Source organism: Sus scrofa, chromosome 6 (assembly GCF_000003025.6).
Source record: "Sus scrofa isolate TJ Tabasco breed Duroc chromosome 6, Sscrofa11.1, whole genome shotgun sequence".
NCBI lineage: Eukaryota > Metazoa > Chordata > Mammalia > Artiodactyla > Suidae > Sus > Sus scrofa.
This window is the reverse complement of record NC_010448.4, coordinates 128,386,718-128,443,257: the sequence shown is the minus strand read 5'-3', so window position 1 is coordinate 128,443,257 and position 56,540 is coordinate 128,386,718. Positions and strand designations below refer to the sequence as shown.

Below are 56,540 nucleotides of genomic sequence, written 5' to 3'. Positions count from 1 at the left end.
TGCTTTTCCATTGTCAGTGTGATCTAATATTAATGCTCATATTATTATTGGTATGTTTTCTTTGTCCTTTAATGTTACTCTTTCTATTTATTGTTTAATCTATTTTATAGAATCTTAATTGCCAATGCAATGATTTTATATAAAAAACGAGTTCAGGTATTCTTTGTATTTTAAGTATTTAATATTTGCCTGAAAAGAATGGTTTTTTTCAGGAGTTCCCGTCGTGGTGCAGTGGTTAACGAATCTGACTAGGAACCATGAGGTTGCAGGTTCGGTCCCTGCCCTTGCTTAGTGGGTTAATGATCTGGCGTTGCTGTGAGCTGTGGTGTAGGTTGCAGACGTGGCTCTGGCGTAGGCCAGTGGCTACAGCTCCGATTGGACCCGTAGCCTGGGAACCTCCATATGCCGCGGGAGCGGCCCAAGAAATAGCAAAAAGACAAAAAAAAAAAAAAAAAAGAATGGTTTTTTTCCAGTCCTCTAAAGTAAGTATCTAATGAAAAGAACAAGGTATAGTAAAAATTAATTATAAAAAATATTATCCTGTAGTAAAAAAAATACTTTAAAATGGTATAGTGGAGGGAGTTCCTGTGGCCCGGTGGGTTAAGGCTCTGGCATTGGTGCAGCTGTGGCATAGGTCACAGCTGCAGCTCAGATGTGATCCTTGGACCAGGAGCTTCCATATACTGTGCATGTGGCCAAAAAAAAGGTATAGTGAAAAGTAGGAGAGTTCCCTTATGGCCCAGTGGATTAAGGACCTGGCATTGTCACCACTACACCTGTGGTTGCTGCTGTGGCAAGAGTTTGATGCCAAAAAAAAAAAGGAATTCCAACATGCTGTGGGCAAGATAAAAAGTATGAAAGAAAGAAAAACAGAAAATCTTGCTTTGTTGTAGAGACATTTGCTTTGCCATGACATTTTTCACAGAACTAGAACAAACAATCCGAACATTTATATGGAACAACAAAAGACCCAGAATCGCCAAAGCAATCCAGAGAAACAAAAACCAAGCAGGGGGCATAACTCTCCCAGACTTCAAGAAATACTACAAAGCCACAGTCATCAAAACAGTGTGGTACTGGTACCAAAACAGACAGACAGACCAATGGAACAGAATAGAGAATCCGGAAATAAACCCTGACACCTATGGTCAATTAATCTTTGACAAGGGAGGCAAGAACATCAAATGGGAAAAGGAAAGTCTATTCAGCAAGCATTGCTGGGAAACCTGGACAGCTGCATGCAAAGCAATGAAACTAGAACACACCCTCACGCCATGCACAAAAATAAACTCCAAATGGCTCAAAGACTTAAATATACGACAGGACACCATCAAACTCCTAGAAGAGAACATAGGCAAAACACTCTCTGACATCAACCTCATGAATATTTTCTCAGGTCAGTCTCCCAAAGCAATAGAAATTAGAGCAAAAATAAACCCATGGGACCTCATCAAACTGAAAAGCTTTTACACAGCAAAGGAAACCCAAAAGAAACCAAAAAGACAACTTACAGAATGGGAGAAAACAGTTTCAAATGATGCAACTGACAAGGGCTTAATCTCTAGAATATATAAACAACTTATACAACCCAACAGCAAAAAAGCCAATCGATGAATGGAAAAATGGGCAAAAGACCTGAATAGACATTTCTCCAAAGAAGATATGCAGATGGCCAACAAACACATGAAAAAATGCTCAACATCGCTGATTATAAGAGAAATGCAAATCAAAACTACCATGAGATACCACCTCACACCAGTCAGAATGGCCATCATTCATAAATCCACAAATAACAAGTGCTGGAGGGGGTGTGGAGAAAAGGGAACCCTCCTGCACTGTTGGTGGGAATGGAAACTGGTACAGCCACTATGGAGAACAGTTTGGAGATACCTTAGAAATCTATACATAGAACTTCCATATGACCCCGCAATCCCACTCTTGGGCATCTATCCGGACAAAACTCTACTTAAAAGAGACACACGCACCCACATGTTCACTGCAGCACTATTCACAATAGCCAGGACATGGAAACAACTCAAATGTCCATCAACAGATGATTGGATTCAGAAGATGTGGTATATATACACAATGGAATACTACTCAGCCATAAAAAAGAATGACATCATGCCATTTGCAGCAACATGGATGGAACTAGAGAATCTCATCCTGAGTGAAATGAGCCAGAAAGACAAAGACAAATACCATATGATATCACTTATAACTGGAATCTAATATCCAGCACAAATGAACATCTCCTCAGAAAAGAAAATCATGGACTTGGAGAAGAGACTTGTGGCTGCCTGATGGGAGGGGGAGGGAGTGGGAGGGATCGGGAGCTTGGGCTTATCAGACACAACCTAGAATAGATTTACAAGGAGATCCTGCTGAATAGCATTGAGAAGTATGTCTAGATACTCACGTTGCAACAGAAAAAAGGGTGGGGGAAAAATGTAATTGTAATGTATACATGTAAGGATAACCTGACCCCCTTGCTGTACAGTGGGAAAATTTTAAAAATTATATAAAAAAAGAAACCCTGTATCAATATTAATGTTGACCAAATAAATAAACCTAACTGCTTTGGGGTGAAAAAAAATTTTAAAAATAAAAATAAATAAAATAAACAAAAATTTCCAACAAACAATAGTCCAGGACCAGATGGCTTCACAGGCGAATTCTATCAAACATTTAGAGAAGAGATAACACCGATACTTCGGAAACTATTTCAAAAAATTGCAGAGGAAGGGATATTCCCAAACTCATTCTATGAGGCCACCATCACCCTGATACCAAAACCAGACAAAGATATCACAAAAAAAGAAAACTACAGGCCAATTTCACTGATGAACATCAATGTAAAAATCCCCAACAAAATACTAGCAAACCGCATCCAACAATACATTCAAAGGATGGGCATCATGATCAAGGGGGATTTATCCCAAGGAATCTTATCCAGGGTTCTTCAATATCCGCAAATCAATCAGTGTGATATACCACAGTAACAAACTGAATAATCAAAACCATATGATCCTTTGACATATGCAGAAAAAGCCTTTGACAAAATCCAACACCCATTTTTGATAAAAACCCTTCAGAAAGTGGGCATAACAGGAACCTACCTCAACATAACAAAGGCCATATATGACAAACCCACAGTGAACATCATTCTCAATGGTGAAAAGCTGAAAGAATCCCCACTGAGATCAAGAATAAGACAAGGATGTCTGCTCTCACCACTATCCAACATAGTTTTGGAAGTCCTAGCCATGGCAATCAGAGAAGTAAAAGAAATAACAGGAATCCAAATTGGAAAGGAAGAAGTAAAATTATCACTATTTGTAGATGACATGATACTATACCTAGAGAATCCTAAAGACTCTACCAGAAAACTGTTAGAGCTCATCCATGAATTTGGCAAAGTCACAGGATACAAAATTAATACAGAGAAATCAACTGAATTTCTATACACTAACAATGAAAGAGCAGAAAGAAATTAGGGAAGCAATCCTGTTTACCAGCACATCCAAAACAATAAAATACCTAGGAGTAAATCTGCCTAAAGAGACGAAAGACCTGTACTCTGAAAACTATAAGACACTGATGAAAGAAATCAAAGATGACACAAATAGATGGAAAGATATACCATGCTCATGGATTGGAAGAGTTATTACCAAAATTACTATACTACATAAGACAATATACAGGTTCAATGCAATCCCTATCAAATTACCAAGGACATTTTTCACAGAACTTGAACAAAATATTTTAAAGTTTGTGTGGAAGCACAAAAGACCCAGAATTGCCTGTCCTTTCTATCACTTACTAAGTGAGGGGTATTGAAATCTCAGAGTATGACTGTGAACTTATCTGCTTTTCTTTGTGGTTCTCTCAATTTTTGTTTCATGTTTTTTTAAATGCTTACTTATTTTTAATCATTTCACTTTTTGGCCACACCCATGGCATAAGGAACTTCCCAGGCTGGGGACTGAACCCACAACACAGCAGCAACCTGAGTCACTGCAGTGACAACACTGGATCCTTAACCTACTTCTACACCAGGGAACTCCCTCTCCTCTCATGTTCTCTCCTGTGATATCTATCTGCTTTGCTTTCACCAAACTTTCAGCATTATCAGTTCAATTCAAGGAGCCTGGTGGCCTCCACTTCAGTTCCTTCTCCCTGTGTCATGGCCTGGAAATTCTTTCAAGGCAGTGACCTGGGATGTTATTTAGGCTAAGCACATGTGTTTCTAGAGATCATTGTCCTTCATTGCCTGAAGTTCTTGTCTTGAAAATCTTTTGTAGTGTATTTGGTTTGTTTTGCTTTTGCTTGTTTCAGGTATGAGGTAAATCAGTACCTGTTACTCTGTCTTGGCTAGAAGCAGTTTGCAGGAGAAAGTGGTGGGCATATGCTGCAGAACTGTCTTCATTGTTCTTCTTCCCCCTCTGCTCAGTGCTTCCTGCTCAGCTTTCATCTCTCTGTGTAGCCATCTCTTCCTTGAGAAAATCTTTCCTGGACGTAATCTACATCAACTTCTGTTATGTGATCATAGCAATCTCTGTATTATAGTACCTATCTGAATTTATCATTATTTGTCTTTATCTTCTACTAGACTTTAAGCTAAACAAGAGTCAGGGATCTTGTCTGTTTTAGCTGCAGAGCTTAATATCATGCCTTCCATATTATAGTTACTCAATATGTATTTGTTCAAGGTATGGATGAGTGAATGTCCAAAGTGCATGGTCCTTTATCTACAAAGATTACTTGTATATTTTATTTCTATTTTTCTCTTCTTCTGAATGCAGATTCTGTTAGGTCATTGAAAATGTGGGATTCAGTTCTTTCAGTGCAGCACTTCTTTTATTTCTGAGAGCTCCTTTTGTAGACCACTGATCTTACTTTCCATTTCTTTAATTGTTCTTGTAAATATAGCACTGATGATGGAGCATGGTAATGTGAGAAAAAAAGAATGTATACATGTATGTGTGACTGGGTCACCTTGCTGTACAGTAGAAAATTGACAGAATACTGTAAACCAGCCATAATGGAAAAAAATAAAAATCATTATAAACTTAAAAAAGTGAAATTACAGAGTATCAAAACATGGAGTGGCAATGAGAGCTCTGTATATTAAGGTACTGAGCACCTTGGTTTTAATATCTGAAGACATATTTGAACTTTTTAATTTATTTTCATGATGCATATATAAAAGTTTTATAATTGCTAACTTACCTTCCAGCGTTTTACAGGGAAGAAAACATCATTAGTATTGTGAAGTATGGAATTCTTAGAACAAATACAGTAAGTTCTTGACAATGAAAACTTCTAATAATTTAATGTATTTGTTTTTCCAAATAATCATTTTCATGACCATACCAAAGTCCACCTTATGGAAAACCTCATTACTTATTTAACAGATTGAATTTTGGTTGTTTTTCATTTGTTTGGGGTTTTTTTCCTCTTTTGGTTGTACTCATGGCATATGGAAGTTCTTAGGCCAGGGATCAAACTGGCAATGCACAGAGACAAGCCAGATCCTTAATACATGGTATCACAGCAGGAACTCCTTGATCCATATTTCTGAATTGTTGTCAAGGAAGATTATATTACTTTGCATTCCCACCCACAGACATATGAAATGGCCATTTTTCTCAAGACAGAATTTTTAAAAATATTTTTGAAGTTTTACTTTTAACATATGTGTGGATGGAATAAAAAGTAAAATGGAACATGATTGTTGATTTATTCAACATCTTTCTCCTATATAGATAATTTCAATGGTCTATGCTGAAGGCACATGTTACTATTTATTTTTTATTAATTAATATGAATGCTGTCTTGTTCCAAAAAGGGTTTAATATGACTTATGAAATATGTAATTATCACCAAGATAAGTTGAAAGTGTTGCAAAAGAAAACACATAAAAAGGGTAGGGCAGGGAGTTCCTGCTGTGGCACAGCAGAGTAAGGATCTGGCATTATCTCTGTGGTGATGTGGTTCAATCCCTGGACTCACATAGTGGTTAAGGATCTGGCATTGCCACAGCTGTAGCATAGGTCACAGCTGCAGCTTGGATTTGATCCCTGGCTCAGGAACTTCTATATGCAACAGGTGCAGCCACAAAAAGAAAAAAAAACATAGAGCAACAGATCTTAGACTTCTTAGCCTCATTTTGGATTATACTCATCTGCAAATGGATATTCTGTAAAAGACATCTACAGATGTTATCTTGCACTATAAATCATTTAGGGGTACCTGTAATAGTTCATGAAGGTTCAACTTCATTTCTAGTGAGCTTTTGAACTTGTCTCTAAACAACAGCTCTTTTTAAATAGTAACTATATTATCTGTCCTAATGGAAAACTAATTATGACTATGTGGGAAAAAAGGGTAGTTTTCAACTCTAATTTTACTGAATAATTTCAAAATTTCTTTCCTGCACTATTCACTAATTTCTATTGGTTAAAACTAAGCAGCAGATTTTTTTTATTGCTACCTTTCAAATATTTCTATCTTTATGAAGAGTCTGAAGTGACAAAATATGAAACCTAGAAAGGAAAAAAATGGAGAACATAGACATTTCATTAGTATATTAGATGAAGTATAGTATGAAGAACCAGATCATAAAATGAACTTTTTATTTTCTAACAAAACAAATTCTAAGGTAAGCACATTTAACTACAGATGCACCTTAAAACAAGAAGAAACGAAGAAATGCTAATATGTTGTATGAAGAAATTAGGATGCAGTTAAGAGAAAAAAAGGAATATAATGAAGTTTAAATGAAACAGCAACTTGAACTCACTCTCAAAACACTAAACATGGAATTAAGGACTGTGAAAAATAATCAGAACCAGGTAAGTTAATCTTTGGTGAAAATCTCATATTTCTAACACTATTTCATCTGTGTTATTGATCATATCCCTTTGATATATATTGTTTAAGTTTAAAACAAAAAGTTATTTCATCCTAAATATGAACTATGACAATTATAGTTTAAATTATTAATTTATGGCAGTTTTTGGCTTCTAATAGATGCTCTGTATATGTTTTATGAATGGCCAGAATGGAAGGTAGATTGAGCTTAATCATTAATATCATGTTTCGCATTTTTGGTCCATTCAACAAAGTAATATTCTTCTTTTTTTTTTTTTTTTTTTTTTTTTTTTTTTTTTTTTTTGGTTGCCCTGCAGCATATGCAGTTCACAGGCAGATCTAAGCCACAGTTTCAGGGAATAAACCTGCATCCTAGGGCTGCAGAGACACTGCCAATCCCATTGAGCCACAATGGGAACTCCAACAAAGTAATCTTATTAACTCAAATCCATGTGTGCAGTTTGTATTTCTGTTTGTTTATTTGTTCAACTTTGGGCTATGCCCAAAGCATGGAGAAGTTCCTGAGTCAGGGACTGAACCTGCACCATAGCAGTGACCTGAGCTATTTCACATATATTTCTATTTTAAACATTATAAAGAGGAAATGAAAGTTATTGCAGGAGCAAATAATCTCATGACATTCTAAGAAGCACAATATTAAATTTTACTTGATTCACCATTGGTGAAATGTAAGGCTTATTTTGTGTTTATATATTTATACTACAGAAGTAGATGTGGTTTGGTGTAGAGGACTCATGGTAGAAACAGAAGACCTGTGGAAAATCCTTCATCTTGCTTATATTTTTAATTTCTTCATTCCAGAATTGTCATAGTGAGTTAATTACTGTTTATAGAAGTTCTCAGTGATAAGATTTTTCAGTTATCAGCAGATGTAATATTTGTAACCGACTGTAAAAATATTAGGAAAGTGTAATATTTACGAAATATTCTCTGGAAAATGTTTTTTTAGAGAATTCAGTCTGTTTGAAATATGTACAGAGATAAGGCTCTCCCTGTAGGGTGGCCGTACAGGTTAGATACAATATGCAATTCTTAAGTGTCATCAGATGTATTAATCTTTTATTTTAAGCCTTCTGGGTTTCTTGTAATTCAGAGAAAGGCCTTTCTACTTCTGAGCTTCTTAAAAATCCTCTTGTGGTTTCTTTTTTATTTTCATGGATTCTTTGTCTTCAGTTAAATTTTTGAATTTTGGGGGATTCCTACTTGTGTAAAGTCTGATGGGTGTAGCCAACTTTTATTTTTTCCACTTGGATATCCCTTTACTGCAATTTTCTCATTGTATAAACATATATAGTCTAGTATTTCATTTCAGAAGAAATCATGTGTCAATTTATTGAGTACTAGCTAAAAGTCTCCTTTGTTTTACTTTTGTTTCTGTTATGAAAAATCAAAAAATCTGTTGGATAAAAAACACATGTTGCAGGATGGAATTGCCACATTAAAAGTGGAAATAGACACAATAAAAAAATCAGACCCAGGAAAAGGAAGAGAAATATTTCGAGGACTTTGAAATTATAAAAGAAAAGAATGATGAACTTCAAAAGACAATAAACTAAATAAACCATTAATAAAAAATAATTTTGCACTACAGTGGACAGCTTAATATTCTGACAGCTGAGAATACAATGCTAAGGTCTGAACTGGGGAATGGAAAACAAAATGAACAACTAGAAACAGAAATTGAATCATACCATTCTAGGCTAGCTACTGCCATATACGATCAAGAGCAAAGTCAGACATTAAAAAGAGACCTGGACCTTGCCTCCCAGAGAGCAAAAGATAAGTGCTTATGCTTACAGAACAAAATGAATTTGGATGAAAGATAACAATGAGATGCATTCCCAGCAATTGTCTAAAACTGAAAGTAATAAATTCAGTAGCCTAGAAATGGAGCTGCATCACATAAGAGATGCTCTCAGAGAAAAGTCTTTGGTGTTAGAACATGTACAAAGAGACCTAAGCCAAGTTCAGTGTCAGAAAAAGGAAATTTTACACGTGTACCAACATGAACAAGGCAAAGTGAAGAAATACATGGGCAAGCCAGAGTCCTTGGAGGAGAGATTATCCCAACTAGAGAGTGAAAACCTGTTGCTGCCACAGCAGCTGGATAACTTGCAAAACAAAGTCGACAGCAAAAAGAAAATTGTAATTAATATCCAGGAACAGTTTCAGGATACTGTGAAAAAAGTTCAAACTAAAAATGAAATCATTTAACACTGGAGGAAAGCAACAAGAAGTTAATGAATGGCTGTGACCATCTAAAAGAGAAGATGTATCAGTATGAAAATGAGAAAACAGAGAAGTAAGTATCCAGAAGGTGAGAGAATTCTCAGACATCCTGAAGAAAATTCAGAGTAATATTTGATGATGGCCACATTTGAATCCAGTTGAATATAAAAAATTATATATATAAAGCTATAAATCAACCTAAAGCACACCTTGTGTCCAGCAAACAAAAATTAGACCTGAGAGGTGCTATTTTGAGTAAAGGCATTGTGTCACCTATGAAATTTCAAGAGATTAAGTTATAAATTGTTAATAGATATAGACAGATATTAATAATTTATACTAAGATGATAATTTCAATCTTTATGTCATGGAATTGTAATATCATGATGGAGAAGATAAATGAAACACTCATACCTAAAATGGGTATTTTGATATTAAGATTCAGTTGTGCAGATGACCTTGATCGTCTGTCCCGGGTTTCCCCGGATGGACTGATGTATAGATGTTTTATCTCATAGTCCTTTTTCCTTCAGTAGCCTTTCATACCTTTTTCATGGATACAATGTTTTTTTATTCATGTCAATTTGAATTAAATTTGGAAAAAGTTCATTCTCAAATCATGTATTCTTGTAACCTCTCAACCCTTTAAAGCCATCTGCTTTTTAAAAATTAAATCATCATTTGGGACAAATGTGTTAAGTCTTAGCAAAACTGCATTTGATTTAATCTTCTACTGCTACTTATAATTTACTTTGAGCATTTTTACAGAAGATTTGCTCATAATTCTCATCTCACAGCTCAATTACTATTATATTTGGATATGATTTTGTTCAACACAGAGAGAATTGTAGCTCTCTGATTGATTAATTTGGCATTGGATTCCCATTTTCAGAGTCATGAGCATGAGTAGCAGGAATCGAGTGGGTGGATGGAGGGGCTGTAGGGGCTGCAGTCAGGGAGGCAGGTAGAGGTCAGGTTATCAAGAGGTCCTGAAGGCCATGGGCATGACCTCGTTTTTATTCTGAGTAAGGAGGAATCTATCAGAAGGATTTGAGCATGAGATTGAATATGTGAGGAACTCTATTTTGTTTTGTTTTGTTTTTAATTTTATGAAAGTATGGTTGATTTGCAGTAGGAACTCTGAAGTTAATTGAAGCCTGTAGCAAAAAGGAGGGGAAAATCTCCACAATGTGGAATTTACCATTACTTGTCAGACCTATACGCCCATTTTTTTCTTTTTCTTCTTTTTTTCTTGTTTTTTGTTTTTTGGAGGGAGGTGGGCTGTACCCGCTGCATGTGGAAGTTCCTGGGCCAGGGATCCAACCCGCACCACAGAAGTGACCCAAGCCTCTACAGTAACAACAATGGATCCTTAACCTGATGTGCCACAAAAGAACACCTTTATTCTTTTTCTTTTTTTTTTTCACATCAACTTCTTTATGACATTTCAGGAAGTGATAAAGCTCTGCAAATTCATTGGTGGGGGTGGGGGAGTGGTTAGCAGGGCTGAATCTGTTTTTAAGTAACTTAATGGCAATGAGGCAGAAGGGTAACACCTTCTGTATCTTTAACCAAATTCAGTGAGCTAGAAGATGTGCACATGAAGGAAAGATGAATTGATGTCTGTGGTGAGTTTTACAAGTATATATGTTGAATCTGTTATTAACATAAGAAATAATGTGATTTATAAAATCAGTGACACTATCTTTTCAGGCAGTTGTGAGACAACTTCAATAAGAACTGACAGATACCCTAAAAAAGCAGTCCATGTCAGAGGAATCACTGAAGGTCATGTCACGTTATTGTGCTAACTTAGAAGATGAGGCATGGGATTTAAAGAAGAAATTACGTCAAATCATAAGTCAAGTATGTATGAAATTGTTAAATGTTAATGTCAACAGTTAATGTATAACAAAGTGTTCTAAGATACTAATTTTCATGGACAGCTTTCTTTTGTATTTCATTGCAATCATTTGGTTACATTTTTATTATCTTTATAATGCACTTATTTCTTAAACTCTTTTATTCGACTGTTGGTAAGCTATTTCCCCTTGGGAAAGTAGAGAATGATTTGTCATTCCTCAGAGAAGCTGAGAGACTGTTTTTTCTATTAAGCAATTTTTTAGTAATATCTCTATCACCATGATGAGACAAGCCAGATGAAAGCAGAGGGTCATGTTTAATGGAATGTTCCAGAAAATTGTCATTTCTCATCTTCACTTTGGTGAAAGGGTTTGGAATCTTTGTATATTTATTTCATGGATTTTAGATTAATTTGTCCAGAGGGGTCATTCTATAAACCAGTCGGAGTTAGGCTTTGCCTTTATTTTCTTTTCATTTGATCTATATTTTAGAAGCATGGACATATTCAGATCTTGTATAGTATGTGAAACCAAATAGAGAATTAAGAAAATTAACTAGATCCTTCCATTGGAGTTTTTAAAAAAAAAAACTTTATCAAGATATAATTGATATATCTATAATTCACCCATTTAAAATTTATAATTCCATATCTCCTATTTTAGAGAGTTATGCAGCTATCCCCACAATCAATTTTAGAACACTTCCATCACCACAGAAAGAAACCCTCTCTCCCTTAGTGATTGCCCACAGCCCCCCATCTCCTTCAACCCCAGGCAACCACCAGGCTAACTTCTGTCTCCATAGATGTGCTGATTCTGGGTGTTTCATAAAAATGGAATCACATGGTATGTGGTCCTTTATGATTAGCTTTTTCTATTTGACAAAGTATTTGAGGTATCTATGTTATAGCCCATTATCAGCACTTCCATTTCTGTTCATTGTGGAACAACACTCCATTAAAACATTGATCCATTCATCAGTTGATGGGTCTTTGTGTTCTTTCCACAGCTGTAAGTAATGCTGCTGTGAACATTCAAGTTACGGTATAGACCTGTTTTTATAATTTCCCTGCTGTTGGATTTGATCCTGAGTTAATTGGCTGATTTCACCTGTTCTTGGCCTTTGTTCCTGCTGTCTTTTCTGTCTTTTCAGTTTCTTTTCCTCTAGCCTAATGTTCCATTTATTTGGACCTGCTCCCAGTATCTCTGTCTACACGAAGCTTTCTCTGACTGTTCTTCCCGTCATTGACCCTATTCTCTCCAGCCCTTGTTATCTGGTCTGTGCAGAATACTTTAGACCTTCATTTTACACTTAAAAATTTTTTTTCATGAGAAATAATCTTGTCTAAGTATAAATTTGTCTTTCAGGGCATATTAAGTGGTATGCATGGCACCTGTCCTCGCATAAATTGAAAATATTTTAGCTTAACAGGAACTAGGATAAGATTAAGTACTTTACGATGTACCAATAATTACTTCGTGGAGATAAGATATAATAAAACTTTTACTAAACTGTTCTTTAAGCAATTAAATATGAAATTTAAATCACTTAATCAATGGAGAATTATTTTTCCATTAAATGCTCATTTTTTTCCCTCACTATGGAAAAAAATCTAATTTGCCTTCCTTCATTATGCAGCCAAAACTGGGATTTAAAGATTGATAGAATTTCACCAACTGCAAAGCTCCTGTGGTAGCTTTTCTGATTTCCATACCACATAACCTTAATTTTTTTATCTGAGTACTTGCCAGAGCAGCTGGACATGAGCTGTCACTGGGAATAAATTGATTCAGAAATTTGACTTAACAGTAGGGTAACATCCATGCCAGTGGATTAACGAACGTTTCCTCTAATGGTCGTGTAAGTCCTGTACTACTCAATCCAGAAGGTGCTATTTGCATTGTAGTCCATGCTCACTGCCCACTGAGTACTACAGAGAGGAAGCAAGTTACAAATTATTATAAGTGGAAGAGGTATTAGTTGGTTGGTGGAATACGTGTAAGTCTTTCTAAGTAGTTTAAGTACTGGGCATATATTCTGGGCCTCATTCTGCCCACTTAGTGCCACTTTCAGTGGTATGAAGAATGATTTCTGTGTGACTTGTATAGAAGACCAAGTCCATTGGCATGCCATCTGCCTAAGTACTAAATTGTTTAGAACACACACTATAGCAATAGTAATAATGCTAATTGCAAACACTTAGCACTTCCTATGTGCCACCTAATCTTCTAAGTACATTTAATCTTCCCAACATCTGAGTGAGATAGATGCTAGTATGATCTCCATTTTACAGATGGGGAAACTGAGACAGAAAATTTAAGCAATCTGCTAAAGGACACACAGCTAATAATGGATGGGACTGGGACTGAGCACCACGTGTTCTGGCTGCTGTGTAGACAGTGTCTCTCTAACTAGTTCATGAGACCTCTAATTGTCTTCAAAAGCAGTATTAACTTTCATAATCACTGGAATAACCATGGCCACTCACATATGTGGATATTTAATGTTATAGCTGATGTGGAGCTTGGAAGACAAAAATGTAAATGTTTACTGTAAGGTAATTCTCTGTCTTTCCCTGCGTGACCAATTTATAAATTTGTATTTTATTTGATAAGATATAATTTAAAGCACAAATAATGTGTTTTACTACTAGAGGAGAGGTCGATAACTGGTGTGGGACCAGAGGGCAAATATTTAAGGCCTTGTGAGCCATGAGGTCTCCATTATAATAACTCAGCTCTGTTCTTATGGCACAAAAATTAGCTATAAACAATATGCAGATAAAAGAAAAAAAACAGGTGTATCTGTCATAGATTATCAGTAGGTAAAACAAAATTTTGTTTATTTTACTTGCAAGAAGCACAAGAACTACATATAGAGGCCATGAAATAACTGAGAAGACACAGGATCACATGCAAAAGTACAACAGAGTGGCACAGAGAATAACTTGAGTATAAGTATAAAGCAGATAAGCAGTATAGTATAAGAATTCAATCAGGAATGATAATAAATAATATATCCATGTGAAGCTGGTTAAAAATTTCAGTTTTGGGGCATTTTGAAATGCACAGTTTTTCCCCATTATTTCTAAATTTGCCCCATTATTCACAGAACACAACTAGAAAAAATGGCACAATTGCCAGATCATCTACTTTTCAAAATTTTAGAACTTATAAGATTGAACCTGCAGATGTTAGTTTACAAACTGTGTGGTATTTTAAAAATCTATGTGTGAGAACAATGATTTTCAAATACACATTTTAGGCTTGAACTTGAAAATGCCAAGTTAAAAGTGATGAATAAAAAGCAAGTGGGCATAATTGAACAGCTTCAGAGATAGATGTTAAATACAAGTGTGGCAAGACAGTCTTTTAGTTTCTGTCATACTTAAAAGGAATTTTAATTTCTTTATTAGCAATATTTAAGGATATTTCAGAAAACATGAAAAATCTCATTAATAAAAAGTATTTTTTATATTTATAATGATACTACTTCTACAAATAGTGTAATTCCTTTATAGAGGACATTCACTGAGTTCATAAAATTAGTGATTTTTGTAGGATGATTTTAATTAAAAAGATTGTGCAAGAACTCCCATTGTGGCTCAGAGGGTCAAGAACCCAACTAGTATCCATGAGGATACAGCCTTGCTCAGTGTGTCAAGGATCCAGTGTTGCCATGGCTCTGGTGCAGGTCTAAACTGCAAGTCTGAGTCACTGCCTAGCCTGGGAACTTCTGTATGCCACAGGGGCAGCCATTAAGAAAAAAAAACAGTATAGAAACATTTAGGACTGAATATCAAGGATTACTGAAATTTAGACATGAAAGGGGCTTAGAGAAGGGTGTTTCCAGATTACTAGTTGCTGCTGAGAAGTAAAGCAGGCTAAGAAAATAAAGAAAAAGTCATTGATGACCTACAAAAATCTATTAGTGAAATTACAAGATTGATAATCAGATTTTAGGGAGTTCTCTTTTGGCACATCAGTTTAAGGATCCAGTATCTTGTGTTGCTTCTGTGGCACAGTTTTGATTCCTTGTCTGAAAACTTCCATATACCATGGGAACAGTCCCCAAAAAACCATATTTTTGTGTAGAAGATAATAATTGAGAATATAAATCTGTGGATGAGACCATGCATTAAAGAATGTTAGAATATGACAGAAAGGGAGAAAAATAAAAAGCTACATGAATCAAGAAAATTATATTCTTATGTATTGTATAGAGAAGACAAACTTTAAAGAGAAAAATAGCTAATAGAAAAGGAGGGGAGTTCTCTTGTGCTGCAGCAGGTTAAGGATCCAGCACTGTCATTGCAGAGGCTTGGGTTGTAGCTGGGCCCAGGGTCAGTCACTGGCCCAGACACTTCCACATGCTGCTGGCCCAGCCAAAAAAAGAAAAAAGAAAAGGAGAAACTGAAACGTATACAGGAATACTTACAGAGAATGTATCTCATCCCATAGCCACGTGATCATAATAAAATGTAATGGAATTCCAGTCATGGTTTAGTGGTAAAGAACCCAAGTAATATCCATGAGGATGAGGGTTCAGTCCCCGGCCTCAGTGGGTTAAGTATCCCATGTTGCCATGAGATGTGGTGTAGGTCACAGATGGGGCTCGGACCAGATCTGGCATGACTATGGCTGTAGCTATGGTGCAGGCTGGCAGTTACAGCTCTGATTTTACCCCTAGCCTGGGAACTATCACATGCCAGGGGCATGGCCCTAAAAAGACAAAAAAAAAGCAACGGGAATTGTGTGGGAATTTTTCAAAGGTGACTTTAGTAAGATATGGTAAACAAAACCTGGAGTATCTCGAACTATGGATGAAAATGTTTCTAAGGCATCTTTAGAAAGTAAATTGTAAATGTAGCCACTCTTTAAAAAATATTTTCATTAACACTTAGTATTTTATGTGTAAAAACCTCTGTTTTTAACAAATAAATTTTGACAATTTAAATTCCAGAAAAATGATGAAAATGAAAAATCAGTTTAAGTTGTTTTAAGAAAAGTCATTATTTTTGAAATCTGTACTTACGGCATTAAGTTTATAAACTATGTTTCACTGTGAACACATATTACTCATGAACTCATGAAAAATATGTATATATTTTGGTCGCATTGGTGGCATATGGAAGTTTCCAAGCCAGGGAGCCAGGGATCCAATCCAAGCTACAGCTACCACCTACACCACAGCCACAGCAATGCCAGATCCTTAACCCACTCCACCAGGTTGGGGATCAAATCCACCTCTGCAGAGACAACACTAGATCCTTAACCACAGTGGGAATGCCAAGAAATAAAAATTTTAAGAAAGAATAATGAAACTCTAGGTGTTTGGGTTTGGTTTGGTTTGTTTGTTTTGTTTTTGTTTTTTAGGGCCGCACCCAAGGCATATGCAGTTCCCAGGCCAGGGGTTGAATTGGAGCTACAGCTGCAGGCCTACACCACAGCTCACTGCAACGCTAGATCCCTGACCAACTGAGCAAGGCCAGGGATTGAACCCGCATTCTCACAGATCCTAGTCAGGTTCGTTACAACTGAGCCACAACAGGAACTCCAGTCTCTAGGTTTTAAAAAACAATTTTGCTTAATTTTTTTTCAAAGTCTGAGGATAGAAAGGAATGATTAAAGAAACTTACTAAGTTAAACCGCTCTCTGGAAACTAGTTTAGATCAAGAAATGAAGAAAAATGATAAATTGCAAAAAGAGCTTACTGGGTAAGATTTTAATATTTCAGATCATTTCAACTATTAATTCATTGATTTAACTATAATTTCAACTATAATTAACTATAATTTTATATTGCTAAAACCCAAAAACAAACTCATTTTATATGTTTTTCATAATTAAAGAAATCATCCTATTTAAAAGTGACTTTGGAAACTCAAAGCACAGTCTGAAACTTTTTTGAATGCAGTACATTTACTCTTTAATGATTTCTAAAATAATCATGGCAGAAACTGTTGCATATAGTCACTCTACTCTTCATTGTCTACCTTGAATTTTTATTTCTGCATGGTATCTTTGCTCGTTTTGTTAATCCTTCCTTCTTTTAGCAGTGTTCTTCCCCCTTCAGCATTCAAGTATTTTAATATCTAAAAACCTATCTGCATCATGTTTAATAGCATCAAAGATTATCTCAGTTTGGCTTATATTTTCTTTCTGCTGTTTTGAGTTATAAATAAATTAATATATATATATATATATATGACTTAAAGAATAATAAAATTAGTGATCATGTTTTGACCACTCAGAAAAAAAAAAGTTTTCCCAATGTCTGTGCATCTTTTAAGCCCCCACATGGCTTCCTTTCTATTTATTTGCTGAGTACAGTTCACCCTCAGCACCCCTGGATTCAACCAACCTCAGAAAAAAAATTCCAGATAGTTCAAAAAGCAAACCTTGGGTTGCCCTCAAAATGGCAGCTATTTGCATAGTATTTACATTGTGTTTGACATTAGAAGTGATCTAGAGAAGATTTAATGTGTATGGAAGAGGATATGCAGAGTATATGCAAATACCACACCATTTTATAGAAAAGACTTGAGCATCTGTGGATTTTGGTATCCACAGTGTATGCAGTGGTCTTCAAACCCCCTCTGTGGATTCCGAGGGTTGATTATACTTAGGGTTGTTTCCTGATTCTCTTCAATATTATTCTCTCATTTAACTTTCTCTTTGTTGTTTTGCATTTTGCTAACATTATACCAGCAAAGATTTCTAGATCTCTTAAAACCGTCTTAAGGAAACTGTTACACATTCTCTCTCTGCTGACTACTTTCTTCTGGTTTTTTTTTTTTTGCCCCTCAATTCAGACTCCAAAGATTTTTCTCTCTTCTTTTTTCTGTGTTGAGTAAATGCCTTGATGTTTTCTGTGTGTACTTTATTTTCTTTTTATAGGCTGTAATCAGTACCTAACCAAAATGTAATGTATCTTTTCAAAACATTCATACATAAGTACGTGCTTCTTCTTCACCTTGAATACTGATCTCTGATTTATTGCCAACATTTAATAAGATAATAAGTTAGTGTTTCATATTAACATACTAAAAATGGATATTAAAAATAACATTTATAAGAACTCTATGAAAATGTAATATATATGTACATATATTAACACTTTACCTACCATATATGTTTATAAAATTCTTCATATTATTTATCTGAAATTATAATTGAGTTATTATACTTTCAAACAATGTTAGAAGAAATGAGAAAGGATCATGGTTTATAGGTTTATGTTATATGGTAGAACATATATCTGTTTAAGTAATTACTCTTTACTCTTAAAGAACTTGACTTATTCTATACATTTCTATAGATTTAATAAACTCTTAGAAATGACAACAAGAATATGAAAATGGAGAGCTTAGTTTCCATGGTGATTTGAAAACCAATCAAACTGAAATGGATATTCAGATAAATATGCTAAAACAGGGTAATTTTTAATCAGTTTTGGGACCCCAAAATCACTTAATGTGGGGAAATACAAATGACTCAGTGTTTGAGCAGTGAAACACAGCTTTTCATATTAATTTTATAGATTTAATATGAGTAAAAAAGCCAGGTTTTTCCTATTCAAAAGGGCACACTGTTGACTCGCTTATGTCTTGAACCCTGACCAGTGATCTGAAGTTGAACAGCACACTGTTACTGACTCCAGAGCATCAACTGTTCTTTGGTGACAGCCTCAGGGAAATATAAAACATTCCGTTAAATTATACAGTTCAGTGACTTTTAGTATTTTCAAAGTTATGCAGTTATCACCACAATAAATTTTGGAACATTTTCATCACCCTGAAAAGAAACCCTATACCTTTGTGCCAGTTTCCCCTCCCCTACTCTTTACAGTCCTAGGGAATCACTACTCTCCTCATCTCTAAACTAGGATTTGCCTTTTCTAAACATATATCAATAGAATCAAACAATGTGGAGTCTTTTGTGACTGCCTTCTTTCATTTAGCATATTTTCAAGTTAATCTATTTTGTAGCATGTATCTTTACTTCATTTCTTTTTATTGCTGAGTATTATTCCATTTTATATACATACCACATTTTATTTATTTATTTATCGGTTGATGGACCTTTGGATGTTTCCACTTTTGGACTCTTGTTAATAATGCCAGTGTGAACATTTATGTCCAAGTTTCGGTGTGAAAATGTTTTCATTTCACTTGGGAATATACTTATGACTGGAATTGCCATAGCACATGGTAGCCTTTTGAGGAACCACTCTACTGTTTTCCAAAGTGGCTGAACCATTTTACATTTTTATCGTGTCAGCATTTCAATTACTATACATGCCTGTCAACACTTACCATTCCCCTGTCTTTTTTATTATAGCCACCCTAGTAGGCGTAAAGTGGCCTCTCATTGTGGTTTTGATCTGCATTTTTCTGATGACTAATAATGTTGAGGATCTATCTATTCATGTGCTTATTATCCAGTTGTGTATCTTCTTTGAAGAACTGGCTATTCAAGTTTTTGCCCATTTTAAATTGGATTTGCCTTTTGTTATTGAATTGTAAGAGTTCTTTTTGCATCCCAGACACCAATTTTTTACTAGATACAGGATTTTCCAATGTTTTCTTTCATTCAGGAGCTTGCCTTTTCACCTTTTTGATATCATTTGAAGCACAGAATTCTTCTAGTTCAGTTAATCTATTTTTTGTCTTTTGGTGTCATATCTGAAAAACAATTGTCAAACCAGTCATGAAAATAATACACCTGTTTTCTTCTAAAGAATTTTGTTGTTATTGCTCTTGCATTTTGAGTTATTTTTTTATTTTTTTCATTATAGCTGGTTTACAGTGTTCTGTCAATTTTCTACTATACAGCATGGTGACCCAGTTACACATACAAGTATACAATCTTTTTTCTCACATTTTCATGCTCCATCATAAGTGACTAGACGTAGTTCCCAGTGCTACACAGCAGGATCTCATTGCCTATCCATTCCAAAGGCAATAGTCTGCATCTATTAACCCCAAGTTCCCAATCCATCCCATTCTCTCCCCCTCCCCTTCGGCAACTATGTCTAGTCACAAGTCTGTTCTCTTTGTCCCTGATTTGCTTTTCACTTGTGCTGTATATTAGATTCCAGATATAAATGAGATCATGTGGCATCTGTCTTTCTGACTTACTTCACTTAGTATGAGAGTCTTAGTTCCATACATGTTGCTGCAAATAGCATTATTTTATTCTTTTTTATGGCTGAGTAGTATTCCATTGTGTATATATACCACATCTTTTTACATATGGTATGAGGTAGAGGTTTCATTTCATTCTTTTGTGTGTGGATATCCAGTTGTCCCAGTTCCATTTGTTAATATTAAAATATTTGTCAGTTAATTGACTGTAAATGCAAGGGGTTCTCTTTAGCGCCTCGGTGGCAATGCATTGATTTGTATGTCTATTCTCTGCCAGTACTAAGTCAGATTTTATGAAAACTCTTTCCCAATCATCCTGCCTGTTACCAGCTATTTTATGTAATGATAAAAAAGTCAATGTAGTGGACCGTTTTTAAATACTGCTGTGGAGATTTCTGCTTCTAAAGAAACTTTGGCCACCTTATGCCTTGCTGACTCCATGATGTGATAGAAGATAGGCTCGCAAAGATAAAGTCCACTTCTTTTGTCCCCTCCAGTCCAACCTTTAGTCTCTCACCCAGTGCCTCCCACTTCACTGCAGTTTCCATCAAATCCTGGTCACAGGATCTGCTGCCTCAGTCTACTATGTACTCTATTATGTTTAATTCATTATAATTCATAGAGTCATCCATAAGTTTCACCATCTGGAAAAGAAGATTAACTCTGGGCTGTCAGCTTTCCTCTTTGGAAGTATCTCTAACCCATCATGCAATTCACAAATCCTTGTTTGATTTGGTCTTGTGTAAGCACTGGTGCTGATCTTGTTCTTGGCATAGATTCTGCTCTCAGAATCTACAGCTCTTTGTAGCCACCACCTTTTACTTAAAGAGGAAGAGATGCATAACTGTACTTTATAGCTTAATACATAATTAGTGGAAGAAATATTTCATCCCATCCAAAGAAAAATTTTCAATAATAAGCTGTTAAAAATCAGATAATATTCAGAATTCCCTTGTGGCACAGCAGGTTAAGCATCCAGCATTGTCACTGCAGCAGCTCAGGTAGCTGCTGTGACACAAGTTCAATCCCAGGCCAAGGAACTTCCAAATGTTACAGGTATGGTGGAAAAATCAGGTAACAATCAATAATTTACCAGAGACAAATAATGAATTAATAATTTTTATTTCACAATGTCAAAGCCTATTTGTGTGATATGGGTAAGCATTGTGGTACAATATAAGATTAGATAGTCTTATCTCCCAATAAGGACAAGCTTTTAGTAAAGTAAAGGGAAGAATGTATTTAATAACTTAAATATACTGCCAAAGATCACTACATTTGTTTTACTACCAAGGAAATTAAAAATGCTTCCACAGAGTTTTGTTTATTCTCTGAGGAAAGGAAAATGAAGGATGAGTGCTAGATTAATACTCAAAGCTGCCTAACTCTAGAATTTCAGTTAATTAAAATGAGGTTTAAAAAGTCTGATTTTGGTTATTAAACTGATTTTGGTTATTTCTAGTTGTTTTTCAGTTACTATGCTTCAAATCATGTGTCTCCTTGCTTACCAGGTTTCCCCATCCTCAAAACTGAGGGAAAATTTTAAGGTGGTATACATGCCTTCTTATAAGAAGTTGTAATTTGAAAGGACTAAAAAAACTTCCTCCTCAGTAGTTCTTAAGTATTTTTTCTAGTTATCTGCTTCCTCTCTTCAGTATTATTATTAAGAAGTTAATCTCAGCATTTATTAAATTACAGTATATAGAAAACCAGTTTCTACTATAGTTATGTTTCTTATTATCTTTTTTTCATCCACTTTCTTGTTTATCTGTTTTTCTCTAACAAACTTTCCAAAGTTTAGTGGATTAAGTTAAAAATGTGTATTTTGTCCACAGTTTATACTTGGGAAGAACATGGCCAGGACATTTGGCCTCTGTTCCCCTCAGCTTCAGCTGGGGCAGCTCAAAGGCCATGGGCTGGAATCACATTAAGGTCTCTTCACTCACATGTCTGACTGTTGGTGTTGGTGGTTTCTGGAACTTTGGTTGGGGCAGGCAGGTGGCACACCTGCCCTGAATCCCTGAGCTCTCTTTGTGGCCTGAGCTTCCTCACAAGCCAGGGTTCTGGGTTCCAAGGTTAAGGGCCAGGCAGAAGCCATATTGTCTTTTCTAACCTAGCCTTGCAGTTCTCACAACATCACTTTCACCACATTCTGTTCATTAGGAGGAAGCCACTTAAGCTTACCCCATATCATACCTTTTTATGGGATGAATTTTTTAAAACTTATGTTTATGTTTAAAAACCAGCATTATTTACTCACTGGTCACAATGTTTTAATTCCATCTACATGAATAATACACTTATCCATATCCAGTTCTCCCACAAGTCTCAGTTTTTAGGGTGTCAGGTTCAGGCTTGAGTCCCAGATCATACCATCTTCATCAGGTACAGATAGGGATGAGTACCTGGGTGTTGTTTCTAGAGTTTAGCCCCTTGAGTACAGTCCTCTCACTACTAAAACTTGGGAAATAAAGGGCCAAGTTGTCTACCACCCACCCACACACACAACATTCTGGTAAACTGCTAAAGACTCTCATTCAGAAATGGAAAATGAGAGGCACAGTGGCCCATAGCACTTACGAAATACAGCCTGATGCCTGCTCTTTGATTAGAACTTAGTCCTAACCATGGGAGCAATTCTCCTTTGTTCTATCCTCTGATCTCTTTATTCTATCATTTTCATAAGCAGTGACCTGTGTTTGTAGCTTAGTAGTTTTCTCAGGCAGCTTCCTCCTTGTAGAACTTCTAAAGAAAGCCATTTTTAGACCCATTTTCATTTTGTATTGTCTTGGTCCCTTTCAGTCCAACTGTTGTAGCAGTGTTTTTGCTTCCACAGTTCTCTTTAAAACTTTGAGTTTCCTGTGAATTTTATTGAGGTTCATTCCATTGGACATGCTACCTTCACAAGAATCTTTTTGAGATAAGCTCTTCATCTTGGGCTTTCTGAGAAGATATCTTGGGATGATATCTTTAAAATCTTTATGCTTTAAGATCATTAAAATGCTGTATAGCACAGGGAACAATATCTAGTCACTTGTGATGAAACATGATGGAGGATAATGATGCAAACTTAAAATTAGTTTAATGACAACTTCTCATTAGTTATCATCCAACAATTCAGAACAAGTATCATTTTATAAGATGAAGAGGAAAGAGGGTGTGAATGCAGAAGGCAGAAGTCATGCAAGAGAACATTGCTGAGAAAATTTTTTCCTTTAATTTTTTTGGAGGAAAGAGGTATTTATTTTTTAGCATTTCTATTCAAATTGAAAAACATTTTATTTTAAACCGTATGTTGTAATTCTGAGATTTACATACCTCCCTTGTTTTGTCAAATCATTCTAGAGTTAATAAGAGAGTAAAAAATATTCCATCAAGATGAAAAGACATATCTCCATAATCACTACATATAGGGTGCCTTAAAAGAGTTTTTATAAAGGTATTGTTTATGGAATTCTTAGACTTATGGAAAGAAGGTGCCTTCTAAAATTGCTGTGGTTATGTAATTATTTCTACTAGCAAAACATAATGCAATGAGAACTGTTAACATACTGTCTAAAATGATAGAAAGGGGTAGGTTTTGATAAAGGAGCTAAAAAAATAAGTATAGCAGAACCTCATTGCTTATCCACCCCAAATACTATTTCCAATTGGATAATGAATAGAAGTGTTTTAAATGGCTTGACTTTATTACATTTTCCTAGTTACATTTACTTTTATAACATTCAAAGTAAAAATGATATCAAATTTTAACTTACAAATATCAACAATTAGTGAAAGTATCAGAACTTTGGAAATGAAAGTGTATGCCTATGTGATGTGTATGTACTTATCAAACTGGTCTCAAAAAGAGAGAGAGACATTATTTTCCAGCCTGTAATCTCAAATAACATTTAACAGTAATACATTATGGTTGAACGAATGAGCATATATCTGTAATTGTGCTTTGTATTGTGATTGGCTCCAAAATATTTCACTCTATAAAATATTCCTCTCACCTTCTCCCTTCTTTAAAATACAAGTTGGGGAATAGGATTAAGATGGCAGAGTAGAAGGACTGGAGCTCACCTTCTGTCATAAAAACAACAAAATTACAACCAAATGCTGAACAACCTTCAACCAAATGGATTGTAAACTTTCAAAAAAAAATATATATCAGGAGTTCCCGTTGTGGCGCAGTGGTTAACGAATCCGACTAGGAACCATGAGGTTGCGGGTTCGGTCCCTGCCCTTGCTCAGTGGGTTAACGATCCGGCATTGCCGTGAGCTGTGGTGTAGGTTGCAGACGCGGCTCGGATCCCACATTGCTGTGGCTCTGGCATAGGCCTGTGGCTACAGCTCCAATTTGACCCCTAGCCTGGGAACCTCCATATGCCGCAGGAGCGGCCCAAGAAATGGCAACAACAACAAAAAAAAAAAAAAAAGAAAAAGACAAAAAAAAATATATATCATACTCCAGAAGACAAAGAGGAGGCCACATCAGGACAGTAGGAGGGGCGATTATGTGATATAAGCAACCCCATACCCACCTAATTCTGAGCCCCACATCAGATCTCCACACCCAGGGATCAGGCATTGGGAGAAGGAGCCCACAGAGCATCTGACATTGAAGGACACTTGGGCTTGCACATAAGAACTCCATAGGACTGGGGGAAACTGAGACCCCATTCTTGAAAGGCACACACAGGATTTCATGTGCACTGGGTTCCAGGGCCAAGCAGAGGCTCCATAGCAATCTGAGTCAAACCTGACTTAAGTTCTTGGAAGATGTGGGAGAATGGGGTGACTGTGGCTCATTGTGGGGGAAGGACATTGAAGGCAAATTTCCCTGGAATATTCATCAGCATGTGTACCTCCGGAGGTGGCCATTTTGGGAAACCCTGGCCCCACCCATCAACACTGAGAAGGTCCAGGCCAAACAATAATCCAGGTGGGATCACAGCCCCACCTGTCAGTAAAAAGACTGCCCCCAGACATGACAATCACCTCTAATCTCATCCAGAGACAAAGCCCCACCTCCGAGAGGGATAAGAATCAGCTCCACCTACCAGTGAGCAGGCATTAGTCCCTCCCATCAGGAAGCCTACAGCAAGCCCCTGAACCACCTTCAGCCATGAGGGGGGCAGACATCAGAAGTAAGAGAGGATGCAACTCTAATGTCTGAAAAAAGGAGACCACATCAAAAGTCTATACAAAGTAAAAAGGCAGAGAACTATAACTCAGATAAGGGAGCAAGAAAAAAAAACAGAAAAACAGCTAAGTGAACTGGAGATTATCATCCTCCAGGAAAAAGTCTTGAGACTGAGGATAGTGAAGATGATTCAAGGCATTGGAAATAAACTGGAGACAAAGACTGATAAATTTCAGCAAACATTGAGCAAATAAATGCAAGATTTAAAGTGTAAGCAAGCAAAAATACAAAATACAATAACTGAAATAAATTCATTAGAAGCAACCAACAGCAAAATACAGGTGGCAGTAGAATGAATAAGCAAGGTGGAAGACAGACTAGTGGAAATCACTTGATGTGGAACAGGAAATAGAAAAAAAGATTGAAAAGAAAACAGTAGAAGAGAATTCTGGGACAATGTTAAATGCACCAACATCTATATGATAGGGGTGCCAGAAGGAGAAGAGAGATAAAAAGGGACAGAAAAAATATTAGAAGAGATAATAGCTGAAAACTTCCCTAACATGGGAAAGGAGCTACTCACTCAGATCCAGGAAGCACAATGAGTACCTTATAAAATAAACCCAAAGAGGAACACCTCACAACACATTTTAATCAAACTGACCAAAATTAAACACACAAAAAAATTGAAATCAGCTAGGGAAAAGAAACAAATAACATACAAGAGAACCCTGATAAGGTTATTGGTAGATTTTTCAGCAGAAACTCTGTAGGCCAGAAGGGAGTGGCACAATATACTTAAAGATATGAAAGAAAAAACCTCCAACCAAGATTACTTTACCCAGCAAGCCTTTCATTCAGATTTGAAGGAGAAATAAAAAGCTTTACAAACAAGCAACCCTAGGAGAATTCAGCAACACTAAACCAGCTTTACAACAAATACCAAAGGAACTTCTTTAGGCAGAAAGGAAAAGGCCACAACCAGGAAAAAAAAAAACACAAATGACAAGGATCACCAGTAAAGGCCTATATACAGTAAAAGTAGGAAATCATCCACATGTAAATATGCTACCAAATTCAAAAATCTTGAGAAGAGGAGGGTACAAATGCAGGACACTTGGAGATGCACTTGCAATTAAGAGACCAACAATGCCATACAACTTGAAATCAACAACAAGAAAAAAAATGCAAAAAACACAAACACGTGGAGACTAAACAACATGCTACTAAACAACCAATGGTTCACTGAAGAAATCTAAGAGGAAATTTAAAAATACCTAGAACAAATGACAACAAAGACACAACACTCCAAAATGTATGGTATGCAGCAAAAGCTAAGAGGGAAATTAATAGAAATACATGCCTATTTTGGGAAATAAAAAAATCTCAAATAAATAACATAACTTTACATCTAAAGCAGCTAGAGAGAAAACAAACAAGACATAAAGTTAGCAGAAGGAAAGAAATCACAAATAACAGAACAGAAATAAATGAAATACAAACAAAGAAGACCATAGAAAAGATCAATGAAACTAAAACCTGGTTTGAAAAGATCAACAAAATTGATAAACCCTTAGCCAGTCTTATCAAAAAAAAAAAAAGACAGAAGACTCAAAACAATAAAATTAGAAATGAAAAAGGAGAAGTTACAATGGACATCACAGAAATACAAAGGCTATTAAGGGACTACACAAGCAATATATGCCAATAAAATAGACAACATAGAAGAAATGAACAAATTCTTAAAAATGTACAGTCTTCCAAGACTAAACCAAGACAAAACATAAAACATAAATGGACCAATCACAAGTACTGAAATTGAAACCGTGATTTAGAAACTTCCATCAAACAAAAGTCTACGACCAGATGCCCTCACTGGTGAATTTTATCAAACATTTAGAGAAGAGCTAACACCTATCCTTCTGAAAATATTCCAAAAAAAATTCAGAGGAAGAAACACTCCCAAACTCATTCTATAAGGCCATCATCACCAGGATACCAAAACCAAAGACACCACAAAAAAAAAAAAAAAAAAAGAAATGGGCCAATATCACTGATGAACATAGATGCAGAAATCCTCAACAAAATATGAGCAAACCGAATCCAACAATACATTAAAAGGCTTGTACCTCACAATCAAGTGGGATTTATTCCAGGGATGCAAGGATTCTTCAATATCCGAAAATCAATCTGTGTGATATGCCACATTAACAAACTGAAAAAAAAATATATATATATATATATTCTCTCAACAGATGCAGAAAAAGACTTTGACAAAATCCAACACCCATTTCTGATTTAAAAAAAAAAACCTTCAGAAAATGAGCATAGAGGTACCCTACCTCAATATAATAAAGGCCATATATGACAAATCCACAACAAACATCATTCTCAATGGTGAAAAGCTGAAAGAATTCCTGCTGAGATCAGGAACAAGACAAGGATGTCCACTCTAGCCACTACTATTCAACAGCATTTTAGAAGTCCTAGCCACAGCAATCGGAGAAGTAAAAGAAATAAAAGGAATCCAAATTGGAAAGGAAGAAGTAAAACATTCACTGCTTGCAGATAACATACCTACAAAATCCTGAAGTGCTACCAGAAAATGATTAGCGCTCATGAGTGAATTTGGCAAAGTTGCAGGATACAAAATCAATACACAGAAATTGACTGCATTTCTGTATACTAACAATGAAAGATCAGAAAGAGAAATTAGGGAAACAATCCCATTTACCATCACATCCAAAAGAATAAAATACCTAGGAATAAACCTACCTTAAGAGACAAAAGACCTGTAGTCTGAAAACTATAAGACACTGATGAAAGAAATCCAAAATGACACAAATAGATGGAAAGACATACCATGCTCTTGGATTGGAAGAGTCAATATTATCAAAATGACTATACTACCCAAGGCAATCTACAGATTCAATGCAATTCCTATCAAATAACCAAGGACATTTTTCACAGAACTCAAAAAAATAGTTTAAAGTTTGTTTGGAAGCTCAAAAGACCCAGAATAGCCAAAGCCATCCTGAGAAAGACAAATGGAGCTGGAGGAATCAGGCTCCCAGACTTCAGACTATACTACAAAGCAACAGTCATCAAAACTGTATGGTACTGGTACAAAGAAATATAGGTCAGTGGAACAGGATAGAAAGCCCAGAATTAAACCCATGCACCTACAGTCAATCTATGACAAAAGAGGTAAGAATAAACAATGGAGAAAAGATAATCCCTTCAAATAAGTGGTGCTTGGAAAACTGGACAGCCACATGGAAAAGAATGAAATTAGAACACTTCCTAACACCATACAAAAATAAACTCAAAATGGATTAAAGACCTAAATATAAGCCCAGATACTATAAAACTCTTAGAGGAAAACATACGCCAAACACTCTGCTACATAAACCATAGTAATATCTTCTAGATATTACTAGGAGATCCACCTCCTAGAGTAATGATAATAAAAACAAAAATAAACAAATGGGACTTAATTAAACCTAAAATTTCTGCACAGAAAAGGAAATCCTAAACAAAACAAAAAGACAACCCACAGAATGGGAGAAAATATTTTCAACTGAAGCAACTTACAAGGGATTAAGCTCCAAAATTTATAAATACTTCTGCAGTGCAATAGCAAAAAGACAAACAACCTCATCAAAAAAATGGGCAGACGATATAAACAGACAATTCTCCAGAGAAGACATACAGATGGCCAAAAAACACATGAAAATATGTTCAACATCACTAATTATTAGATAAATTCAAATTAAAACCACTATGAGGTACCACCTTACACAGGACAGAATGGCCATCATCAAAAAGTCTATAATCAATAAATGCTGGAGAGGGTGTGGAGAAAAGAGAACCCTATTACACTGTTGGTGGGAATGTAAATTGGTGTAAACCTTATGGAAAACAGTATGAAGATTCCTTAGAAACTAAAAATAGAATTACCATTTGATCAGTTCAAGTATTTTTTGGGTTGAGTCCTTAGGGTTTTCTTTATCATGTCATATGCATACAGTGACAGTTTTACCTCTTCTCTTCCAATTTGGATAGCTTGTATTTCTTTTCTTTGTCTGATTGCTGTGGCTAGGTATTCCAATACTATGTTGAATAACAGTGGTGAGAGTGGGCATCCTTGCCTTGTTCCAGATTTTAGTGGGAAGGCTTTCAGCTTTTCTCCATTGAGTATTACATTTGCTGTGGGTTTGTCATAAATGGCTTTGATTATGTTAAGGAATGTTCCCTCTATACGCACTTTGGTAAGAGTTTTTATCATGAGTAGATGTTGGACTTTGTCAAATGCTTCTTCTGCATCGATTGAGATGATCATGGGGTTTTGACCTTTCTTTAGCAAAGTAGCAGGATATAAGATTAACATTCAGAAATCAATTGCATTTCTATATACTAACAATGAAATATTAGAAAAGGAATACAGAAATACAATATCTTTAAAATTGCACCCCAAAAAATCAAATACCTGGGTATACACCTGACGAAGGAGGTAAAGGACTTATACGCCGAGAAGTATAAAACATTAATTAAGGAAATTAAAGAAGCTGTAAAGAAATGGAAAGATATTCCATCCTCCTGGGTTGGAAAAATTAATGTAAAAATGGCCACACTATGCAAAGCAATATACAGATTCAATGCAATCCCTATCAAATTACTCATGACATTTTGCACAGAACTATAACAAACAATCCAAAAATTTATATGGAAGCACAAAAGACCCAGAATTGCCAAAGCAATCCTGAGAAACAAAAACCAAGCAGGAGGCATCTCTCACCCAGGCAATATTACAAAACCACAATCATTAAGACAATGTGGTACTGGTACCAAAACAGACATACAGACAAATGGAACAGAATAGAAAATGCAGAAGTAAACCCTGACACCTATGGTCAATTAATCTTTGACAAAGGAGGCAAGAATAGAAAAAGGGAAAAAGACAGTTTATTCAGCAAGTACTGCTGGGAAACCTGGACAGCTACATGGAAATCAATGAAACTAGAACACACCCTAACACCATGCACAAAAATAAACTCAAAATGGCTTAAAGATTTAAATATAAGACAAGATACCATCAAACTCCTGGAAGAGAACATAAGCAAAACATTCTCGACATCAACCTGACAAATGTTTTCTCAGGTCAGTCTCCCAAAGCAACAGAAATCAAAGCAAATATAAACCAGTGGGACCTAATCAAACTGACAAGCTTTTGCTCAGCAAAGGAATCCAAAAAGAAAACAAAAAGACAACTTACAGAATGGGAGAAAATAGTGTCAAACAATGCAACAGATAAGGGCTTAATCTCTAAAATATACAAACAACTTATACAACTCAATAGCAAAAAAGCCAACAACCCAATTGAAAAATGGGCAAAAGGCCTGAATAGACATTTCTCCAAGGAAGATATACATGGCCAACAAGCACTTGAAGCAATGCTCAACATCACTGATATTAGAGAAATGCAAGTCAAAACTACCATGAGATACCACCTTACACCAGTCAGAATGGCCATCATTAAGAAGTAGACAAATAACAAATGCTGGAGGGGGTGTGGAGAAAAGGGAACCCTCCTGCACTATTGGTGGGAATGTAAACTGGTACAGCAACTATGGAGAACAGTATGGAGGTATCTTAGAAACCATACATAGAACTACCATATGACCAGCAATCCCACTCTTGGGCATATATCCAGACAAAATTCTACTTAAAAAATACACATGCACGCGCATGATCATTGCAGCACTATTCACAATAGCCAAGACATGGAATCAACCCAAATGTCCACTGATAGATGATTTTATTAGGAAGATGTGGTATATATACACAATGAATACTATCTGGCCATAAAAAAGAACAAAACAATACCATTTTTGACAACATGGATGGAACTGGAGACTCTCATCCTGACTGAAATAATTCAGAAAGAGAAAGACAAATATCGTATGATATCACTTACATCTGGAATCTAATATATGGCACATAGGAACCTCTCCACAGAAAAGAAAATCATGGACTTGGAGAATAGACTTGTGGTTGCCAAGGGGGAAGGGGAGAGAGTGTGATGATTGGGAGCTTGAGGAAAATAGATGCAGAATGTTGCTTTTGGGATGGATTAGCAATGGGATCCTGCTAGTCACTGGGAACTCTGTCTAGTCACTTATGATGGAACAAGTAATTTGAGAAAAAAGAATGTGTACATCTATGTGTAACTGGGTCACCATGCTGTACAGTAGGAAAAAAATGTAAATAAATGATAAAAAATGAAATTTTCCCCCACAAAAAATTAAAAAAAAATAAAATATGGCACAAATGATCTGTTGAAAAACAGAAAAAATCATGGACATGTAGGACAGACTTGTGTTTGCTAGGTGGGAGGGGGAGAGAGAGAGATGGGTTGGGAATCTGGGATTATTAGATGAAAACTCTTGCATTTGGAGTGTATGAGCAATGAGATCCTGCTATATAGCACAGAGAACTAAATATCTAATGACTTATGCTGTAACATGATGGAGGATAATGTGAGAAAAAGAATGTATATATATGTATGAATGGATCACTTTGCTGTACAGCAGAAATTGAAAGAACATTGTAAATCAATCATTGTAAAAAATTTTCAAAAGACGGGAAAAAAAAAAGAATTAGCATTTGATCCAGCAATCCCACTCCTGGGCATCTACACAGAGAAAACCATGACTCGAAAAGAAACGTACTCTAATGTTCATTGCAGCAATATATACAATAGCAAAGACATAGAAACAACCTAAATGACATTGAGAGAGGAGTGGATAAAGAAAACTGGTATGTATACGCAATGGAATATTACTCAGCCATTAAAAGGAAAGAAATAATGGCATTTTCAGCAACATGGTTGGACCTAGAAATTTTCATGCTAAGTGAAGTTAGCCAGTCAGTGAGACATCAACATAATATGCTATCACTTACGTGTACAATCTAAAGGACACAATGAATTTTTTTCATCTTTTATTTATGTGTATATATTTTTTTACTGTACAGCATGGTGACTCAGTTACACTTACATGTACACATTCTTTTTCTCATATTACTTGTTCCATCATAAGTGACTAGACAGAGTTCCCAGTGCTACACAGCAGGATCCCATTGCTAATCCATCCCAAAGGCAACATTCTGCACTTATTTACCCCAAGATCCCAGTCCCTCCACCCCCTCCATTTCCCTCTTGGCAACCACAAGTCCATGATTTTCTTTTCTGTGGAAAAGTTCCTTTGTTCATATATTAGATTCCAGATATAAATGATATCATATGGTATTTGTCTTTCTCCTTCTGAGTTATTTCACTTAGAATGAGATTTTCTAGTTCCATCCATGTGGCTACATATAACATTATTTTGTTCTTTTTATGGTTGAGTACTATTCCATTATGTATATATACCACATCTTCTGAATCCATTCATCTGTCGATGGACATTTATGTTGTTTCCATGACTTGGCTATAGTGAATAGTGCTGCAATGAACATATGGGTGCACATATCTTTTTCATTGAAAGTTTTGTCTGGATAAATGCCCAAAAGTGGGATTGCTGGGTCATATGGTAGTTCTATATTTAGATATCTGAGGTAACTCCATACTGTTTTCCATAATGGTTATACCAACTTACATTCCCACCACCACTCTAAGAGGGTACCATTTTCTCCACACCCTCCCCAGCATTTGTTATTTGTTGACTTGTTAATGACAGCCATTCTACATGTCAGGTGGAGCCTCACAATAGTTTTGATTTGCATTTCTCTAACAATTAGTGATGTTGATTTGCATTTCTCTAATAATTAGTGATGTTGAGCCTTTTTCCATGTGCTTGGTGGCCACCTGTATATCCTCTTTGGAGAAATGTCTATTCAGTTCTTTTGCTCATTTTTCAATTGGCTTGTTGGGGGTTGGGCTGAGTTATATAAGTTGTTTTTGTATTTTAGAGATAAAGTCCTTGTCAGTTGCAACATTGGAAACTATTTTCTCCCATGCCATAAATTGTCTATTTTTTTTTCTGGTTTCCTTTGCTATGCAAAAGCTTGTCAGTTTGATTTGGTCCTATTGGTTTATTTTTGCTTTTATTTCTGTTACCTTGGGAGACAGACCTGAGAAAACATTTGTATAGTTGATGTTAGAGAATGTTTTGCCTATGCTCTCTTCTAGGAGTTTGATGGTGTCTTGTCTTTAGGCCATTTTGAGTTTATTTTTGTGCATGGCGTGAGAGGGTGTTCCAGTTTTGATTTTTTTACATTCAGCTGTCCAGTTTTCCCAGCACCACTTGCTGAAAAGACTGTCATTTTCCCTTTTTATATTCTTGCCTCCTTTGTCAAAGATTAACTGACCATAGGTGTTTGGGTTTATTACTGGGTTCTCTATTCTATTCCCTTGGTCTGTATGTCTGTTTTGGTGCCAATACTACACTGTCTTGATTACTGTAGCTTTGTAATATTGCCTGAAGTCTGGCAGAGTACATGCCTCCTGGTTTTTTTTTTTCCCTCAGGATTCCTTTGGCACCTCTGGGTCGTTTATAGTTCCATGTAAATTTTTGGACTGTTTGATCTATTTCTGTGAAAAATGTCATGGGTGATTTGATAGGATTGGATTGAATCTGTAGATTGCTTTGGGTAGTATGGCCATTTTTACGATATTAATTCTTTCAACCCAGGAGCATGGAATATCTTTCCATTTTTTGAATTCTCTTTAATTTGCTTGATTAATATTTTATGGTTCTCAGCATATAAGTCTATCATGTCCTTTGTTAGGTTTATTCCTAGGTATTTTATTTTTGGGAGGTGTGATTTTAAAAGATATTGTATTTTTATATTCCTTTTCTAATATTTCATTGTTAATATACAGAAATGCAACTGATTTCTAAATGTTAACTTGTATCCTAATACTTTATTGAATTTTTTGGTTAGAGCAGTTTTTGAGGGGAGTCCTTAGGGTTTTCTGTATATAACATAATATCATCTGCATACAGTGACAATTTTGCCTCTTCTCTTCCAATTTGGATAGCTTCTATTTCTTTTCTTTGTCTGATTGCTGTGGCTAGGTCTTCCAATACTATGTTGAATAAAAGTGTTGAGAGTGAAAATCCTTGCCTTGTTCCAGATTTAGTGGGAAGGCTTTCAGCTTTTCTCCATTGAGTAGTATATTTGCTATGAGTTTGTCATAAATGGCTTTTATCATGTTAAGGTATGTTTCCTCTATACCCATTTTGGTGAGAGTTTTTATTATGAATGGGTGTTGGACATTGTCAAATAATTTTCTGCATCTATTTAGATGATCATGTGATTTTTGACCTTTATTAATGTGGTGTATGAATTTGATTGATTTGCATATGTTGAACCATCCTTGTAAACTTGGGATGAATCTCACTTGATTGTGGTGTATGATCTTTTTCGTATGATGTTCGATTCAGTTGGCTAAAATTATGTTGAGAATTTTTGTGTCTATATTCATTAAAGATATTGGCCTATAATTTTCTTTTTTGGTAATATCTTTCATTTTGGTATTGGGGTGATAGGGTCTTAATAAAATGTCTTTGGGATTATTCCTTCAATCTTTTGGAAAAGATTAAGAAGGATGGGTGTGAGTTCTTTGTATGTTTGGTAGAATTCGCCTCTGAAGCCATCTCGTCCTGGAATTTTCTTTGTAGTGAGTGTTTTTATTACTTATTCATTTCTAGTGATTGGTCTATTCAGTTTATCTATTTCTTCTTGGTCCATTTCTTCTAGGTTGTCAAATTTGTTGGCATGATAGTCTTCATTGTATTCTATTATGGTTTTTTTTTTTTGTATTTCTGGAATATCTGTTCTGATTTCTCCTTTTTCATTTCTTATTTTATTTGGATTTTTTCTCTTCTCTTCCTGGTGAGTCTGGCCAGAGGTTTGTCAATTTTGTTTACCTATTCAAAGAACCAGCTCTTGGTTTGATTAATTTTTTCTTTTGTTTTTTGAATCTCTATTTTATTGATTTCCTCTTTGATCGCTACGATTTCCTTCCTTCTGCTGACTTTAGGTTTTGTTTGTTCTTTTTCTAATTTATTTAGGTGGTGGGTTAAGTTGTTGAATTGAGATTTTTCTTCTTTTTTGAGGAAGGCCTATATTGCTATGAACTTCCATCTAAGCACTGCTTTTGTAGCATGGTTTTTTTTCATTTTATTATTATATTTTAATATTTATTTCCCCATATTTATTTTTTATTTATTTTTTGTATTTATTTTTTATTTATTTTTTTCTACTGTACAGCATGGTAACCCAGTTACACATACATGTACACATTCTATTTTTGCACACTATCGTGCTCCATCATAAGTGACTAGACATACTTCCCAGTGCTACACAGCAGGATCTCATTGTTAATCCATTCCATGAGCAATAGTTTGCATCTGTTAAACCTAAACTCCCCAACCACCCCACTTCCTCCCCCTCAGCAACCACAAGTCTATTCTCCAAGTCCGTGATTTTCTTTTCTGCAGAAAGGTTCCTTTGTGCCATATGTTATATTCCAGATATGTGATATCATATGGTATTTGTCTTTTTCTTTCTGACTTACTTCACTCAGTATGAGAGTCTCTAGTTCCATCCATGTTGCTGCAAATGGCATTATTTTGTTCTTTTTTATGGCTGAGTAGTATTCCATTGTGTATATATACCACATCTTCCTAATACAATCATCTGTTGATGGACATTTGGGTTGTCTCCATGTCTTCGCTATTACGAATAGAGCTGCAATGAACATGCAGGTGCGTGCATCTTTTTTAAGGAAAGTTTTGTCTGGATATATGTGGCATAGATTTTTAATGGTTGTTTTTATTATCATTTGTCCCAAGGCATTTTTTAATTTCCTTATTGATTTCCTCATTGACCCATTTGTTTTTCTAGTAGCATGTCATTTAGTCTCCATATAGGCAGTTTTTTCTCCTTTTTCTGTGGTTTATTTCTAGTTTCATGCCATTGTGGTCAGAGAAGATACTTGAAATAATTTCTATGCTCCTAAATTTGTTGAGGTTAGCTTTGTGCCCCAGTATGTGGTCAATCCTTAAAAATGTTCCATGTGCACTTGAGAAGAATGTGTATTCTAATTTTTTTAATGTAATGTCCTGAAAATATCAATTAAATCTAATTTTTCTACTGTGTCATCTAAGATCTCTGTTGCCTTATTGATTTTCTGTCCATTGATGTCATTAGGGTGTTAATGTCTCCTACTATTATTGTATTCCCATCAATTTCTCCTTTTATATCTATTAGAATTTTTTTATCCATCTGGGTGCTCCTATATTAGGGGCATATATATTGACAATGGTAATATCCTCTTCTTGAATGGATCCTTTTACCGTTAAATAGTGTCCTTCTTTGTCTTTCTTTATGGCCTTCATTTTAGAATCTATTTTGTCTGATATGAGTATTGCAACTCCTGCTTTCCTATCTTGTCCATTGGCATGAAATATCTTTTCCCAACCCCTTGCTTTCAATCTATATGTATCCTTTCCCTAATATGAGTCTCCTGTAGATAGCAGATTGAAGGTTTTTGCTTTTTTATCCAATCAGCCACTCTGTGTCTTTTGAGTGGAGCATTCAGTCCATTGACATTTAAGGTAATTATTGATAAGTATATATTTATTGCCACTTTAAACCTTGTTTTCCAGTTGATTCTATGTTTCTCCTTTGTTCCTTTCTCTTTTTTTGGTGATTTTATTTTATGCTTGTGTACTTTTTTTGTGTGTGAATATAATGTTTGGTTTTTATTTGTGATTGCCCTGTTTTTAAAGAATGTTAACCCCTTCCTATATCTGCTTCCTTTAGCCTGATAGTCATATAGGCTCAAATACATTATTTTAAAGAGGCTAGACTTTCTTACTTTCCTTCCCTGCATTCTATGATTTTGAAGTCCTTTTTTAACATCCTCATGTTTGTCCTTTTGCTGTTCCTTGTGTTTATCATCACTTTTACTGTAGGTTTTTTTTTTCCTTTTAGATCTCTAGGCTGGCTTATTTAGGTGATTGCTTTCCCATTGTGATTTCCTCCATCCTATTTCTTCTTAATTCTTTTTTATTTAGAGAAGCCCTTTCATTATTTCTTTTGGAATGTGTTTAATATTACTATACTCTTTTTGCTTTTGTTTGCTGGAGAAATTCTTTAGTTCTCCTTCTATTTTAAATGATATTCTTACTGGGTAGAATATTCTAGGCTGAAAATTTTTCCCTTTTAGAACTTTGAATATATCTTGCCACTCTCTTCTGGCCTTTAGTGTTTCTGTAGAGAAATGAGCTAATAGCCGTATGGGGATTCCCTTATATTTAATGCTTTGTTTTTCTCTTGCTGCCTTCAGAATCCTCTAACATTTGTCACTTTTATTATAATATATCTTGGTGTGGGCCTATTTGGGTTCAACTCATTTGGGGACTTCTGTGCTTCCTGTATCTTGATATCTGTTTCTTTAGATTTGCAAAGATTTCAGACATAATTTCTTCAAATATATTTTCAATCCACTTTTCTTTTTCTTCTCCTTCCAGAATTCCTATTATACATATATTGGCCTGCTTTGTATTATCCCATAGATCCCTTACACTGCTTTCATGGTTTTTCATTTGGTTTCCTGTCTGTTGTCCTGATTGTGTAATTTCCATTATTTTATCTTCCAAGTCACTAATTAATTGCACTGCATTATTCATTCTACTCTTTAGTGCCTTTAGCTCAGTTTGAAACTCAACAAATGAATGTTCTAATTTTTCTATGTTCCTCCTTAAATTTTCTATTTCCTTTCTAAAGGAATCTGCATTACTGTTCATATCCACTCTTAACTCTGTCATATTCACCTTTAATTTCTTTTCCAATAGTTTTCTTCCTTCAATAAGACTTTAACGATCTCATTTTTGAACTCAATTCCATAGATTTTGAGTGGTTGTGTCTTCATTATCATTTGTCTCAAGGTATTTTTAAATTTCCGTCTTGATTTCCTCATTGACCCATTGGTTTTTTGGTAGCATGTTGTTTAGTCTCGTAAGTTTTTTTCTCATTTCTTTTCCTGTGGTTGATTTCTAGTTTCATGCCATTGTGGTCAGAGAAGATACTTGAAATAGTTTCTATACTCTTAAATTATATGATCAATTCGTTGACAATGTTCCATGAGCACTTGAGAATATATATTCTGATTTTTTTTGAATGTAATGTCCTGAAAATGTCAGTTAAGTCTAACTTTTCTATTGTGTCTTTTAGGATCTCTGCTGCTTTATTGATTTTCTGTCTAGAGGATCTGTCCATTGTTTTGAGTGGGGTGTTAACGTCTCCTACTATGATTATATTCCCATCAATTTCTCCTTTTATGTCTGTTAGTATTTGTTGGAGGTATCTTGGTGCTCCCATATTAGGGGCGTATATATTGATGATAGTGATATCCTCTTCTTGAAAGGATCCTTTAACCATAAAGTAGTGTCCTTCTTTGTCTTTCTTTATGGCCTTCATTTTAAAGTCTATTTTATCGGATATGAGGATTGCAACTCCTGCTTCCCTGTCTTGTCCATTGGCATGAAATATCTTTTCCCATGCCCTCATTTTCAATCTGTGTCCTTTGCCCTAAGGTGAGTCTCTTGTAGATAGCAGACTGAAGGTTTTTGCTTTTTCATCCAATGTCTTTTGAGTGGAGCATTCAGTCCATTGACATTTAAGGTGATTATTGATAGATATGTATTTAATGCCATTTTAAATCTTGTTTCCCAGTGGATTCTATGTTTCTCCATTTTTCCTTTCTTTTTTTGGTTGGATGATTTCCATTTATTTTATGCTTGAGTACTTTTCTTTTTTGCTTTTGTAAATGTAATGTTTGGCTTTGATTTGTGGTTGCCCTGTTTTTTAAGTATATTAACCCCTTCCTGTGTCTGCTTGTTTTAGCCTGATATTCACATAGTCTCAAATACATTATTTTTAAAAAGAATCTATATTTTCTTACTTTCCTCCCCCACATTCTATGATATTGAAGTACTTTAACATCTTCATGTTTGTTCTTTTGTTGTTCCTTGTGTTTATCATTTCTCTTACTGTAGTCTTTTTTTTTCTTTTATATCTGTATGGTGGCTTATTTAAGTGATTGCTTTCCAATTGTGGTTTCCTCCATCTTATTTCTTCTTTTTTTATTTAGAGAAGCCTTTTCAGTATTTCTTTTAGAATGGGTTTAGCATTGCTGTACCCTTTCAGCTTTTGTTTGTTGGAGAAATTCTTTATTTCCCCTTCTATTCTAAATAATAATTCTTGCTGGATAGAGTGCTCTACACTGCAAATTTTTTCCCTTTCAGAGCTTTAAATATATCTTGCCACTCCCTTCTGGCCTGTGGTGTTTCTATAGAGAAATCAGCTGATAAGCCTTATGGGGGTTCCCATATAATTAACGCTTTGTTTTTCTTTTGCTGCCTTTAGAATTTTTGCCATTTTTATTATAATATGTCTTGGTGTGGGCCCATTTGGGTTCAACTTGTTTGAGGCCCTCTGTGCTTTCTGTATCTTGATATCAGTTTCCTTTAGATTTGTAAAGTTTTCAGACATAATTTTTTCAAATATATTTTCAATTCCCCCTTTTATTTCCTTCTTCTTCTGGAATTCCTATTATGCATATATTGGCCTGTTTTATATTATCCCATAGATCTCTTCTACTGCTTTCATGTTTTTTCATTTGGTTTTCTGTCTGCTCTCCTGATTGTGTGAATTCCACTATTCTATCTTCCAAGTCACTAATTCATTCCTCTGCATTATTCTTTCTGCTCTTTGGTGTCTTTACTTCAGTCTGCATCTCAACAAATGAATGCTCTAATTTTTCTATGTTCCTCCTTATATTTTCTATTCCTTTCTAAAGGAATCTGCATTACTGTTCGTATCCACTCTTAATTCCTTGATATTCAGCCTTAATTCTTTAAGTATTTTCACTATCTCCCTTTTAAACCCAATGTCTTTCATACTTCAGAGGTCTGTTTCATCGTGTGCTGCTTCAGGGATATTCTCCTGTTGCTTTAACTGGGAATGGTTTCTGAGTTTCTTCACTTACATTTTTCTTTTTCTGTGAGTTTAGGGAAGCCAAACTGTAGTCTTGGAGGGCTGCTTCTATGCAAGAGCACCCCTTCGTATTTTGTGGAGTGTTACTATTTATTTTTGGTGTACAAGTTTGAATATTTGCTCTTTGGTGTGAGCAGGCTGTTATCTCCAGGGTGCTGAGTGTGTTTCCAGGGAGAAGGAAGCAGTGGGAAGGGCTTGTAGTCAGTCCCTGGTTGCTGAGCTCTTAACAGCAGCAGGGACCTGCGTGAAGGTGGAACAGGCTACTCCTAGGTGCAGGGCCCTGGGAAGTGGTAATGAGCCTTAGGCAGATTTACAAAGTGCCCAGAGCATTTGGCAGTGGTAGCAGCAGGGTGTATGAGTTCCCAGGGGAGTGAGAGCAAAAACAGGTGGTGTTTGGTCACAATGCCCTCTTCTGTGGTGCCTTCTGAGGTGATTGGGGTCACAAGTGGTGCCTGTTCATGGGCCCCCCTAATGGTGGTGGGCCACACACACCTCTGGAGTCAGAGATAACTGTGGTGGTTTGCCCCCACCACCTGCAGACCATGCAAGAAACACCCCATCTCAACCCATACAGGAGGTGCTGCACAGGCTGCTCCTAGTTGCAGAGTCCTGGGAAGTGACAGTGATCAGTCATGTGTGGGCAGTGCTTAGAGTGCTTGGTAATTGCAGCAGCAGGGTGGGTGTGTTCCAGGGAGATAAGATCAACAAGAGGTGGTGCTTGGTTGCAGTGCCCTCTTTTTTGCCAATATCTGAGGTGACTAGGGCCACAGGTGGAGCATTTTCACAGGACACCCCCCACCCAGTGGTTGCAGGCCACACCTCCCTCTGGTTTCTGAAATGACTGCTGTGATTTGTCCCCACCACCTGTAGAGCAGGCAAGAGGCTCCATGCCACACTTAACCTCCCTTTGCCCTTAGCCCACACAAGAGGTGCCCAGCCACCCATAGCCCACATAAGAGGTGCCTATCTCCCATTGCACGAGCAAGTGTTGTCTAGTCACCCACAGCCCCTGCTAGAGATGCCCCACCCTCTGAGTTAATGGATGTGCAGGAAAAGAGATTCTTATGGCAGTCCACCCCTCCTCTTCTCGCCCTCCAAGACAGTGGTGCCTTGCTTCTCCTCTGGGCCCATACCTCCTCCCAGGTTCCCTCAGCTGTGGTGTCCCACTCCCCAGCCCATGGAACACTTCTCTCTAGCCCCTCAGGCTGTCTCCACACAGCCAAAACTGACCTCCAGAGCCTGAGTTTCAGTGCCCAGCCCCTGCCTGAGCATTTCAGGCTGTGATGTCCACGGCAGTAGTTTAGATGATGTGTGCAGCTCTCACTCTGCTTTGCCCTCCTCAGACCAGCTGCTGCACTTTTCTTGATGACTTTGAGGTCTAGGCTGATATCCCCATTGGTTAGTTAGGTGGCTTCCCAGGGTGTGTGTTCCTTTTCTCTTTTACAGCTCCCTCTCAGGAGTGCTAGTACCATCCTGATTCCTTTTCCCTCCCTCTTTTCTCTTTTGTTCTACCCAGATATGTGGAGAGTTTCTCACCTTTTTGGAGGTTTAAGTTCTTCTGCCAGCATTCAGTAGATGTTCTGTGTGAATTGTTCTACATGTAGTTATGGTTTTTTTTTTATGTTTGTGGGAGAAGGTGAGCATGATGTCTTACTCCTCCACCATCTTGATCCTTCCTCCTTTATGAATTAAATTTAGACATTGATTTCTGAAATAAACTGTAAATAGTAAATGGCATCTCTTTCCATTGTTTGCATACTAGATACTACATTAAATATTTTCTTATATCTTTTGAAAAATGGGAAAACAAACATTCATAATGAAAAATATACTTATTCCTCATTTATTCATCATGTTCCATAGCTTTAAAAAAAAATCTCAAAAGTCTATCATTTCTTTTTCTTTCTGGCTATATCCTTCCTCTACTGCTGCCATCCCTTTGGACCTGTCAACCTGCACACTGACACTGTTATCAGAAAACATGGGGTTCACCAACTTCAAGTTTCTGGAAGTAAGGCCAAAAAACCCAGATTCAGGCAATCACAGTTCATGCAGCTGTCACTTGGCGGGTGACATTCAAATTTCTTGTCACTGACTTTGTCATTTAGTTACCTCTTGCTCTCAGGAAAAACTCCAAATTCCTTAGCATGGAATAAAAACACCCAAATCAGTTTAGTTCCTGTGGAAGTATTCAGCTTTATCTCCCTCCTACTCTCCTCTGCCTCTTTCCTCTGTCTGGCAGCCAGTCAAATAGACAGCTTACAATTCCAAACAGTTCTTTATCACCTATGCTCTTTGTGTTTTCTTATCCCATTTCCCATATTTTTCCTTGTTCTTTTGGTATATATTTCCATATCACCTCCACCAAAAAGCAGACAATATTGACACCAAGCTGGATGTCTGTTCTGTGTTCCAATCGTCCCCTCTTTTGTACCTGTCATAGGACTTATGACTATGTATGTAAATTGCCTGTTCATCTATTTTTCCAGTTTATAGCATGCAGTTCTTCATGGCGGCTTGTGTCACCTCCCACTTGTAATTCCAGTGCTTGTTACAGTACCTTAGGACATGACTGTTGAGTAAATGAATGAGGAATGAGAAAACCAGAAGCTCTGTTAACTAAGCCTCGAGAGCATTTAGCTCAGCATGTAACCATGGGGTGGGAGGGGGGAGGAATGATAAAATAGTCACCATGTATTTTGTGTTAGAATCAAATATAGATATTTTTCCTTCTTAATACTTAGAAAGGTCTCAGCTAATCTTACCTAATTTATATTTAGTTAACTAGGAAGTATTTAAAGAATGTTATTCTTTTGCTCTCCAGGTACTGCTAAATTTGAATCTGGATCCTATAGAGCTTCTCCAAGATCTACTGACAATCAACTTGTGAAAGCATCCCAATAATAGGTACAGATTTTGGAAAAAATTACATGATCTTAAAGATAGTTTAAAAATTTATCTATTGGACTATTTAACATTTTAGTTATATCCCATTAAATAAGATGTGGAAATCTTTATGAAAGGAACATATTTTTGTATCATATGTGCATGACGAGTATTTGTATAGTATTTAAACCATGTTTCTCTGCATCCAACTTTTAAATTTTGTGAATAAAACCCAGAAATTTTGAATTTTAGATACTCCGAGCTCAGATACCAGCTGTTTAATCAGCACACAAACACTCAAACCTGTCATTAATATTTAGCGTTGTTGATTAGATACCTTTGTTACAGTTTCTAGTTTTTATCACTATATATAGACCTAAAAATTTAGACATCATTTGAATATACTGCTGCTGTGGCTATTGTCAATATTTTGATATATCACAATTGTTAGCCACAAAACTCATTCTATGTAACTTAAACTCTGATACATAGATCTTTCCTCATGGAACGATAAGATATGCCTATCGTTCCTTGTCTATGCATTTTTAATTTACTTTTTGGAAATAGTTTTAAAATTGGAAAATTTCTGAGCACCTCAGACAGACATCATCACCAAACTACCACATCTTCCATATATTTCCCTAAGGTATCAGTTATCTGTCCTATGTGTCATTAGTTCTCCATAAGGACTTTCTCTCCCTCACTACCAAGAAGTCATTTTTTTTTTTAGAAAATGCCTTTCTCCTACTCCTTGCCATTTATTAAATTCTATGTAAACCCCCAATTTTAGCCACCCCTTCACATCATATTTGTTAACATCTGCATATAGATACATGTAATTAAATTTTTTTCTCAGGGTAATCTGCTTTTGTCTATTTAATTTTCAAATTCCCAATCACTGAACCTGAGAGGGTAGAGGAAATATTTTTCTTCCCAACAATTCCAAGAGCTAAAAGTTTAATAACTCTTACCTACATCCTCTATTCCCTTTTCTTTCTGTCCTGTGTACTTGGCAAAACCCCCACTACACAAGAGATTAATAATCATTTCCCCCCCTTACCCTCACCCAGGCATCTCTGTGCTGCTGAAGAAAATCAGGCACTTGCCCAATGAGCCTACTATTTTTATTTGCATCTTTATTCTTCAGATGAGGAATTAAAATCTCTTGCTATAGAGGACAAGATGGCGGAGGAGTAGGGGGACATGCTCACCCTCTCCCACTAACACAACAAAAAAAGCACATCTACAGAATAAATGACTCACACAGAACAGCAACCAATCGCTGGCAGAGGAACCTAAACTCCAATAATGGCAAGAAGTTCATGACATTACTGGGCAGAACGGGAGAAAAGAGGAGAGTGAGAGAAGGTGAATCCGAGCGGGACGGGCGCTCCCGAAAGGGAACTGCGGAGGAGAAAGGGATCCCACACCCTGGAAAGTCACCTACAGGGGGAAAGATCAAACAAACCGGAGGAATCTCCAGATGCAGCGAAGAGTGTAGCAGTAAGTTGGAGTACGGAAAAGCCAATCAAGAACCCAACGGACCATCTGAACTATGGGCACAGTCACCAAAAATTGAGATGCCTGGATGGGGGCTGGGCACCAAGACCTCGCCTCTGAAGGTTAGTCCCTGAGAGAGGGCCGGGGGACGCCTGGGTGGGGGCTGGGCACCGAGACCTCGCTTCCGAAGGTTAGTCCCCGAGAAAGGGCTGGGAGACGCCTGGGTGGGGGCTGGGCACCGAGACCTCACCTCCGAAGGTTAGTCCCCAGGCTGGGGGGGCGGGGCGGAGCAGAAACTGCTTGGGAGGTCTAGAAACCATTTGATGGGGCAGAGACTGCCTGGGAGACTAGAAAACAAAGCTGTCGCAGAGGAAGGGAACAATACTCTAGGGGTGGGGAAGTGGAAAGCCACATCAGAGGGAACCTGGGAGAAGAGCCTGGTCTGCGCCCGTGCTGGGGAGGGGTGAGAAGAAGGGGTAGGTCCCCATAGAATACCCTCCACACCACAACAAGCTTACAGGCCCACTAGCTAGCTGAAAGCTGTGCTTCCCAGTGCATCCCCTCCCCCCACCCCCGCCTTCCCCTACACTCTTGCCGAATCTGGGGCTGCCTGCCATCCAGGAGGGCTGGCCTCAACAATTGCCTGAAGCCTACCACCGCAGGGGCTGTCCCTGCACAGGCCTGCTTGCCCTTTGGAGGGGCTACACTTTCGCAGAGCAGCACCAAATACCACCAGCCCCAGAGAAAAGGCCTGCAGCCCAGAAAAGCTAGAACAAGCTTAGCCAGGCCGTGAATAGATCAGCCTAATTCTTGGACGGTTTTTCTGAGTCGGGTTGCCCGGGGAGGAGCCTCTTGGGTTTCCAACGGCCCTGCTACCCACCCAAGCCCCCAGGGGGTGTCCCACCCCCTCGGAATAGCTGCTCAGCACCACGAGCCCCCTGGAAGAGCCCCTGCAGCCCAGAAAATCTGCAACAAGCTCGGCTGGACTGTGAAAAGATCCGCCTACATTCTCAGGCTGTCCTTCTGAGTTGGGCTGCCCTAGGGAAGAGCCTCTTAGGTTCTCAGTGACCCAGACAGCTGCTCCAGCCCCCAGGGGGTGCTGCACTCCTGAGGAACAGCTGCCCAACACCGCCAACCCCCTGCAAGAACCCCACAGCCTAAAAACACAAGAGCAAGCTCTGCATGACCAAGTGAAATCTGCTACCATCGTGGTGTGGACCTCCCAGTCCTGTCTGCCCTCAGGAAGCCCTCCTTTGCTTCAAAGAAACACTGTTAGCCCCACCAACACTCCAGAAAAGCCACACTGCCTCAAAAAAGATTGACCAACAACGCCAGCCCTCAGGAAATATTCCATGGCAGTGACAAGGCAAACACTGCCTGATAACGGAGAGTACAACTCCCTCAGGAGAAAGAAAACAACAAGCAAGATGAAGAAGCTGAGAAACCACCCCCAGTCAAACCAACAGGAGAACTCACCTAAAACAGTCAACAATGAAACAGATCTCGGCAGTCTGACAGACCTGGAGTTCAAAAGAGAAATAGTGAAAATACTGAAGGAATTAAGAGAAGATATAAACAGTAATGCAGATACCCTCAGAAAGGAACTAGAAAATATAAGGAGGAGCCAAGAAAAACTAGAACATTCATTTGCAGAGATGCAAACTGAACTAGGGGCAGTAAAAACCAGAATGAATAATGCAGAAGAACGAATCAGTCATATGGAAGATGGAATAATGGAAATCACTCAATCCGGTCAACAGACAGAAAACCGAATCAAAAAACTGGAAAGCAATATAAGAGACCTATGGGATAATATAAAGCAGGCCAATCTACGCATAATAGGAATTCCAGAAGGAGTAGAAAAAGATAAGGGGATGGAAAATATATTTGAAGAAATTATCAATGGAAACTTCCCAAATCTAAAGGATACTGGGTTCAAGATACAAGAAGCAGAGAGGGCTCCAAACAAACTGAACCCAAACAGACCCACACCAAGACACATCATAATAAAAATGGAAAAAGTTAGTGATAAAGAGAGGATCCTAAAGGCAGCAAGAGAAAAACAGAATGTTACCTACAAGGGAACCCCCATAAGAATATCAGCTGATTTCTCTACAGAAACACTACAGGCCAGGAGGGAATGGCAAGAGATATTTAAAGTGCTAAAAGGAGAAAATATGCAACCTAGAATACTCTATCCAGCAAGAATATCATTTAAAATAGAAGGGGAAATAAAAATTTTTCCCAACAAACAAAAACTTAAAGAATACAGCAACACAAAACCCAGGTTAAAGGAAATATTGAAAGGGCTTCTCTAAACCAAAATGAAAGGAAGGAAAGGGAAGAAAAAAGAAAAGAAAAAAAAAAAGAAGAGGAAGAACTAAGACTGAGGAAACTGCAATCAGAGAGCAGTCACTCAAATAAGCCAGCATACAGATTTAATCATGAACGTGCTTCAAACAAAATAAAATTAAAAAGAAAAAAAATAAAAAAGAGTCATCAAAACCATAAAATGTGGGCAAGGGATGTTAGGAAGTAAATAACCATTTTTGTTTGTATGTATGTTTCTCTTCTTAATTTTAATATAGTAATGAAGGGTTTGAACTTACAGGACCATCAGGCTAAAACACACAATTATGGGAAGGGGTTAGCATACTTAAAAAACAGGGCAACCACAAGCCAAAACCAAATATTGCATTTGCAAAAAATGAAAAAAAAATACACTCAAGCAGATAATAACAGGAGACCATCCAACCAAAAAAAAAAAAAAGAAAGAAAGGAAGAATGGAGAACCATAGAATCAACTGGAACACGAAGTTCAAATGGCAATAAATAATCATCTATCAATTATCACCTTAAATGTCAATGGACTGAACGCCCCAATCAAAAGACACAGAGTGGCTGAGTGGATAAAAAGGCAAAAACCTTCAATATGCTGCCTACAAGAAACTCACCTTAGGACAAAGGATACATATAGATTGAAAGTGAAAGGGTGGGGAAAAATATTTCACGCCAATAGACATGACAGAAAAGCAGGAGTCGCAACACTCATATCAGACAAAATAGACTTTAAAACAAAAGACATAAAGACAAAGAAGGACACTATTTAATGATTAAGGGATCCATCGAAGGAGAGGATGTTACTATCATCAACATATATGCCCCAAATATAGGAGCACCCAGATACATACAACAAATATTAACAGACAGAAAGGGAGATATTGATGAGAATACAATCATAGTAGGAGACCTTAATACCCCCCTCACATCAATGGACAGATCCTCTAGACAGAAAACCAATAAAGCAACAGAGATCCTAAAGGAATCAATAGAAAAGTTAGACTTAATTGATATCTTCAGGACACTACATCCAAAAAAAGCAGAATACACATTCTTCTCAAATGCTCATGGAACATTCTCAAGAATCGACCACATATTGGGACACAAAGCGAATCTCAATAAATTTAGGAGCATAGAAATTATCTCAAGTATCTTCTCTGACCACAATGCCATGAAATTAGAAACCAACCATGGGAAAAGGAAAGAGAAAAAACCTACTACATGGAGACTAAACAACATGCTACTAAAAACCAATGGGTCAATGAGGAAATCAAGAAGGAAATTAAAAACTACCTTGAAATAAATGATAATGAAGACAAAACCTCTCAAAATCTATGGGATGCTGTGAAAGCAGTGCTCAGAGGGAAATTTATAGCACTACAGGCCTTTCTCAAAAAAGAAGAAAGATCCCAAATTGACAACTTAACCCTCCACCTAAATGAATTAGAAAAAGAACAAAAAAGTCCTAAAGTAAGCAGAAGGAAGGAAATTATAAAGATCAAAGAAGAAATCAATAAAATAGAGACTCAAAAAACAATAGAGAAAATTAATAAAACCAAGTTCTTTGAAAAGGTGAACAAAATTGACAAACCCCTGGCCAGACTCACTAAAAAGAGGAGAGAAAGAACCCAAATAACCAAAATCATAAATGAAAAAGGAGAAATCACAACAGATACAGCAGAAATACAAAAAACCGTAAGAGAATACAATGAACAACTATATGGCAACAAGTTTGACAATCTGGAAGAAATGGACAATTTTCTAGAATCTTACAGCCTGCCAAAACTGAATCAAGCAGAAACAGACCAACTGAACAGACCGATCACTAGAAATGAAATTGAAGAGGTCATAAAATCACTCCCTACAAATAAAAGCCCAGGACCAGATGGCTTCACAGGTGAATTTTATCAAACATATAAAGAGGAATTGGTGGCCATCCTCCTTAAACTCTTTTAAAAGGTTGAAGAAGAAGGAATACTCCCAAAGACATTCTATGATGCCACCATCACCCTAATTCCAAAACCAGACAGAGATACCACCAAAAAAGAAAACTATCGCCCAATGTCATTGATGAATATAGAGGCAAAAATTCTCAACAAAATCTTAGCCAACCAAATCCAACAACATACCAAAAAAATTATACACCATGACCAGGTTGGGTTCATCCCAGGTTCACAAGAATGGTTCAACATACGCAAATCAACCAACATCATACACCACATTAACAAAAAAAAGTCAAAAATCATATGATCATCTCAATAGATGCAGAAAAAGCATCTGACAAAGTCCAACATCCATTCATGATCAAGACCCTCGCCAAAGTGGGTATAGAGGGAACATTCCTGAATATAATCAAAGCCATTTATGATAAACCCACAGCAAATATAATCCTCAATGGGGAAAAACTGAAAGCCTTCTCACTCAAATCTGGAACAAGACAGGGATGCCCACTCTCACCACTGCTCTTCAACATAGTTTTGGAAGTCCTAGCCACAGCAATTAGACAAACAAAAGAAATAAAAGGCATCCATATAGGAAGACAAGAGATAAAACTGTCACTGTATGCAGATGACATGATACTCTACATAGAAAACCCTAAGGACTCAACCCCAAAACTATTTGAACTGATTAATAAATTCAGCAAAGTCGCAGGATATAAGATTAACATTCAGAAGTCAGTTGCATTTCTGTATACCAGCAATGAAACATTAGAAAAGGAATACAAAAATACGATACCTTTTAAAATTGTACCTCACAAAATCAAATACCTCGGAATACACCTGACCCAGGAGGTAAAGGACCTATATGCCGAGAACTATAAAACTTTAATCAAAGAAATCAAAGAAGATGTAAAGAAATGGAAAGATAGTCCATGTTCCTGGATTGGGAAAATCAACATTGTAAAAATGGCCATACTACCCAAAGCAATCTACAGATTCAATGCAATCCCTATCAAATGACCCATGACATTTTTCACAGAACTAGAACAAACAATCCAAACATTTATATGGAACCACAAAAGACCCAGAATCGCCCAAGCAATCCTGAGAAACAAAAACCAAGCAGGAGGCATAACTCTCCCAGACTTCAAGAAATACTACAAAGCCACAGTCATCAAAACAGTGTGGTATTGGTACCAAAAACAGACAAACAGACCAATGGAACAGAATAGAGAATCCGGAAATAAACCCTGACACCTATGGTCAATTAATCTTTGACAAGGGAGGCAAGAACATAAAATGGGAAAAAGAAAGTCTATTCAGCAAGCATTGCTGGGAAACCTAGACAGCTGCATGCAAAGCAATGAAACTAGAACACACCCTCACACCATGCACAAAAATAAACTCCAAATGGCTGAAAGACTTAAATATACGACAGGACCCCATCAAACTCCTAGAAGAAAACATAGGCAAAACACTCTCTGACATCAACATCATGAATATTTTCTCAGGTCAGTCTCCCAAAGCAATAGAAACAAGAGCAAAAATAAACCCATGGGACCTCATCAAACTGAAAAGCTTTTGCACAGCAAAGGAAACCCAAAAGAAACCAAAAAGACAACTTACAGAATGGGAGAAAACAGTTTCAAATGATACAACTGACAAGGGCTTAATCTCTAGAATATATAAACAACTTATACAACCCAAAAGCAAAAAAGCCAATCGATGAATGGAAAAATGGGCAAAAGACCTGAATAGACATTTCTCCAAAGAAGATATGCAGATGGCCAGCAAACACAGGAAAAAATGCTCAACATCGCTGATTATAAGAGAAATGCAAATCAAAACTACCATGAGATACCACCTCACACCAGTCAGAATGGCCCTCATTAATAAATCCACAAATAACAAGTGCTGGAGGGGCTGTGGAGAAAAGGGAACCCTCCTGCACTGTTGCTGGGAATGTAAACTGGTACAGCCACTATGGAGAACAGTTTGGAGATACCTTAGAAATCTATACATAGAACTTCCATATGACCCCGCAATCCCACTCTTGGGCATCTATCCGGACAAAACTCTACTTAAAAGAGACACACGCACCCACATGTTCATTGCAGCACTATTCACAATAGCCAGGACATGGAAACAACCCAAATGTCCATCGACAGATGATTGGATTCAGAAGTGGTATATATACACAATGGAATACTACTCAGCCATAAAAAAGAATGACATCATGCCATTTGCAGCAACATGGATGGAACTAGAGAATCTCATCCTGAGTGTAATGAGCCAGAAAGACAAAGACAAATACCATATGATATCACTTATAACTGGAATCTAATATCCAGCACAAATGAACTTCCCCTCAGAAAAGAAAATCATGGACTTGGAGAAGAGACTTGTGGCTGCCTGATGGGAGGGGGAGGGAGTGGGAGGGATCGGGAGCTTGGGCTTATCAGACACAACTTAGAATAGATTTACAAGGAGATCCTGCTGAATAGCATTGAGAACTATGTCTAGATACTCATGTTGCAACAGAAGAAAGGGTGGGGGAAAAAATGTAATTGTAATGTATACATGTAAGGATAACCTGACCCCCTTGCTGTACAGTGGGGAAAAAAAAAAATCTCTTGCTATAAACTTCTCACCCTATTTCTCTCCAATGCCCTGCCCCAGTCACGGGGGCAGAAGATGGTACAACCTGCCCTCCATGTGCCACTTTTGAAGATTGGAGGGCTTTGGCCAGATGGGTGAGCCTGGTGGCACAGAAAGGCAGCATAGCTGAGTGCCTGGGGTTGCACATTCCAGGCTCCCAGGGGACACTGTGGGCCTGGCATTCCTGGCTCCCTGATGCCCTCACTCTGCCTGAGGCCCTGGGCCACCCTGCCATGCACCCCACCTAGTGTGCTCTGGGCACAGTGCCCACCCAGTGCCCCAGCCACCAACAAAAGAAAATATCTTCATTATGGAGGATAAGGAAGTAGGGGGGCTTTTCTATTATTAGCAGAAGCAAACATAAAGCACATGATGTTGGCTGCAACATTACTGTGTTTATGTGCTGCTGTGTATGTTGTATGCATGTGTACACAGGCACACGTGCACGCACACACACAAGCAAGGGAGGGACACTATAACCTAAAGGGAAAATGTGACCATCTGACCCTAAAGGGAAATACGACTCAGGAATTAACAGCATAAAGGATTCACACCAGAGAAAAATCATCTAAATCACCTCATTCATCCATTTATCACTTTTCAATTATTAAGAAATATTTTCTAAGAACTTCCAATATTTCAGAACTTGGAATGTTATGAGGATTAAACTAAATAATGCAGTGTCTCTTCATATAACTCTATATTCTAACACAGGCAATAAAAATAAACTTCAAAAATAAAACTTCTGATATTAAAAAAAGATATACATTTTATAATTACAAAATATCACTATCAGTGTAAAAAAAATTGCACTTCTTAAAATAAAATTGACACTTAAAACATTGTCAATTCTGGAGTTCCCCTTGAGGCTTAGCAGGTTAAAGACGCAATGCTGTCTTTCTGAAGATGTAGGTTCGATTCCTGGCCTAGCTCAGTGGGTTAAGGATCCAGTGTTCCTGCAAGCTGCAGTGGCTCAGATCTGGGGCTGCAGTGGGTGTGATAGCTATAGCTCTGATTTGACCCCTAGCTTGGGAACTTCCATATGCCAGCAGGTGGGGCCATAAAATGAAAAAAAAAAAAAGGAACATTGTCAATTCTGGAACTTCTGATATATTTTTAGAAAGACTGGTTATTAAAAATATTTTACAAAATTCTGAATTTTGGAAAGGTTATTCTGCTTGAACTGGGGTGCAAAGCTGGATTTCCTTTAAGATCTAGGTTTGCTGTTCACTCTGTAATAAGTACTTTAAAAATTGTTAGAACTCAAATCTAGACACTTAAAAATCAATAATTATTTTTATAAGAACAGAAAATCTGCTGTACATGCTTCTCAATTCCTTTCATCATCCATTTTCTTTGGGAATCAATGGGTTAACATTTTAAAGGATCCCTATTTTGTTCTTTATATTGGGCTCCTCATTTCCTTCTGTTTTTTTTTTTAATGTAACCAAAATAAAATCTGAAATAATCATTATCATGTAAACCAGCGTTTCTTTTTTTATGGGTTTTTTATTTCCCCAATACATTATTTATTTTCTACTGTATAGCATGGTGACCCATTTACACACACATGTACATTTTTTTCTCACATAAACCAGCATTTCTGAATGCATTATAGGCAATATACAAAATTGATAAATTTGAACTTAAATGTATTCATAAATATAAAAGAAAAATTAAAATGCATCTATGTATTGTTATTGTGCAATAACACCACTTTAAAATAGAAATGTACACCAGAAATGCAAGAGTATGTGGAAGTTGCACAAAAATGCTTTTATATTTAATAATAGAAAATGAAGTAATAAGTATTGTTACATATTTTATTTTCATATATAAAATACATATTCATTCCTTCATCAGTGTGATCATTCTTTGAGTTTTTTACTCCAAATGTTTTTTACTCCAAGTGTAAATTATAATGTATTGACTCCTGAGAGTTTCTACTGGAAAATGACTATCTATGAAATTCTTCATGATCAATTAACTTTGCACATATTGCCACAGTCAAGAGATGTCTCCAAAATTGAATATAAATACTTTTATAGTTTCTGATGTCCTATTTTAAGACTTTGAACTATATAGCAGTTTTGTAATTGATCCGAATTCAGATGGTGGGGGGGGGGCTGTATCTATGACATATGGACATTCCTGTGCCAGGGGTCCAATGAGAGCTGTGACTGCTGGCCTATGCCACAGCCACAGCAACATAGGATCCAAGTTGCATCTGAGACCTGTGCCACAGCCCACAGAATTGCCAGATCCTTAACCCACTGAAAAAGATTTTTGTCTCAGAGTTCCAGCCATGGGGCAGTGGTTTAAGAATGTGACTCTAGCAGCTCAGCACTGCAGAGGCATGGGTTCAGTCCTCTGCCGGATACCACAGGTTGAAGGATCTGGTGATAAATAAATTAAAATGGAGTAACTATTCTTCAGGCATCCAAATACAGCTGGATAGCCATTATGGATTTGGTTTCAGACCTGTTCCTGCATCATGAGAAACTGAAAATTTTTTTTCTTTTTAGGTCACACTCATGGCATATGGAGGTTCCCAGGCTAGGGGTCTAACCAGTGCTATAGCTGCTAGCCTACACCACAGCCACAGCAATGCAGGATCTGAGCCATGTCTGCAACCTACACCACAGATCACAGCAACACCAGATCCTTAACCCACTGAGTGAGGCCAGGAATTGAATTTCAACCTCATGGTTCCTAGTCTGATTTGTTTCTGCTACACCAAAATGGGAACTCTAAGAAACTGAATTTTTTTCTAAATGTATCAAATTTAAGAACACTACAGCTAATCCTCAGAACAATATCTGCTAGCTACAACCTTGTAGTTTGCAGCCAGTTGCAACCTTGTGGTTTCAAAGGCCTCCCCTTTGCAACTATGTAATCATTCCAGATTCTCTCCTTGCTTAACTAGCCTCTTCTTACCTGCTCTAATCCTAGTTCTGGACAATTTATGTAACCTTGCAGTGTTTGCCTTTATAAAGTTCACCGATTTTGTAGTTTGGCAGAACACAATTCAAGTACTTCTTTGATCTGTGTATCATGGGCTGCTGTATTAATAACCCCCAAGTAAAAGCCTCTTTATTTCAACCATATCTCTGTCTGGGATTCTGAATTAACACAGGGCTTCTATTCTATTGCTTTCTGCATTCTTGTCATCATTCCCCAGGAAGCCAAAGTTCATACTCCTTTGGACCTGTGCTAAACCTTTATTCATGTAAAAGTACTTCGGCAGATCAACTTACATTTAACATGTGGCTATTTTAAAGTTCTTTTCTCACACGTGTTTACGTAACTTGATGCTCCATATCTTGACAAATTAGTTGAATTTTTCAAAGTGTTAAATTCAACTGAGTACACGTTCAAGCCCTTACTGGCTTTATTCAGTGATTCCTGACTCTGGCACCATCCCATCCAGCAGGTAGACAACAGCTCCAAGGAGAGCTGAACAAGGCAAGAGGTTTTATAGGGAAAGGGAGCAGGAACAAGGAGCTACAGTAGCAGCAGCTGGCTGGTGACTGCAGTTACTTTCCTTTGGGAGGATGAGTGGGTCTCTCAGGCAGATGGTCTAACTAGTGCTGCTCAGAAGAGTCCTGACCTAATGGTTTAAGATTCCATTCCTGGGAGAGCCTGAGCTGCATGTTACCTCTCATTTTGGTTATGTGGGACTTAAAATAGAAACTCCATTTGTGTCCTGTTGTCTTGTTTTTAACAGAAGGCAGTTGATAAGAGATGTTTTCAAACTACAGGAATAACATTCGGAGTTGAAACATTTAACTTGGTGACTCAATGTCAGAATGAATAATTGAAGTTTGTTACTTTATAATTTTCTCCTTGGAGGTTTCAAATCTTTTCCTGGCTGACCTTCAAGTTGCATCACAGATGCTTTTTCTCTGCAGGGGCTCCCAGCCCTGACCTCTCTGAGATCTGTTATTTCCACCCATTCAAGAGAGTTACTGAGGTGTTTGGGTTAACCCTGATCTTCATGCAGCAGCTAGAGGTTTGGAAAGAAGAATCACATTCTCACAGCTGAGCCCAGAGAAAAAGGTGCATCCACTTACTGAGGGTAAATCCTTGAGTCTCAAAAAAAGCCATTCTTGGCTGTAACATTTACTATTTCTGGTCTTGCACATTAGAGCTTCCCAAAGCATGTCTCTGTCCATTTCTTCTATTCGTTGGTATATAATTGTTCATAATAGTCTCTTCTTGGAGTTCCCACTGTGGCCCAGTGGGTCAAGAACCCAACCACAGCAGCTTGGATCACTGCAGAGACAAGAGTTTGATCCACAGCCTGGTGCAGTGTGCCAGTGTAGGTCACAGCTGCAGCTTGAATCCAATCCCTGGCCCAGGAACCTCCACAGGCTGAGCATATGGCCGTAAAAAAAGCTTCTTATGATCGTCTGTACTTCTGTGGCATCAGCTGTAATGTCTCCGCTTTCATTTATATTTGAGCCTTCTCTTTACCTTTCTCTGTTAGTGTAAATAAAGTTTATCAATTTTATTTTTTCAAAAAACAAAATCTTAGTTTCAGTAATCCTTTCTATTATTTTTCTAGTCTCATTTCATTTCTTTCTGCCCTGATCTTTATTGTTACCTTCCTTCTATTAACTTTAGGTTAGTTTGTTCTTCTTTTTCTAGTTCATGAGGTATAAAGTTGGTTTGACACCTTTTATTTTTCTTAATGTAGGCATTTATTTTTATTAAACTTCACCCTTAGACCTTATTTTGCTGCACCCCATTAGTTTTAGTATATTTTGTTTCCATTTTCATTTGTTTTAAGATGTTCTTTTTCCTTTTTCAGCCACACCCTCAGTACATGGAAATTTCCGGGCCAGGGATCAAATATGAGCTGCGTCTGTGACCT

The 56,540-nt window shown here is 37.0% G+C and overlaps 1 long non-coding RNA gene across 1 annotated transcript; it reads left to right on the top strand.

Annotated features, from left to right (window-relative positions):
* Window positions 3,562-44,511, top strand: LOC102160780. Its single transcript, XR_002345106.1, has 6 exons — window positions 3,562-5,301; window positions 6,685-6,857; window positions 8,321-9,199; window positions 10,840-10,992; window positions 43,165-43,247; window positions 44,297-44,511. It is a non-coding gene; the product is annotated as an uncharacterized LOC102160780 (long non-coding RNA).